This window comes from Phragmites australis, chromosome 6 (assembly GCF_958298935.1).
Source record: "Phragmites australis chromosome 6, lpPhrAust1.1, whole genome shotgun sequence".
Lineage (NCBI taxonomy): Eukaryota > Viridiplantae > Streptophyta > Magnoliopsida > Poales > Poaceae > Phragmites > Phragmites australis.
The window spans coordinates 26,981,845-27,053,933 of NC_084926.1; the positions used below are offsets into that span (position 1 = coordinate 26,981,845).

General features: G+C 42.1%; 3 protein-coding genes and 1 long non-coding RNA gene across 16 annotated transcripts; 1 reads left to right on the plus strand and 3 right to left on the minus strand.

Annotated features, from left to right (window-relative positions):
- Positions 1 to 6,015: 6,015 nt before the first annotated feature.
- LOC133922180 (probable diaminopimelate decarboxylase, chloroplastic) lies at positions 6,016 to 14,526 on the minus strand. The gene is made up of 8 exons (XM_062367390.1): positions 13,972 to 14,526; positions 11,027 to 11,201; positions 10,412 to 10,561; positions 8,408 to 8,569; positions 8,078 to 8,263; positions 6,677 to 6,799; positions 6,515 to 6,604; positions 6,016 to 6,308 (listed from the first exon to the last, which is right to left on the minus strand). Exons 1-8 carry the CDS (start codon positions 14,463 to 14,465, stop codon positions 6,222 to 6,224), a joined length of 1,467 nt encoding a protein of 488 aa, XP_062223374.1. The 5' UTR covers positions 14,466 to 14,526; the 3' UTR covers positions 6,016 to 6,221.
- Positions 14,527 to 28,410: 13,884 nt separating this feature from the next.
- LOC133922181 (uncharacterized) lies at positions 28,411 to 32,168 on the minus strand. Its single transcript, XR_009910402.1, has 2 exons — positions 31,062 to 32,168; positions 28,411 to 29,087 (listed from the first exon to the last, which is right to left on the minus strand). It is a non-coding gene; the product is annotated as an uncharacterized LOC133922181 (long non-coding RNA).
- A 2,643-nt stretch (positions 32,169 to 34,811) lies between these two features.
- Positions 34,812 to 46,470, minus strand: LOC133922182 (uncharacterized). Of its 12 annotated transcripts, none has more exons than XR_009910409.1 (5): positions 46,074 to 46,470; positions 45,883 to 45,974; positions 45,655 to 45,789; positions 35,407 to 35,484; positions 34,828 to 35,241 (listed from the first exon to the last, which is right to left on the minus strand). XR_009910409.1 is itself a non-coding variant. In XM_062367395.1 (4 exons), exons 1-4 carry the CDS (start codon positions 46,164 to 46,166, stop codon positions 35,211 to 35,213), a joined length of 240 nt encoding a protein of 79 aa, XP_062223379.1. In that variant the 5' UTR covers positions 46,167 to 46,470; the 3' UTR covers positions 34,812 to 35,210. The 12 variants fall into 12 exon arrangements, 5 of the variants coding, with proteins under 5 accessions (XP_062223379.1, XP_062223378.1, XP_062223375.1 ...); XR_009910405.1 differs by having other exon boundaries at positions 34,833 to 35,209; positions 35,365 to 35,484; XR_009910407.1 differs by having other exon boundaries at positions 34,838 to 35,209; positions 45,906 to 45,974; positions 46,105 to 46,470.
- A 13,561-nt stretch (positions 46,471 to 60,031) lies between these two features.
- LOC133922184 (phosphatidylinositol/phosphatidylcholine transfer protein SFH12-like) lies at positions 60,032 to 68,631 on the plus strand. Of its 2 annotated transcripts, none has more exons than XM_062367396.1 (15): positions 60,032 to 60,164; positions 60,966 to 61,032; positions 64,924 to 65,203; positions 65,292 to 65,391; positions 65,517 to 65,783; positions 65,865 to 65,942; positions 66,053 to 66,154; positions 66,245 to 66,294; positions 66,400 to 66,493; positions 66,607 to 66,705; positions 66,801 to 66,938; positions 67,146 to 67,251; positions 67,350 to 67,732; positions 67,936 to 68,010; positions 68,308 to 68,631. In XM_062367396.1, the coding sequence occupies exons 2-15, from the start codon at positions 60,987 to 60,989 to the stop codon at positions 68,323 to 68,325; spliced, it is 1,836 nt and encodes a 611-aa protein (XP_062223380.1). In that variant the 5' UTR covers positions 60,032 to 60,164; positions 60,966 to 60,986; the 3' UTR covers positions 68,326 to 68,631. The 2 variants fall into 2 exon arrangements, with proteins under 2 accessions (XP_062223380.1, XP_062223381.1); XM_062367397.1 differs by lacking the exon at positions 60,032 to 60,164 and adding an exon at positions 60,205 to 60,326.
- Positions 68,632 to 72,089: the final 3,458 nt, after the last annotated feature.

Below are 72,089 nucleotides of genomic sequence, written 5' to 3' on the forward strand. Positions count from 1 at the left end.
CGCTCAAGAGGCGAATGCCCAGAAGCTTTGAACTGAGTTTGAGAACATCAAGTTCAAGGACGGGGAGAACATCGATGACTTCTCAATGCGGATTGCAAGACTCGCTAATCATCTTCATGATCTCGGCGACAATCTACCGGAAGAAAAGGTTGTGACCAAGTTCTTTCCCGTTGTTCCTGACTCACTCTCATAGATCGCGATCTTGCTTGAATCTCTGTTGGATGTGAAGAACATGTTTGTGGAGGAGCTAACCGGGCAGCCTCATGTCGTCGAAGAACAGTGCACACGTGCTAATAGCAACATGGGCAGCAAGTTACTCATCTCTAAGGAGTGGAAGGCCCATTTGCAGAAGCGTGAAACGAGTGACGGGTCACAGGGAACTGATCAGAATTGTAGCGGACACAATGGTTCCAAGTCGTGTGGCTGTGGACGTGGTGGCGGTCATGGCCGAGATGGCGAGGTGTGCGATCGCTCCAAGGACAAATGCTTCAACTGCAACAACTATGGGTACCATGCCAAAGAGTGTCGTAATCCACGGCATGAGTGTCACAAAGAGGTCAATTTGACCAAGGTGGGCGATGAACAATCCACACTGCTGTTGACTAAGGTGCAGCCAGAGCAACATGAGCTAGAAGAGCGGCCTGAGGTGCTACTCAATGAACAAGATCGAGGAGGCGTTGTCACTATGAGGTGTGGTACCTTGATACAGGCACCAGCAACCACATGACGGGCAACCGAGCGATGTTCAACTTCCTCGATCACAGGGTGGAAGGCATTGTGCGACTCGATAATGACTTTGGCGTGAAGATCTGTGGTAGGGGCGTTGTTCTACTGCAATGCAAGAACTCAGATCATAAGGTGCTCACTAAGATATACTATATTCCTCAACTAAAGAACAACATCATGAGTGTTGGCCAGCTAGAAGAAGGGGGATGCAAGGTGGTCATCGAGGATGGGTACATGATCATCTTCAACAGCGAATGATACCTACTGGCATGGGCGGCACGATCTGCAATTCGCACGTACAAGCTCAAGCTAAACGTTGCCACGCTATCATGCTTGTTGTCCAAGACCAAACACCCGGCATGGCTATGGCACATGCTCTATGGCCACCTGAACTTTCCTTCACTGCACAAGCTAGGGCTTCATGGTATGGTGGAGGGGTGCCCTGCATCAATCACCTAGATCAAGTCTACGAGGGCTGCTTGATTGGGAAGCAATCGTACAACCCGTTTTCTCAAACATCCAAGTTTCATTCAGAGTAGGCACTGGAACTTCTACACATGGATCTGTGTGGTCCAATCATGCCTACAACACCTAGTGGTAACAAGTACTTCCTCCTTATAGTTGATGATTTCAGTAGGTTTATGTGGATTGAACTCCTGAAGACCAAAGGGGAAAAACTGATGAAACTAAAGAAATTGAAGGCTCTGGCTGAAAATGAAGCCGGTCTGAAACTGAAGGCCATCCATAGTGATCATGGTGGCGAGTTCAACTCAACTGAGCTTAGGGATTACTATGATGAGTCCGAGATATGGAGGAACACCACTACTCCCTATTCTCCTCAGCAGGATGGAGTGGTGGAACGAAGAAACCGCACAATGGTGGAGAAGGCTCAGAGCATGATGAAAAGCAAAGGTGTGTCGGGTGAATTGTGGATGGAACTTATAAGGACAGCGATTTACTTCCTAAATCGAGCTCCTACACGTTGCCTGGAAGGGAAGACCCCCTATGAAACCTAGAACAAGAGGAACTCTAAGGTGAATTATCTGCGCACTTTTGGCTGCCTGGCCCACATGAAGAAGATCGGGCCAGGCATGACCAAGCTCTCGGATAGATCAATTTCGACTCTCCTAATCGGTTATGAGGATGTCTCAAAGGCTTGCCCTGTGTCTGATCTAGTCACAAAGAAGGTTCACATCACACGGGATGTAATCTTTGAAGAGCAGAAAGGCTGGGACTAAAGCTCTCCTGGCACAGCAACATAAGGAGCAATGCCATCCACCACTCACCCAGAAATATTCATAGTGGAGTATTTCACTAACTATATTGCTGGACAAGAAGCCTCTACACCAACCATGGTTGTGGCATAGGAACAGAGCCAAGGCATGGGGTTTGTTGAGCTCAGTCCTAATCGTAGCCGAAGGACAAATGACGGGATCATCGTCGGCAACTTCATTAGTGCATGGAGGAGGAGGAGTTCAATGGGCCTCGCCACCCACTAGAGGAACATGTGACAGCGATGGTGATCCACTACGGTACCGGCTGGTTCAGAACGTGTATGACATTGTCCCACTGGTGCCACTGTCCGAGGACATTGAAGAACTCTACTTCCTCTCCGCGGAAGAACCACCCAACATTGAGCAGGCTTTGAAGGAACCAGAGTGGAGGCGTGTAGTAGCAGTAGAGCTGGATTCCATCCTCAGCAATAATACTTGAGAACGAGCCAAGCTATCGTCAGGCCACAAGGTGATCTGTTTGAAGTGGGTGTTCAAAGTCAAGAAGGATGTCAGTGGGAACATTGTTTGTCACAAGGCTCGCCTCATCGCAAAAGGGTATGCTCAACAGCAAGGAGTGGACGTTGATGAAGTATATGCGCATGTCACCTAGATAGAATCAGTACAGGTGTTGCTATTGCTGGTTGCGCACAACAGATGGCAGGTTCATCACATGGACATGAAGTCGGCATTCTTGAATGGAGAACTTACAGAGGTCTACATACAGCACCCTCCCGGCTTCACCAATGATGAGCATCAACATTATGTGCTCAGGTTGCGAAAAAAGCTTTGTACGATCTCCGTCAAGCACCTCGGGCATGGAACTGCAAGCTGGACGCCACTCTGGTGTCTCTCAGCTTCATGAAAAGCCCTCTGGAGCACGACATGTATAAGAGAACTAGCTGTTCCTCAACGCTTTCGGTAGGCGTCTATGTTGATGATCTGGTGATCATAGGCTCCAACAATGATGACATCACTCAATTCAAGATACATATGGACTCGATGTTCAAGATGACTGGTTTGGGTCTTTTGTGTTTCTATCTGGGCATAGAAGTGAAGCAAGGGGATGGCTGGACTGTGATCAGTCAGAGTGGTTATGCGAGGAAGATCCTTGAAGCCACGAGTATGTCAGACTGCAATCCAAGTTTGACACCAATGGAAAACAAGTTGAAGCTGTCCAAGAATGATGGGGCTGAACCAGTTGATTCCTTTGAATATCGTGGCATGGTGGGCAGCTTGAGATATCTGGTAAACACTAGACCAGACATTGCTTTTGATGTTGGAATTGTAAGTCGTTACATGGAGAAGCCAACAGGACAACACAAGGCTGTGGCGAAGCAAATCCTGAGGTATGTGCAAGGTACAATTGGATTTGGTAGTGTTGTTAGGCAACATAATTCAACAGGAGAAATGCTGACAGGGTTCAGCGATAATGATCTCGTCGAAGATTCAAATGATCGAAGAAACACCTCCGGCATTGTGTTCCTGCTTGGACAAAGTCTGATCACTTGGAGCTCACATAAGCAAAGAATTGTCGCATTTTTGTCATGTGAGGCCGAGTATATTGCAGCCGCGGAAGCAGCATGTCAAGGGTTGTGACTGACAAGGCTCATTGGTCATATGACAAAGAAGAAGATTCAGACTTTCAAGTTGTATGTTGACAACAATTCTGCCATCGAGCTCTATAGAAATCCAGTGCACCATAGTCGAAGTAACCACATAGACACTCGATTCCACTTCATTCGTGAGTGTGTTGTAGAGAAGAAGATATACATTGATCATGTAAAAATAGAAGATCAATTGACCGACATCCTAACCAAGCCGCTTGGGCGCATGAAGTTTGCAGAGCTGTGGGGAAGGCTAGGAATTAGGGATGTTAGTGCCATCAGACATCTTTAAGGGTGTGATTTGTTATACAAACATGTCCAGTGTGTGTGGGCCTGAGGCATGCAAGTTCATGCCAAGGCACTGGTGTGTGCATGTGCCTAGTTGTGGGGCGAGTGGAGTTGATTACGTGCACCAGCCATGGTGCATGTGTAGCTCCAGAATTAGTCATGATTAGTTAGATCGTGTTAGGCGTTGTGTTTAATAGAAGCTGAAGAAAAACCAAAAAGAGGCAAGCAGTTAGGCCTCACAAAACTCATGTTTGCTCTCGCGTTTTGGCTTTGAACTCTCATCTGCAAGACGTGCTGCAGAGTTCTCAAAGACTTGTTGAAGCGCACAGAATCTTCATAGGCGAACTCTCTCCAACAATCACCAGGTGCAACCTTTACGGTGCCAGGCATGGCAAACAGTCCATAGAATGAATCGGATGGGAATTCAATACAGGATGGTGGGCTTAGAGGGTAGTCTTCAGTGGCAATCTTGTCTGGTGGTGATGACAGTGGGTGGGGTGCAGCGCTGTGGCTAGTGCGCCGCTAGTCGCAAGTGGTAGAGGATGACCGGTTGTTAGGGTTGGGCGGGGCGAAAAATAAAGCGCCCATCGAAGACGGGTTAGCTCGCAGAGGCCGACGGTTGTGGATCCAGCGGTGAGACAGGTGTAGGAGGGCTAGGGGGGCAAACGGCTCTGTAGATGGGCGTCAGGACGAGAGCAAGTCAGAGGAAGGTCAGGTGAACAAGAAAGAAGATGGGGCATTGGATGTGGAGAGGGGCAGCTGATGTAATGGCTAAAAATTTGGGTGTTTCCGACTTCCAAAACATCCAAGTGAGCTATAGATCGGGCCTATTTTTTTTGGCACCCATCTTCTGTTAATCCTAGGTTCACTGGTGGCGGCATTCCTGACGTAGAGGTGATTGTGCGTAAGTCATTCCTGGGTCACATAAACGACATATAGTTTTCCCCTACCTGATGTATTGTGCTTGCGATGAATGACAGCAAGTTTGATTGCTAAGAGCATCTCTAATTAACTCCTCACCGCCTCGCTATCTCTACATTTAGCGATTTCATCTGGTTGATCGGCTCAAACAGACTCTCTACATGACTCGCTATTTTACGGGGCTCGCTATCTCCTTTTGAGCGCTCGCTACTTCCGTCAAACGCATACACGCTCGCTGTTGCCAGAACGGATGAACAAAGAGACAGGTGCCTCTGGATCTATTGTGAATAATACTTGATAGCATCAATTTCTCTTCGCATCTTCTCTGTTCAAAACAGTCTTCTGTTGCTCTAAAAATCCTATAATTTTTTGTATGTGTTCCATAATCCATGTGCAACCTATTTTAAATAGGTTCACCTAAAAATCTTGTATAGAATTTAAACTAAAATTCTCAAAAAAAAACTACTTTTATAATCTCTAATAATTGTTAGGGCCTCAAATAAATTTTCAAAAATGTAAAAAATTAACTAATATTTATTTATATGATAAACTAATTTCTAAAATTATTTTTAGTCCTAAATTATACAGTGAAAAAATGAATTCTTTTGTAATGCTCTATTTATATATATTTTATTATTTTATGTGATATTTTTCTTTTAATTCATACAAAATTCAAACATATACAAAATATAGCGGTTAAAAATATAGCAGTTATAAATATTTTTATTTATAGAATACTAATAAAATATATATGGATGAAATTTAAAAAGTCAGTTAAAACACACAGAAAAATAGAGAGAATTTTTTAAAAAGACTACATAAAGATGTAGTGTGAAAATATAAAGAGTAAAATTTAAGAAGTCGGTTGATGATGCTTGAGCCGGTGGGTCTCTCGCTTTCAGGATTGGTAAATCGTGCACCTGATCGCCCGAACGAAGCATATATGTTTAAATAGTTCTGGCAATGTCGACCTTGTAAACGCTTAGGATCGTGCTTTTCGAGAAGCGAGACGGAGAGTCAGGTGAAGTAAGCTTCTACACAAAAAGTACCCGTCCATCCCAGGTAACCATGCCAAGCCCCATTTCAGCCTGATCTTAAACTGGCACAAACTGGATTAAGAAAAGTCGAAGATTCATCGTTGCTGACCTAACACGCGTTCTGCACGCTTGACTGATGGATTGACATGTGCATGGCAAACTCAATTCACTAAGCCAACAATTTTATTCGCCGAGCTAACAATCTTACTAACAGCACATAAAAGGGCAATCCAGAATGATACTGAAATATAGACCAAACTGCCTTATAAAGACACAAATTCTACTACGGCCACAAAAGAAAACGAATGATAATGGCAGAGAAACTTTAGCTATCCAACAAAAAGCCGCTCATCACAATCGCAGATAAATGTCTAAGCAGGAAGACCATCAAAGAACCTCATGTAGTCGTCCAATTTCTCCTCATGCCTGATTTTAACGATTGAACCATCCTCTTCTACCTGCAAGTCAAATAATCCATCTTATTTGGCTAAAATTAACAAAGAAAAAGGAGGGAACATACAGAGACATAATGAGCTCAAGAACTGAAAATGGGTTCGAATGAACATCCCAGAATGATTCTGAGACAAGAAGATAGCCAGACAGTTGCATAGTATCATTTTGAGCAATAATCACGGAATAAAAGAATATAGGTTATAGTTTGTACCCAGTACTCTGGTGGTCTCAACTTCAAATTGTATGTTGAAGCCATGCTCATGCAGTAGGCACCTGCGTCATGAACAACCAAACCAGCTCCCTACAAGACAAGATGTCAGGAAAGAGCAAAGTAAAACTTGAATTGTCAGCAAAAATATAGGCACTGGAAGACCTTGTCAGGTGTTGGAAGCTCCCTATCTTTTCCAAGGAAATCTGCAGACTCACAAACTGGTCCGACAATATCAAAGGTCGCTACTTCCGCATCAGGAGAGGGGGGAGAAACCAGTTCGATATGCTGTGCCAAGAGTAACAGTTCACGAGTAAGTAACATGATGGTATAAGGGCTGAAATAACTTATGCACAAGTCGTTTTTACTTATGAACACAGTGATTGACGTGATTCTATGTACTCGAATGAAAAAGAGAAGCTCCAAGACCAACAATATATGCATAGTTTAGTATCCCCATCATTGACAAATAGATGTCATAATGGTATGTGTGTAGGAAGGTTATCACAGCACTACATTAAGTTGCAGAGAGCTCTGGGCATCAGGACGCCTAGTCTGTTCTGCTCTGCTCCTCTTCTCTTCACTCTTTCCTGTGGGCTACAAGTGTGCTAGTAATATGCTCAAACTAAAAGTCCAGGAGTGATTTGCTGTGTTCTGTGTAGCATGGTAATAGTAATATACAGAAGTGCTGAGTACTTGGTAGAAGGCACTGTGCAGAAGATTCAGTATTTAAGTGGTGTGCTCACTGCTTGGTAGAATGGTTGACAATATACTAATGTTAGTTGTTATCTGGAGTAGATGATTTGGTCTTAATCTGTAATGCTATTATATTGCTATTTCCAAATTTTCTTGCCATTCGAGGTATATTGAGGACAATGGAAATCCAGCTGCATAGGGGTGGGCTTCTTTTCAAAGGGTGGTGGGCAATTGCAAAATCTGGGCGCAGAGGGGCACAGCTGCTTCCAAGGGTGGCAGCAGCAACAAAATCCGGCTTGAGGTCAGAAGACAAGGGGTTGCAGTGCTAGGGTTCAACTCCACACCAAGATATCTCTCAAGGCTGTCCTTCTCTTCCCTCCAGTCGCATGCCTAAAGGCCTCTAGTCAACAACCAAACTCCCATGGGCAACACCAAACTTGCCGAGGCATCTGCCTAACTATAGCCAAGCAGAAAGATGGACCCTAGCGTCTGGTCCCAGCCACCTGGACACCTAGGCGGCAACTAAGAAACACCCAGACAAACGCCGTGCTAACATAGGTTTGTATTCAAATTTTCACAACTTTCACCAGTACTATATATCAATAGAAAGTTAGAAACAAACAAAAATGTAAAATTTAATCATATATGGTTGTAAACACTAACAGCTAGAGTTTCCAGATTAATTAAATGTATTTATAGAGTAGTTTGCGTTTTTAAAAGACTTGCACTATGTCACTGGGGTTACTATACCAAATATACAGCAAAAGCCGCTATTTGCAATCATCTTGGTTCTAGAGTTGGGAAGGAAGCTTCCTCAAGAACACAGAAACAGTACATTCATCAACAGTGATAACTCGAGTCCAAACAAACCTGATATGCTCCATATAGACTAGGTCTGATTAGTTCTGCCATGCTGCCATCAACAACAATAAAATTCTTTGTACCATTAGATTTAACACCAGTGACTTTATTGACAAAGCAGCAAGTATTAGCAATCAAGGATCTTCCCGGTTCAATGATAAGAGTAAGATCTCGAGAGAGAACTAGTTCTCGCACCTAAAACAAAATAAATGAAATTTCATATAAGCAACACTGCATAAGCAAACTTTTCATAACAAAAAAAAAACTGCTCTTCTAAAAGAAACATTTGTTTGTCTGCAAAAATATTAATCAGAAACATGATACAGATACTGAGCTTACAGTGTTGATGAGATCCATAGGTGTAGGCAAGACTGCATCCGTGTGGTGGTAATCTATCCCCAAACCACCTCCAATATTCAGGTACTCCAGCTCAAAACCTTGTGCTCTAATTTCATCAACATAATTCACCATAAGAACAGCAGCATCCCTGAATATATCAACCTAAACAAATAGACCTCAGATACCATGTAAGAAAGAAGAATTCTGCACAGAAACAGCCAAGTCAGCACAGAAGAGCAAAATGTTTTGGGGCCATCAATACCCTACCTGGCAGGAAACTCAAAAGGTTACCCAGCACGAACTACGTGCAAGTTCAGTTTTCAAGACTTAGCGTGCATTTATATTGTCTGCCAAAAAGGCAAAAAACATACCCATGGTCACTTGGTCAGCATCAGACCACTTCGCTAGCGCTACATTTATGAAACTTCAAGTAAGATAGAAATCGATGCATTTGCTACAATGATTATGCAAATGAATGATGTTTACCACATAACCATATGTGAAGCTACAGTAAATCGCAGGACGGAACTCATGATTCAGCAAAATATGCATCTAAATTTCAAAAGAACTGTAGCCTTTACATAGGTGTCTATAACTTACTGAAAAACACAAGCTCATCTCATACTACTGCAGCAAATCTCCACACCCATGCAGTAAATCCCAGCTTGGCTCACAATGAAAATAATGTACATGGTAAGTACTATTATATGGAGCTGTGGAGCACCACATTCTTGAAAGGCAGACATCATAATAACACAATAGCAACCCCTATAACCCATTGTTATCAGATCTGAACCAGATCGGCAGTTTGATGAGAGAGCAAGGCACACGTGATACAGCAGGCCTAGCATGGGGAGGCTTCACATGGTCACTGTTGCTGCCACCAGGAATGGAGACGAGGTGCAGATTGCAGCCATCAGTGGTGAATTGAGCCGAGCCGTGCCATTGTGGGGAGATAGAGTTGGGGTTGTAAACCGTGACTACGTGAGAGGGAGCAAGGAGAAGAATAACAAAGTAAAGATTAGAAACTACTGATTGTTTTGTGATACCTTAAATGCAATTGTAATTATACAGTTTTGAAGAATTAAAATTACATTTCCAGGTATGAAAGTTTTTTTTTACATGTGGGCCCCGACGACTCGGGCCCCAGCGGCAGTGCGGAAGCAGAGGCCAGCGGCGAGCACTAGGAGGCGGCCTGGCAGGATCGAAGCCGGTGAGCAAGGCGGCGGGTGGGGCAGAGGGCGGCGGAGCAAACAGCAACGACCGAATACCAGCGAGCGAGCGACGAGCAACGTGCAATCCAATCCCGACGAGCAACGAGCAACATGCCAACAAAGAGGAGATTGGCAGAACGGCAGATGGATCCGATCAGGTAGATGTGGGAGGGGAGCAACCGGCGTGGAAGTTGCAACACGCAGGAACGGCGGCTAGACGAGGAAACCTAACCCTAATTCTAGCGCTGTATACCATGTTAGGAATAGCAAATTGTATTCCCTAAAAGTCCTAGGCCAATATATATACGCATGTACAGGTACAATATGCAAAGAACCCCTTATAGTCTGATATTACACAGATCAATATATATCTAACAATACATACTAAAAAGTATATAATAGAACCCATGTTCCAACAAGTGACCCAGGCCACAGACAAGATAGACATCATGGTCGTGACTGATAACACTGCCACAGCCATGCCCTAGATGATATTGGTCACAGGATAATATTAGTCTTCACTTCAAAACTAGTGAATCATAGAGTATCCTGATTAGGACCATTGTGGGCAACATGCATGTTATCTGGTTGGGAATGCAACATGAATGTTATCTCGTTGGGACAACAAAAACTTAATTGTGTGCAACAAAGTGACTGACTGACAGAATATGCTGTTGCGGCAGAAAGAAATACAACTAACCGGTGCAAGCAAGCTCAGCACAACAAATACCAGACATTACATTTCTCATTATGTTAAAAACAAAAATTATCAAAGAGAATAAGGCATTACCTTTGTAATGGTAGATCCCAGATGACAATGAACACCAACCAGTTTGATATCATTTGAGTATGACTTGATAGAGTCCAAAAACCATTGCAATTTCTCATTGCGAATCCCAAATTTGGAAGTTTTATTTCCAGTGGCAACATAGGGATGAACCTGTTGACATAAACAGAAAATTTGTAAAACACTATGATCTGAAAACTGTTCTGGACATATGAAGATATCTTGTGTAAGCATAGAACTTTATAACTCTTCTAACATTTTAGTATTTTACTGATGTGCTTAGACAGGAAAACAGACACACGATGCAGTTGCATTTAGTTCGATAATAGAATATGGCAGATAGGAACTTAAAGATAGCAGGGAGTGTTGTCCACAAGGCATTCAAGTAATAAACAAAACTAAATGCCAAGAGTTTATTTCTACCATGTACAACTAAATCGACAAGTGTATCCTACTAAGAATCAAGACAAAGGGGATTTGCAAAGGGCAAGAAAAATAAACTAATAATCTGCTTGGCCACATCAAACAAAGCAATAAGCTACCGATATTACCATATGGCTCATTATGTGTATACACCATGCATGTATGTTTTTGGGAGAGACAGAGTGGTAACTGTACCTGCGGATCCACATCAGGATTTATTCTAAGCAAAACAGGCACTTTCTTTCCAGCACACCTTGCAGCTTCGACAATGTTACCCAAATCAAATTCACTGTCTACATTTACAAATACTCCACTCTTAGCAGCTAAAAGGAGATCATCCAACGTCTTCCCATTTCCATTAAATATACACCTGATTTTCAAAATACACAACCAAACACAGTTACCTTGTCTTCAGAATAGATTGTCAACAACTGAAGAACAATGAAGTATTTTATTACAGCTAAAGGGTTAACAAAATCTATATAGCATGTGAAGAGAAATTTCTTGACCAGATCAAACAATACTATCAGTCCATTCCAGGACAGATCTGCACAAACAATCCATAACTTCAAATGATAAATATATATGCCTTTTTCCATGACAAGCAAACCAGCATTTATTGAAGATTGAATATTGATATCGACAGAAGATCAAAAGAAATTATATTTGTCGAGCAAAAACAAGAGTAACTTGATGGACTGGTGTTGTTGAACATTCACATGTAGACAGTTTCCGATAATGACGAAACTAAAAGCACTCAGGTATCAAGAACTGTCTAATCTATAATTGAGGCTAGGATCTCATCACTGATTGTCACAACCCAAAATATAGAAAATACAAAGGCTAGTACCCAGCAATCCCCTTGTAAAGTGGATTCTACAACAAGCTCTTTAGGTCAATTGAATGTTAAAAAAAAAATAGCATGCTTGGTGTTGGGGGAATGACCCAGCAACTTAGGAATAGGCCCATATGAGGAAAGGCACAATAATGCACCAATGGCATATGTGTTGTGTATATCCCACCAAAGGCAACAGGGGGATTTGCCCCTTCCCTCACTCCAATATATATGACCCCAAGGGGGGGATGAGCTCCCTCCCTCCCTCTTTGCCAACCTTAGCCTTGGGGATCACCTTCAGGTGAAGCCCCAAGGCCCATTCTGTTCAGGACAATTCCTGTTGCCCCAACACTTGATATATACCTAGTTTGCATCATAATTTTCTGCCTGAAAATGTCAAGCAACGAAAATATTGGCAAGTGGTTTTGCTATCCCTGTTCAGAATTGGTCTATAAACTATCATGCTATTGTGAAAAAATATGGTCATTAACATAAATTGTAAAAACTTGGTCAAATAGATAAATTTGCAATGAGTTGGTAACCTTGGCTACAAAGTAAAAATGTCAAGACTTAAGAAAAATCAGCTCATACTGTTCTTATTGTCTTAGATCTACTCTAAGATCTAAATAGATGAATTAGAGACTCTATTGTTGTGCAAATAAAACACACTAGCTCTTTATGTAGTTCATTGTAAACCAAAAGTGCTAAACAGTGTGGAAACTAATAGCTATGAAAAATAATCCACCAAACTAAACCAATTTGTTGTTCCACACATCCATTACAAATGTAGGTACCTAAGTCTTAATTCTAAACTTTCAAATAAAAAGTGATATGCTCCACAAAAGGCACATATTAGAAATGTGATGTTACATATTTATCTAGTGTGATGCACTGTTCAAAAATGTTGAATTTTATTACACCTTCAGGGTAAACAATGGACAAGCACACAAACTAACTCGGTTTCTGTGCGCTTCACCCGCTAAGGTTGATCCAATGGTTTATATGCTATCCTGACAAAATTCTGAGTGCAAGATAATGCCCACAGTCGCCATGGCTGTACAGCGTTCTCAAGGCGGTTAGGTACACAGTACGGTTGCATGGGATGCCTTGCCTACATAGGCAAGCGTCAAGCTGAATTGGGCATACCAAGCATTCCCTGGGCATCTGCCAAGTAGTGGGTTAAGTGAGTCATGGTTTTCGAGAGAAGCGGAGGTTCCTAACTGAGCACAGTAGATAGATAGAGAGAGGGAGAGAAGCAGAAGGATTTAAGTCTTGGAACTTATGGCTTTATCTATATGCCAGGACTTAGATTATGGGCTATGTGGTTAACACGTATGAGAATGCTGTTAGGTTTTAAAGACAATTAAATTTCCTTCAATTGTCTACAAATGATATTATCACTTCAAGCAATATATTGAACAACAAAATCAAATGTCCAACTTGGACACCTTGGATACACACTAGGAACTGTTAGCACATGCATAAATCTTTGATAGAACATTATTCTATATTAAAAAAATGCTACAGATATATATCATTTTTATAATAAACAGATATCAACTTATCACTATCTTCTTGATTTTTTTTCACAAAAATGTGTGTTCTCTTCAAATCCGAACCTCGACATGGAGATAAAAATCATTCAAAATAAGCATAAATTGTAAGCCTACTTGCTCAGTCCAACTTAATTTGGAAGAGTACCATACAAACAAGGGAAAAGTCGAGAGGGGTCTATCCATGTAGAAGTTATGTATCAAATTGATAGGATTAATGGTAGCCTAGTTGCAGTAATAAGAATGCATGATATGAGGCTGTGACAAATTTGCTTAATGATTGTCTTAATTGGTTCAAAAGCACCACTTTCATACATTTTAGGCTCAATACACCAAGCAGACCACAGATCGTGCATGTAGCAGCCATATCTCCACTGCTTCACTCTATTCAATGGTTGCAAACAAAACCCCAAGCAGCAAACCATCTTCACACAGACAAGATCAGCAAGGAAACAACGAGGCCAGTACTAACCCTACACAATAATATCACTATTACTCAAATGTGTTAGCCTGAAACCACATCAAATTCAACTTGCATCCACATTTCCCATCACTTCCTTTTTTTCAGCTCTAAAACGTCCTGAACGGAACCTAGGAACCCCCTGAACCAACCAAAATTCTAATTCTAATTCATCCAAAAATTCAAACAAGGAACGACATCTGAGAGCCATTCCTCCACCAGCAAATGAAGGCACTTTAGCCTAATGACCTAATCCGTCCCAGGAAAGTAAAATTTAGAAACGATAACGCACCTGGTGGGGTCGAATCCTGCATGGAGGGCGAGGCGGAGCTCGTTGCCGCTGACGAGGACCGCGCCGCATCCTAGCTCGCGCAGGAGCCGCAGCACGGGTAGGTTGTTGTTGGCCTTGACGGCGTATCCCACGACGGACCGAAGCCCCTGGAGGGCGTCGCGGTAAGAGGCGAAATTGCGGACGACCTGCTGCTTGCTATAGAGGTAGAAGGGGCTACGCTCCGCCGCCTCCATGGCGTCCTCCACCCGCACCCTCTCGCAGTATAGGTGCCCATCAGCGCCGCGCCGGAAGCAGTGCTTCGGCGCCCCCATCGCTGCTCCCGGCTGCGGCGGCGGGGACGGGGAGGCCGTGGAGATGGAGGCGCGGAGGGAGATCAGGCGGCCGTGGCGGCGAGGGAAGGATAAGGCGGCGGGGCTACCGCGATTGGGGTGGGCGGAGGGACTAGGGTTTAGGGGGGGGAGAAGGGAGCGCGAGAGCAGGTTCGCCGCCGCCATTGCTAGGGTTTGAGAAGCGAACAGTGGCCTGGACTGGTTTGACGGCGGTCAGCTCGTTTAGTAGGGTTTTACTAGTCAGTCACTCGATCTTGACCCCACGCAGTAAAGCGAGTGATTGGCCACAATTTTACACAAATTTGGCTGCCCAAGCGGCTGGTCAAAACTTTATCTTGGTCATAATCAGATGGTTTTTTTTTTTGTCCGAACTCAATATTGCTAATATGGAGCACAAACCAAACATGCTCCAAATGGACTTGACTTGTGGCTAGATGTCAAGTCAAGAGTCTCGAAGCAGTTCAACATAGCACTGGCCGTTTGGTCTTCATAATACGAAGCATTTTTAAGTAACTAGATATCCTAACACGTACACATCAAAAGGTATTAATGGAAAATATATATTGGGGCAAGAAAAAGTGTGCCCCACCCTCTGTGTAAAACATTAATACAAGAAGGAACATGTTGTTCCAAAGTGTGTTTCAGCAACATTTCTATTGGCGTAATTCCGAATTTAAACATGTAGTTCAAGGCATGAAAGTCATATACGAATATCACAAACACATGACACACGAGCATTTCAAATATATGTAAAACAAAAACAATGTTACTCATATTCAATCGACAGGAGGTGGGACAGCACTGGAAACATATCAACAAGTGTTAATTTAATTACACAAATTTGAGAAACACTTGATTGTCCAAACGTTGGTCAAAACTTTATCTTAGTCACAAATCAGATGATATTTTGTTTGGCCCCAACTCAATATTGCCTATATTTTGGTATTGCCATAATATTGGCTTGGCTAGTTTGGAGCACAAACCAAACATGCCACAAACGGACTCAGCTTGTGGCTGGATGTCAAGTGGAGTCTGGACGGAGTAGTTCGACATAGCATTGGTCGTTTGGTCTTCATAATGCGAAGCGTTTTAAGCAACTAGATATCCTAGCATAGAGCCATACTACGTAAGAAACTGATAAATAAGATATATCATTAGTAACGGCTACTCAGTAATATTAGTGATAGATCCTGTGAGGTTATATCACTAATGTGGCCCTACGCTAAGACCCATCTCACATCCATCACTAATAACATATTATTAGTGATGGATAAGAAAATCACTTATCACCAATAGCAATAGTGGTGGGTCACTTGACAAGCCGTCCCTAATGACTGTGACGGGTCTAGACATAACTCGTCACTAATGTCTTAGTCATTAGTGACGGGTTACAAAGAGACCCGTCACTAATGTGTCTTAGGGCACCACTTCCACCCCGAAATCTTTCCTCCGAAAGGCTAGCCTCGTGTGCTTTGTCCTCAGATCATGCCATGTCCTCCCAAATCTTGCCCGCTCCTATCGTCTAGTCACCACAAGCGCACTGCTCATTCTGTAGGTTCCATCAGCGCCCATTGGCATGAGCATCTCAATAGTTGTGGCGTCCCTTTGGTCGGTGATGGCCTAGATGGCCTCAACATGGGTGTCCTCGGCGATGGAATTCGCTTCTGTCCGAATCTCGTCGGGCCTGCACGCTTACTATATTGTGTCGAGGTCGTGGCACTGGACAACGTCATCCTGTGTCGCCACAGTGTGGTGTGCCGAGCAGGCCTGACCCCCGGAAGTTGTGGACCCCTTCGGGCCACCCCACTGGCTCCCGGGCGGCTTTTCGAAGCCTAAGATACAGCAGGCCTCCGAAGACAATATTAGAGGGAAAAACGTCTCCCCCTGCCACCAACCCGATGTGAAGTGACGGGCGATCAATGCGGGTGCAAGTGGTGCTATCCTGATACCCCAGTGCATTTAAGGTCGCCCTGACACCCCTGATAGTATGACATCAAGCCGCAATCGGTGACCGACTCACCCCCTTCAGGGGGCAGGCACCACGATAGTTATTACACTGGATATTTATCTCCCAAGTAGGGTAGAAAGTAGTTATCCGGGATAAGACCCAGTAATTCGGTTAGATCCCAGATATTTATACATTGTGATAACTTGTACGCCAAGCTACGCATGGCTCTATAAATAGGGGCCACGGTCGCCTGGGCTAGAGTGGGCGAGACGGCAGAAAGATGCAGAGGTGAAAAAACACCGAGTCACATTGTGATACTCCCCCCAGATTGATCTATTTTTTCTACCATCAATACATTCGTGGTGTTCCTTCCTCTTAAACTTCGTCTCCATGCTTGAGTCTTCTCCTTAGAAAAAACTCTTGCCATACTTGCTGAGGCAAGACGAACTCTTGCTCCAACAATGCGCCGTCCGTGGGGATCTGAACACAGAAGTGCTAAGAGAGGTAAGAATCCACTAGAAAAACCACCAAAGTGCTAGCCAAAACCGTTATATCCACCGTTGCAAGCATGCAACCATATGCATGGCTGTCTCAGCCATGCACAACGTATCCATGCTTTAGCCCCGCTGTTATGTGGGACGGCGTTGCTCCGACTTTGGCCAAACCAGAACCTTGGGTCAGTATAGGAATTCCAGACGACACGGAGGCCTTCCAGCCTCTGCACAACGAAGACCTCGCCGCCTCAGGAGGGGATGCGGCCGAAGCCACAGCCAAGCAGGGCGCCTTCCAGTGGTTCTGGGTAGTCGAACCCAGGAGTGTTCCCGCCTGGGCTTGATCCCAAAGTATTCCTTTTGACAACAACTAGGATACCCCGGGCGAGCCAACATCTTTGGAAAGTCTGTCCACCCAGCGTCCTCCTTGGGCCCCTCAGGTGAAAGAGGGTTCCAAGGAGACGCAGGGCTCCGGGGTGCGCAGACCCCGCTAGCACCTTCGACGCCTGCCTCGCAACACCAACCGCATGTAGGGAACCCCAAGCCCACCTCGTTCGGGGGGCATAGTCAGAACCACTTTGACTCCAAAAGCCGGTTCATCGGACAGCTTCGACGGTCTCCCAAAAGGGGAAGGAGACCTTGGGAAAACCACAGGCTTCGAGACACACCGCCTTCAGCAGCGACCCCAACGACAACTCCAAGCTCCGGTGCCCCCGGAGGCACACGGGTGCATCCTGCACGGACCAGGGCGCAACCACAACACCAACAAATGCCACACCCTCATGACCTTCTGGGAGGAATACCACGGAAGGTAAGCAGGATACCTGTCCATAGAAGGAGCCGGCGAAGGACGACGCAGGTTTCAGAGGCCTGGGGCAAACTCTTCGGGCAAATCCCCGGCCCCTCAACCCTGCACCGTCACTACCAACCCTACTACCAACGATACTATATCCCAGCGATGAGAACTGAGTCAGGGACATGCCGTCGCCAGGCTCCGGACGGATTACCTCCAGAACCAGTCAACGGCTAAGGGTCGAGGCGGTCGAGGACTGCCTCTCCTGACTAGCCTTCGGCTACGCCTCTAATATGCCACCGCTAGGCTCTGGATGGATTACCTCTGGAACTGGGCAATGGCAAAGGGCTGAGGGGGTCAAGCACCACCTCTCCCAGCCTAGCCACAGGCTTCGAGGCCTCCAAGCCTCACAATAGAGGCCTTATTCCTACAAAGGAACACCCACTATTAACTATCGATAGTTTACCTAGTGATCTATCTATAGCAAGGTTAGAGTATGTTGGAGGCCTCCAACCTTATTGCTAGAAGTCTTTTGCAATAGATAGCCACTAGGTAGAAGCAGTAGAACTTAAATTACATCCTCATTTAGCATGCATAGTTATATAATCTAGCTATGTTTTATACTACAATCAGCTTCTTATTACCAACAGTAGACTGCAAAACTTAGCTAGTATAACCATGCAAAATCCCTACATTCCCGCAGACGCATCGTGCCTAGGTCGCCTGGGAGCGGGTTTGCCCAGGTTTCCTGGAAGGCATTGTGCGGCCTCAGAAGTATAGTTGCCATGTATCAAGGGATTTCCTTGATAGGCCGTGTTGCGGCGCCACCCGTGGGACATCTTCGGGTGGCGTGACAAACCCACGTACCGCAGACGTAGCATGCCTAGGTCACCTGGAAGGCATTGCGTAGTCTCGGTAGACAGTGAGGCCCACACACCACGGACGCCGCTTATGCCTAGGTCATCTGGAAGGAAGGTTATGCCCAGGGTGCCTTGGAAGGCATTGCATAGCCTCGGGTGTTGATGCCATGCCCCAGGGGATGTCCTCGGTGGCGGACATGCTGTGCTCTGAGGAATGCTGTCGCAAGGAATCCTCGTTGCATGACATGCCTACACACCACGGGTGTAGCATACCTAGGTCACCTAGAAGGCAAGACTGGCTAGGTTTCCTGGAAGGTATTGTGTAGCTTCGATAGTGTGTAGATGCTAGTTATCAAGGGACTTCCTTGGTAATGTAGTTGCGGCGCCCCCGAGGGATTTCTTTGGAGGCGTGACAAGGCCACGCACTAGGTCACCTGAACCCAAGGTCACCTGAAAAGGTTTCCCGGATGGTAGGCTTTGCCCTGGTAGGTAGTGGAGCCCACACACCACGGGCGTGGCATGCCTAGGTCACCTAGAAAGCAAGACTACCTAGGTTTTCTGGAAGGTATTGTGTAGTCTCGATAGTGTCACCGTTAAGGCATCAAGCCTTGGTTTCCTGGAAGGTATTGCGTAGCTTTAGTCATATAAATGCCACGCGCCAGGGCACATCCTTGGTGGACAATGTTGCGGTGCACCCCGGGCATTTCCTCGGGAGCAAGACAAGCCTACACACCATGAGCGTAGCATGCATAGGTCACCTAGAAGGCAAGACTACCTAGGTTTCCTGGAAGGTGTTGCATAGCTCCATAGTGTGGAGGGCCTTCGGCATAAATACATGCCAAGGAGTCTTACCAAACCTCCGGTATAAACGGAGAGTCTTACAAAAACATTCAACAAAAACGAAGAGCCTTACAAAACCTCTGACAAAAACAGAGAGTCTGACAAAACCTCCAGCAAAAACAGAGAGTCTTACAAAACCTCCGGCAAAAACGGAGAGTCTTACAAAAACCTCCAACAAAAACGAAGGGTCTTACAAAAACCTCCGACAAAAATGGAGAGTCTTACAAAACCTACGGCAAAAACGAAAAGTCTTATAAAACCTCCGGCAAAAACAGAGAGTCTTACAAAAACCTTCGACAAAAATAGAGAACCTTACAAAACCTCCGACAAAAACAGAGAGTCTTACAAAACCACCGGCAAAACGGAGAACCTTGCAAAACCTCTGACAAGAACGAAGAACCTTACAAAATCTCAGGCAAAAACAGAGAGCTTTACCAAACCTCTGCACAACGAAGATTTTTACCAAACCTCTGCCAAAATGGAGAGACTTCCAAAAACCTCCGCACAATGGAGAGTTTTACAAAACCTCCGGTAAAAATGGAGAGCTTTACCAAACCTCCGCATAACAGAGGGTTCTACAAAACCTCCAGAAAAAACTGAGAGCTTTACCAAACCTCCACACAACGGAGAGTTTACCAAACCTCTGCCAAAACAGAGAGACTTCCAAAAACCCTCGCAAATAGGGATGTTTTTCGAAAACTCCGCCGGGCGGAAAGATTCTGAAAGGACCTAACGGGAAGAGTACTCCGGCATCTTGAAGGCAAATGCCTCCGTGCCGAAGGGGTACAAAACCCGCTAGCCTCCAAAAGGCACAACAAACAGATTAAAGGTATGACCCGCATGACTCAAACATGTATGGTAAAAGGTAAAAATATTACCCTACCATCTCCTTTAAAGACACATTTCATATGTCATTTTGTGAAAATTATACTAACATTTAATAAAAGCCCATGCTACATGGCACGGGAAATATAGTGGAACCCTCGACTATCCATTGCCGAGGCCGCAAATTCATTGTAGCGGCTAAGGGTCGAGGGGGTCGCTGACCACCTCTCCTGCCTGGCCCTAGGCTTCACCTCTGACACTCTATCGCCAGGCTCCGGACGGAGTACCTCCGAAGCCAGGCAGCGGCTAAGGGTCGAGGGGGTAGCGGACCACATCCCCCGCCTGGCCCTTGACTTCACCTCCGACAAGCCGTCACCAAGCTCCGAACGGAGTACCTCCAGAGCGGGGTAGCGGCTAAGGGCCGAGGGGGTCGCGGACCACCTCTCCCGCCTAGCCCTCAGCTTCGCCTCCGACACACCGTCGCCAGGCTCCGGACGGAGTACCTCCGGAGCCGGGCAGCGGCTAAGGGCCGAGGGGGTCGCGAACCACTTCCCCCGCCTGGCCCTCGGCTTTGTCTCTGACACGCTGTCGCCAAGCTCCAGACGGAGTACCTCCGCAGCTGGATAGTGGCTAAGGGCCGAGGGAGTTGCAAACCATTTCCCCTGCCTAGCCCTCGGCTTCGCCTCCAACACGCTGTCGCCAAGCTCCGGACAGAGTACCTCCAGAGCCAGGCAGCGACTAAGGGCCGAGGGGGCTGCGGATGACCTCTCCCTCTTGGCCCTCAGCTTCACCTCCCACATGACGTCGCCAGGCTCTGGACGGAGTACCTCCGGAGCTGAGTAGTGGCTAAGGGCTGAGGGGGTCACGAACCACCTCCCCCGCCTGGCACTCGGATTCGCCTCCGACACGCCATCGCCAGGCTCTAGACGAAGTACCTCCAGAGCCAGGCAATGGCTAAGGGCCGAGGGGGTCGCGGACCACATCCCCTGCCTGGGCCTCGGCTTTGCCTCCAACACGCCGTCGCCAGGCTCCGGACAGAGTACCTCCGGAGTTGGGCAGCGGCTAAGGGCCGAGGGAGTCGCGGACCACGTCCCCCGCCTGGCCCTCAACTTCATCTCCGACACGCCGTCGCCAGGCTCCGGACGGAATTCCTCCAAAGTCGGGTAGCAACTAAGGGCTGAGGGTGTCACAGACCACGTCCCCCTCCTGGCCCTCAGCTTCGCCTCCAACACACCGTCGCCAGGCTCCAGACGGAGTACCTACGGAGCCGGGCAGTGCCTAAGGGCCGAGGGGGTCGCGGACCACTTCCCCCGCCTAGCCCTCAGCTTCGCCTCCGACACGCCGTCACCAGACTCCATACAGAGTACCTCCGGAGCCGGGCAGCAGTTAAGGGCCGAGGGGGCAACAGTTAAGGTCCAAGTCACGCTGTGATACTCCCCCCAGATCAATCCATTGTTTCTACCAGCAATACATTTGTGGTATTCCTTGCTCTTAAGTTTCATCTCCAAGCTTGAGTCTCCTGCTTAGAAAAAACTCTCACTGTACTTGCTGAGGCAAGACGAACTCTTGCTCCAACAGTCGGGTAGCCTAATAATGGGATTACCTGGTGAATTTGGTAGCCGGATATAGAATATTTAGTGAGTTTGGTAGTTGGATGGAATTTGATGAGTTTTTCTTCTTGTTTAAGTTGTATCTGTTTCTTGGAGTTATAAGTTAAGGTTGCTTAGTGCAGTAAACTAGTATCTAACATTTTCTTGACTTAAGCCCTCATGTCATATATTCCTACACTTGTGGAGTACATTATGTACTCACACTTGCTGTTTCTAATATTAAATGCTGCTCAGTTAGAGAAGACTATATGGAGATCAAGAAAGTTGAAGACTACAATGAAAACGGAGTCTCCTAGGTAGCGTTGCCCCCAGTCGATTGCCTATGGTGTGCCCTGAAGCTTTCATTGGAGTTTCCTCTTGTTCTTTCACTGTTATTTAAAAACTCTAGTAATCATTTCAATAAAGTTATTTTTGTTCGATATAGAACTGTATATCACTGATATGTCACCGCATGTATAATGAAACTAATCCTGGCATATATATGGAATGCACCTGGTTATTCTTTTGAAAAACTGGGCATGACATTTTCTATAGACGGGGGCGTGTACAAATGTATGTGCCTATGTGGCAGGCTGGAGCAGCAACAAGGGCAAGATCTATTGAAACTCCGAGTGAGGCGCAATTGAATCTTTGTAGCTCTACTCACACTAGTGTTGCATGTTTTTTTCTTTTGAGATGTTGTGTTGAGTTAATTTTTTTTTGTCAAGATTTAGTATTGCATAATTTGTGAGATAAGAATCATTCATCATATTACTTTGTACCGGTGGTAGGGGACGAGGGCACACCGGGGTACATCGGACCGAAATTGATCCTGTTCGGTGAGGCCACCACGCTCATGGGGAACTCTGCCACACTGCCCTCTTCAGTGGGGAGCATGGGGATCCGTATGTCTTCTATCTTCTACCTTGTGGTTTCTGATTTTCAAATGTATCTTTGCCCCTTCTCTCTCGCTAGGGTTGTTCTGGCCTTGTTTGGGATGAAATTTTCATATATGGTTCTTAGAGCCCCTTCTAGAACTAAAGGAGGAGGAATATTTTTTTGGCAGGTTAGAAGGTGAATGGAACTGTTTCAAGACTGACATTTATCTGAAATTTAAAGTCTTTATTCTTTGGGTTGCCAATTAGAAACTTTTTGTAATGACTACAAATCCAGCTAGTTTTTTTTTTGTTTTTTAAACACAGATCAATGATAGATCTGGACCCAACCCGTCACTGATGAGTCCACATTAGATCCATCACTGATGAGTTCACATTAGCGACATGTTCGGAGTGGCGGGTATGGCAACCGTCACTAATGAGGGTTATCACCTGTCACTAATAAGCTTTTCTGAGATAATGGCATCAAAAGGTATTAATGGAAAATATATATTAGGCAAAAAAAAGTATGTACCCCTCCCTCTGTGTAAAACATTAATACAAGGAAGAACATTCTCAAACTGCATTTGCAACAATAGGAGTGCACAAAGAAGACTTCTCCTTCATTGCCTTTTATTCATTTAATAGCTTGTCCTATTTTGGACCCATCACCACAAATGTACATCTTCTTATGCCTAGATACGCCCCATGGGCGGCCGCGCCCCTCCTTGTACATATTTTCACCAGGTGACCCTCCTTTGGTGACGCTGTTGCCATTGAAGCAACTCTTAGATCTCTCCTGCTCTAGGTATATGTCTACAAGTTTGAAGCGATCATTTTGTCAGGACTCTACTAGAAATCACTACTACATAAATGGTCATCAGTGCTGGCTCAAAAATGCTATCAGTGCCTGTTTTTGAACTGACACAGATTACTCGACACTGATAGTTATGGACTATCAATAACTATTTATAAACCGACACTGATAATGAGTAGCAGTGCCGGTCCATAAGTACGAACCGGCACTGCTACTCATTATCAGTGCCGGTTTGTGAGTTTAGTCGGTAATGTTGCTATTTTCTAGAAAACAAAAAAAAAAGAAAAAATCTACCGAAAACATACTAACTTTATGCAGCGAGCTAGAGCCACCATCATTCCAATCATCTCATAGTAGTGAATATTACAATCATCTCACAGAGTACGAACACAGAACAAACCAATCGGAAGCATTCAATAATCATACCATATTACAATCAACTCACAGAAGCAATAACATCAGCAAATCAATTGGAAGAATTCATGCACTCAGTAGATATAACAGATATGTATTCAGTATAACACATACAACAGATATGTGCTGGTCTCAACTGAACACATACAACAGATATGTGTTGGTCTCAACTGAACACATACAACATATATGTTACAATACATGTTTGAAAACTGAAGAGGCGTAAATAATAATGTGTCATGTGCTCAACTAAACTTCAGTGTTTGCAATATCCTCAACTCGATCTCTCTGATTAATCAATTAGGGGATGCTGCGTCAAATTGACAAGAAAATTTCCTTTTAGTGATGAACTGTTGGAGTGTTACTTGCCAATAAATCAAATTTAGGTTGTAGTTCTTATCTTTGCAGAGAAGTAATACAACTTCCTGAGTCAGTGTTATTGTCTATGGAAATAATCAAGGTTTTTCTTCTAACAATGACCAAATATGTATTGACATCTAGAGAAGTGCAAAATGCTTTACACAATATTTGAGACTTGGCATGTATGCATGACGACTATTTACTTTTTTCATTTCCTAATTGGCCTAAAATTGAACATGAACTAGTCCTTTTATATATATATATATATATATATATATATGTATGTATGTATGTATGTATGTATGTATGTATGTATGTATGTGTGCTTATCGGCTTGGATTGGGGACAATTTGGGCTTGTATCGGGATGATTGGGGCCCGGACATCAACTAGAAGGAGGGGATTGAGAAATTTTCAAGAACACTAAAGTCAAATCCTAATATTTATCCCGAAATTTGAAACCCTAGAACCCAATTTTGGGGGATTTCCAGAACCTAAAGTCAAAACCTAAGATGTGTCCTCAATCTGAAACCCTAATATCATTTTTGCCCCAAATCCAAAACCCTAAAGTGCAAATCCCCTAAAATCCCAAACCCTATACCTAAAGAAGGAGGCATACTTACTATTTTCGGTCGCTGTTACGGCCGCTGGAGCTCTTGGACCCTTCTTCTTTAGTGTGTTCATCTCCTAGCGCTTTGGTCGTGTGCAAATCCTTTCATCTCCTATGCCTTCATGACACCGCCGCCACCTCCTGCATGCGCGTTGGCTCCTCACTGGAACGGTCTCCATTTTCTTCGCTCAGGTCGGGCGCCCACCACAGATCCACTGATGGGTCCACGCATGCACTTGGTCGCATGCGCGAACCGGTGGGAAGACATATGAGGGAGGCTAGGACTTAGAGAATCGAGACGGAGGCCAGTGAGAGAGAGATAGGCCGATGAGGGGAGAGAGAGGCCTATGGAGTGCGGAGTTGCGGGTGTGAGGCAAGATATAAGGGAGAGAGAATCATTTTGGACTTGAGAGGCTCCAACCAAAATCAAAGTTCATGAAAATTTCAGGTCCATGCTCAGTATCAGTGTCGGCTTGAATTATAAACTGGCACTAATACTTCATCTCAGTTTAATCAATGGTACAACGTAGGATGTTACGCACCGGCACTGATACTTAGCATAGTATATTATGAACCGGCACTGATACTTCATCAGTATTGGTTCTAGTCTAGCTGGCACAGATGATCCGACATGGATGACTTGTTTTGTTGCAGTGAATGCTATGATCCCAAAGCTCCAATATGTTTTCCTTTGTGCATCAAGTTGACACTGCTCTAATGGTCCGAAAAACTCCTAACTGCCAACTAGATGAATTTATCCTTCCAATCTCACTTATGTCCTATTAGTTGGAGCATTTTCACTCAAGTACATGTTGGCATGTCTAGTTTTTCCCTCAGCCTCCACCACTACAACTTTTTTAGTCTCTTGAGTTGAGAGAATTTCCTCCGCAACGTCAATCGTTGCAGTGTGCGGGTACGATGTTATATTTGGTGCCCCAGCTCCGCTTCGTTGATTCTATGCTAGCCGCTCCCTCAGCTAGAAAATGCACTAGAGGATGACGATCAGGTTCAATTTATCATTAGTAACAGATCAAAAACCGTGATTATCGAGTTTATCAGACCATACCGAACTCATAATGCAAGTGGTTTTCAAATTTAAATTAAAAAATTAAAAAAAATCCTAAAAAACTAGAGACAATTCTAATACGTTATGTGAATTTTTTTTCATAAATAATATCATTTACATCATATTTTATAGGGAGAAAGTTAAAAAAAAGAAAAAAAGTTGAAGGATGCAGCTTATTTATTAATTCATGTTAAGAAAAAGCTTAATATACAAACATATATTTTTTTGTGTAGGGTGTATCTTAAGAGGATCTTTAAAATTGGTTTAACTTCATTTAGAGTTTTCTTAATCTCAACATGATTTTTACAAAGTTCTCAAGTATAAAGTGAATATGTTAACAAATAGTATTATAATTAATTTTTTCATGTCTACCATTATTTTTTCAAAAAAAATAGTATAAGTAAACTAATAAAAGTGGGTTTTTACTGATTTGAGAGGTGTGATAGATTAGTTATGAATTAATCTACTCGCAACATATTTACACAATCATGTGTATTACAATAACTATTTCATGAGTTTATGTATTTTTAAAATACATAGTATAATGTAAAGAAGACTAACAAAATTAGTTTCATAATTTTTAATTAGCAAAGAGTTAACTATGCATTTAACTAAGTTTAGCAAATATATTTTCTCGTAGAAAATATTTAAATTTTTATGAGTATAAATACTTTTATCATGTAGATCATGTTAAGAAAAGAATAATTTTTTTTTCAATTGATTTGTAGCTCAGATGAATTAGTTATTGATTTTACAAGACTTAGCCATTTTTTGGATTTTTGTTGACTTCACTGAAATTTAAGAAAACCGCTCGATAAATAGGGAAAACCAAATGGTTACCGGGAAATGCGGTCAATACAGAAAAACTGGTCAATAAATTGGTGAATTTGCTCGGTAACCGGTCTAATTCGAGCGGTTACCGAATGCCGATCCGGTCAACTTCTTCTCCAAATTACAAATTTGATCAAGTGAATTTTGAACGAATTCTCACCGAATTTTAAGAGGTTTTCACGATAACCACAAATTTTTGTTTACTATTGGGGAGCGGTTTTCGTGCCTCAAATGAAAGAACCTGAAAAAAAAATCTAAAATTAGATAATATACGTGACCGTATTTACCAAAATAGACAACATATCATCGTATTTACAATTTTAACATTCGTATTCGACACTTCATTTATTAAAAATTGATTTTCGGTACACCGTAACCCAAAAATGCCATATTCCATACACCATGTGTACCGAATAATGTGCTACAGCGGCCGGCTATGAACAGTGTCGCGCATGAACAGTACATCAGCGCGTTTGAATTTTACTTTCCCTGTTCTTCAAAACGGTGGTCTTCTGTTACTCTAAAAATTTTAAAACATTTATTTATGTGTTCCATAATCCATGTGCAACCCATTTTAATTGAATTCACCGAAAAATCTTTTGTATATTTTAAACTAAAATTCTCCAAAAATAGTTACTTTTATAACTTGTAACAATTTTTAGTGTTTCAAATAAATTCCTAAAAATCTAAAAAATTCACTAATATTCTTCTTATGTGATGGACTAATTTTTAAAATTATTCTAAGCCCTAGGTTATACGATGAAAAAATGAGTTCCTTTTGTACTGTTCATGTGCGACACTATTTATGGCCGGCTATATTCAGCACACGGTGTGCCGAATATGGCACTGTAGCACCGTATTCGGCATGCGGCATGCTGAATACGGTGCTACAGTGCCATATTCGGCACACCGTGTGTTGAATATGGCATTTTTGGGTACGGTGTATCAAAAATCAATTTTCGGTAAATGAAGTACCAAATACGAACGCTAAAATTGTAAATACAATGATATGTTGTCTATTTCGATAAATACGGTCATGTATATTGTCTAATTTTGGATTTTTGCCAAAGAACCTTGATGGCGACATGGCGTATATACTTTCATATATCTTAAGGAATCATGTCTTTGAAAACTTTTATATGTATGGTCCACTATTTATCATGTTCCTTTTGCAAAGAATTTCATAGTTTGAAACATTATATGCCTAATGGAGAAATGCAGTGGACAAGAAGCTGGAACATGGCATCATCATCAAAGTCTGGATAGGCTGTCAAATCATCTTTTGCGTTCTTCGGAGACAACAAGAGCATGCATCCAATCGCATGGTAGCACAATTAATCCCGTTGTTGCATTAATTGAAAGAAATTTCATCTATTAGCTAGTGCCTTATATCATGCTATATCTCATTTTTCTCTGCATTCATGGACATGTCGTCATGTGATATAATTGATGATTGATTGCACGTGTAATGGAATCTTTATGGATTGGCTAAAAATTAAGTTTGGTTATTAATGAATTTCTCATTGTCACCAAACGGTACATGCCCTACACATACCCAACAAGTTCCTCTCCGTCACGAGAAAATAAAAAAATGTTTCTTTGGGATGAGAAAAGAGAGAAAAAAGGGCAATGGCAAGCAACATACCTAGCTCATCTTAGCGGTTATTGCTAGCAATTATATGCAGGGAAGACGAAAAATGGCCAAAGATATCATGAACTAGTGGAGATCGGCACGCCCTCGCGCACCATTTGCTAGAAGAGATCATGTAAAAAGTTTGAAGTATGAAATAAATTTGGAAAAACGGTAACATTTGATACATAAGAGCGCTTAATAGTCAAGTACAACCAACGGTATATATTACACAAAGACCAAACTAGCAGCATAGGATCATCTTAGTTGTTCAGCAAAGAACAACATTATATATTACACAGAGTATGTCAAGGAGGATGTATAAAAATATAAACTATTTAAAACATAGTACCATAGTTAGCACCATAGTTATATACGGAGTATGGCTTTATCAAGGTGGATACATGAAAATATAAACTATTTACAACACAGTACCATAGTTAGCACCATAATTATCCATAGCTTACATGGTGCTAACGTCTGTTCTCATCTAATAGCTCCTTTGTCATACCTAAAATCTTTTAGGTGCACATAAGCTTCTTGTTTCAATGTAATGTATTGCTTTCAGAGCTACGTTTTCTTCGGTGCTAAAGCTTACAAAGGCACACACAATACTTAGTGATAGTCTTATTAGAGTCACCTCGTAGTCCACTGGCAAGATAACCATCTTTCTTCCCTAAACCCTGAAAAGAAATCTTGCTTAAAATATCCAGAACAATCATTTCAGCAAAGTCAGAAAAAAGGTAACATGAAGAAAATAGACCTGGTCAGCTGATTCTCTGTCCTTAAATAAGGACTAGCGCACAAATACCTTTTTATCTCCAACCTCTGTGTCTTGGCTGCATTGTATAAAAACAAAAATATCAGAATTCACCTAACATATATATATGGTATAAGCTGACATACAAAGCAGTCCTTTGCTAAGTGAAATCAGGCTCAGTATGTTATTCTCAAAACTGGAATCAAAGCGAATCATAGTACCTGGGCTTAGACAAAAGCAATTGGTGTCTTAATAGAATTGTGTAAGCACAAGCGGTGATACAAAATTTTGACCATATGGACAAATCATTTCCTATTATTCAAAGCAATGCACAAGAACTGTGCATTATAATTTTATATATAATTTTTTTATCAAACACCATTGGCAAGGTTTTTGTTTTAAAAACAATTTTTCATTCTCAAGTAGTAAAAGTGTTAGGGGAAAATAAACCACCCTAAGGATAATGGTCGAAGATCACCGTCGAGATCCCTCCTAAGCCTTAATCTCCGAACCCTCTGTTAAAAGCTCTATCTCTGATATCATTACATCCTTTCACGATACCCCTTCACACCTACGAAGCCCTCCCTTGGCTCCGCTGGTTCGACCTCCCGAAGCCTTCGAAAACATGACCTCTCGAAACCTTGGTCCTCCGAAGCTTCGGCCTCCCGAAGCCCCGGCCCTCCGAGGTTCCGCTTCCTAAAGCCTTCACCTCCTTGTTCTGTGCCTCCCGAGACCCCCGCCTCAGGATGATAGGGCCGCCTTCCCGAAGGCAGCAGGGTGAGTCAGCAAGTCCTGGAAAGATCTGTTGAGCTGCAAAGAAGTGACCGGCATTAAAGGCCTAGGCTGAATAGATGCCAACTCTGACACCTTGGCGTGATTAGGGCTATTCTGACACCCCTGACAATGCGGCGATGGGTCGCAATGGGCGACTGGCTCACCCCCTTTAGGAGGCAGGCACCATAATAATTACCATGGTGGATATTTATCTCCCGACAGGATAGATGGTAGTTATCCGGGATAAGGCTCAGTAATTTGGCTGAATACCAGATATTTGTATATTATGATAACTTGTACGTCAAGCTACACATGGCCCTATAAATAGGAGGTCATGGTCCTCTGGGCAGGGGACGGACACACAATACGCATCACAGCGAACACTGTGATACTCCTTCCAGAGTGATAAATTTTTCTATTATCAATATATTCGTGGTATTTCTTCCTCTCAAACTTCGTCTCCAAGCTCGAGACTCCTTCTTCAAAGAAACTCTCGCCGTACTTACTGGAGCAAGACGCACTCTTGCTCCAACAAGAAGCAAATCATAGTACCTAGGCTCAGACAAATGCAATTAGTGTTTTGATAGAATTGTGTGAGCATAAGCGGTGATACAACATTTTGACCATATGGATAAATCAATTTCTATGATTCAAAGTACTGCACAAAAACTATGCATTATACTGTTATATATAATATTTTTATCCAACACGAATGGCAAGTGCTTTTTTTTTAAATTTTTTTTTGTCATTCTCAAGTAGCAGAAGCAGGAAGCTATACAATAACATGTACATCTAATCTGGTATTCCATCTATTGAACATTCGAACAGGCACAAGCCCCAGCTTTTCAAATAGTAAAAACATAAATCTACTTCAATATAGAAATAACATGTGTCTGAGATATGTCCACAAAGTAGAAAGCTAATTCGATATAGAAATACACATGTGACTAAGATGTGCACACAAATAACAGAAAAGATATATAGTTGCCTGTTGAAAACTGGAATGCAGAAATCAATTAGGCAAGCTTGCTGTCCAACTTTCTTGCAGATAACTTAAAAGTGTCCAAAGCTATTGGTTAACAAAATAGGTATACTTCATAAATAATGTTAGCAAGAAAATCTATTCCACTTCTCATTATGCCCTTAAAATCGATAGCAACTGTGATGTGATATGAAAATGATTTACAAATAAGCTATAGGATAACGGGTATAGTACAAATAGTATCATAAATGAGGTAAATCAGTGCTTTAAATACAAACATGAACAAACAAATATCACCTTATTTTTTGGTTGTAGCATTCAGTCGCATGGGCTCCGAATAGAGTGCATGGTGGATACCACCAGCAGCAGTAGAAACCATCATGTGTATTTTCTAGCCTTCCAAAAATACATGCAAAATCAAGCAATGGCCCAACATAAAAGCATAAATTTTAGGCTATGCAGCTGATAGAACAGACTAACTTTTGTAATGGAACGAGGTAAAAGACTCCAGAGCAAGGTAAAACACGACAAAGGATGTGAGCAATCCTTATCCTACCTAATCATACACATAGCCAGAACCGCCAGATATCTAGTGAAAGTCTGGTTTGTCTGATATCTACCATAGCTAGAAATTGATAATACCATCTAGATTTCCCCCTATCCTAATAATAAATCTTCAGCACAACATGACATAGTTTATAACAATTTTGACAGGAGCAGCCTTGAATGTTGAAAAAAGATACAATTCGACACTATTTTTTGAATGGGACAATTGCAAAGAAATCACTACTCCTGTTGTTATTGCAAGCTTGCCACTAGAAAATTACAAAAATGCTATTAAAACTGTCATTCAAGTGGCATCCTTGCAAAAAATAAAAAACCAGGGAGGTATTTGCAAATGCCTCTTTTTGAATTGGTCAAAACAAGCACAATACCCATTTTTGGAATAACCAAACAAGGCCACAAACAGCAGCAACAAAAAAAAAATGTAAAACACTATTAGTCGAGAAATATTTTTAAGGAAGTAACATTCAATAAGCATTGCCATGATCTGCCCACATGAAGAAATCTTCAGCAAGCAATAAGTTCTCTAAGCGATCAGACTTGAATATTTGATACTTTCTTGAATGGAAAGAAACTAAATGAAATCGATAATATGCAAGTACTTGACCAGGTAAAAACTTTTATAGCCCTTATATCTAGCAGGCTTATCACTTGCGCTCCATAGCATATTGATATGATGTGCCTTAAAGAGAGAAATGACATAATCTTTTAGGAGTGTCATTTTGTAACTAAGCAATGGAGCACTACATGAGACAGACATCACCGCAGAAGATTATTCTATGACACCACTGCACACATAATGAAACTAAAAAAATACAATGCGAGACGTTCAAGACGCTCTAGATAAGTAGGATAAAATTTCACAATAAAATACAGGATATCACACACTGCAAGAAAGTATGGGTATGATTTACAAATCTATGAATTATCTAAATGAACCACCGCCTAAAGGAAATTTGATAAACATCAAAATCAAACTTGTCTAGAAAAGCATGAGATTAAAAAGTTGATTCAATAAACTGCTTCAAGCTTTATATAGCAACATTGAACCGCATTTTATGAATGGGAGCATAACAATGAAAAATTTATCGACTAAGAAACCTTTTGTACGCTACATTACCAACCAAAACAATCCATATCAGCAACGGGGTGAGCAGAAAACCAAATTTTGCAACGAATTTCAATGCTCACCAGCGTATTAGAATCGTTAGTGCTCTCCTTTCCTAACAAGGACAGCCTTACTAATTTGCTTAGCACAGCTGCAATTCCCTGCCATTTCTTACATAATCAGAGGTATACAAGGCAGTTTTTGTTGGATCAACCGTATGACATACTGCTGCCTATTGTCCCACATATCTACCTCAATGCGTTACAAATGTGAAAAATCTAGCAATGGTTCCATGCAGGGCCACTTAAGGAAATGAGGTTTACAACATACGTAGTAAGTATTCATTTGAAAAAAATAAAATATATATCTAGAAACACCAGCAATTATTTCTAAATCTAGATGTTAAAGCATCAATACTTAATTACATGAGCTAAATCTGGTGGGTAAGAAAGAACTAAATGGATCAGTTTATACCTTGGTCCTCGCATGAGCTACCAAATTACAGAGCATAACTAATAAATTAGCAGATGGCTATATTCTCACACACACGATAATAAATTGATAGAACAAACGAAAGAACAGAGATGCGCCATCGTGGCCTTGCGCATATAATGTGTTAAGGAAAACGATATTTGCTTCCAGTAGAGACACAGAACCACTGCAGCCTCTGATCTTGTAAGGATATGCTACTTATGCCGCCTCCTCTTTAGGAGATAATATCAGAGAGGAATCTTTTAGGTGACAACCCACCCAAGACCATCTTTTCAGCATGATCTTTATTTAGATTAGAAAACCATGAGCTGAAATATGCAAAAACAAAAAAAGGTGATTTAAAGGAAAACAGCAGTAGAGAAAAATTGCTAAATAGAATAATCGCAAGGCTCTTCTAATAAAAAACAAACTGATTGTATCCGAGCAATTAGTAGAACTAATATGGGATTTTCCAAAACATTTTATCAACATCCTAAAACTGCAGTTTCAATACATATGCGGAACTATCGATTCATTTATCAACATCGTACTTTTCAGTTGCTGCCAAAAAAAAGGTCCTCCGGCTAAGCAGGTAGCAAATGCTAACAAACCTATGAAAGGAGAAGACATCTCGGCCTATTTTTTTTGTTGGCAACACAGCTGAACTGGATGACCCTCCATGTGCGATAAGAGCCTTTTTGCCTTTACCATTAGTGCCTTCGTTACTGGACCTCCTTATGGTTGGAATTGTAGGGTGCGTACCATCTGAGCAGGCATGTTATTTACCTGGTATGAGCGCTGGTGTCCCCTGAAGCAATTGTCTATCAAATGATTATGATTGTATACTTCTGAGACACCAGAGATGCTATCTCATTTGGGATGTCATTAGCTCTCCGGCAGCTTGCGAGCAAGACGGCGGCCTATGTTTTTGAAGAAAACAAATTCTGCCTCGTCTGATCCATTAGTTCCAACTAAGAAGATCTCGTACCTGGACAGGAACCAATAGAAAAGGTAACAAAAGGGCTACTCTGATCAATTCATATATAAAAAAGGAGACTCGTAAGTCAGTGGAAATAAGGATCTAACAAAGAAATGGCACCTGAATTTATATCCTATGCACTGCTATTCCTGGCATTTTTATCCATTGCCGTCTGGAAGCAAAGTCTTGCTGCAGTAGTTGCAAGAAGGTAGAAATGGAAACAAAGCTAAAAGACCAGCGAAGCACACCACAGAATAATACATGTTCAAAAACTCATGTACTTTCGGAACATCAGGATTTATGTACCAACGGCAAGCTATGTTTCCACCAGAACAAGAGCAGATGTCGATATCTATTCTAAAAGATTTGATGCCGCATGGAAGGCATTTATGCCACCTTGTAAGATAGTTTCTCTTCAGGTTATCTAAGAGAATCCTAGACTTGGCCAAGATAATCGTGAAGTCAATGGAAAATCTGATTGGGCATGCTCCTTAACTGACAGAGTCACTCTTTCTGTCTAGGTGGAGTTACATTTTTGTCATGGAAAGATGGCAAGATATACAGAAGAAATGTATGTTCCATTTCTTTTTTTATTAGTACGCCCGGATGAGAAAAACAATACAAACAACTGTGCATTATTATAACTATTCTAACACATTTTGTCATATTCGTTGATCCTAGAATTCCTAACGAAGGCTTATATTACATTCATGGTATCCTAAAAGAGTGTCAAATTCTATGCAATGGTACCCCAATATGAGCATAGGCCATGTAGTCTTTTTGTATTCATACCTACAGTGTCTACGAATTCGGTGTGCAATAAAGATGCAAACTATATCAGCTGATGTTCAGAACATTTTGTTTACAACTCAAAACATTAGTAATTTAATGGTGCGATGAGCAATGCAAATGTCAGTAGCTGCCAGCATATATAAACTTTGAAAACATCAGCATCTCATATTCGACAAGACTTGTCTCAATTGCACTGAAACAAAATAGCTTGAGCTGATTTAGTAGTAGATGGTAAACATTTGTGTCAGAGCCAATCTATGATACAACAAAAGCTACCAGCAGTATGTGACTAACCTCTTGTCAAATTTAGCCTCCTGAAGGGCCTTCCCATGAAATAGTAGGCGGTACTGACATATTGAGCTGAAGTATGTTCACCTCCATGAAAGATCTTGTCATTGAATCAACACGTAGAGCATTATTACCAGTTCAAGAAGATCTTCCCTTGCGTAGCTGCAGTTGCATATTAGGATCAGATCCTCCACAACAATAATGCTAACTTCTTGATACCATAATATCCATTGCTGCTTCCACCTTACAAAATAAGAACATTGGAGCTGAGGTCACTGCAGATGATATACAACATCATAGAATCCAGATCTTGAAATTCCAAAAGGTTATATCAATGCATAATCAGTATTTATTTTCAATCTTTATCTAATTGTAGAAAAAGGAGATGCAATTATAACCTGAGTCGAAAGTAATAGTTAGCACATAGCTGCGAGGAGCACCTGAATTGGCAAATGAAGGAGGCACATGAGTGAATTGCTGGTGTCGAGGCCAGGAACCTATCATTGCTACAAAGCTGCCTGCAAACAAGCATCTTCCATTAGATCAATTTGTGAACAGGGCCACGAAAGTAGTACCATCATCAAGAATAAACATTAATTTGTATTATTTTTTTGACTGATACAAATGAACATTTTCTGATGGATACATGAAAAGAAGCTATAGACTCACAATGAATCACTACCGGAAACGATGTGTATACCGAGTGGCTACATGTATGCCGAGTGCTATATATCGGGCACTCGGCAAATAATCACCTACGCCGAGTGCCGGACGAAAGCACTCGGCAAACAAATAGGCACTCGGTAAACACATCAAAAAAAACACTCGGCAAACCATAGCACTCGGCAAAATTGAGAACAAACACTCGGCGAATTCGGGCACTCGGCAAACAGCGCGCCACGTGTCCCTCCGTTCGGCGGCTGACGGCGAGTCACCCCTTTGCCGAGTGTCGTCTAGCGGACACTCGGCAAACATAAATTTTTGCCGAGTGCTCGATATTAAGCACTCGGCAAACCTTTTATTTATTTATTTCCTTTTTGGTTTCCTTTTGTTCTCTTTTCTTTCTCGTAATAACAACCAACCAAAGGCCGCCACATCGATTCCGATACTACTACAGTATGATTTAAGAATGATATTGTTATAAATTTGGAGTTAGAATTCAGTCGTGCTTGAAGATTGAGATGCAGCAGATGTGGACTCCTGAGAGCGGCCCTTGGAATCAGTTGTGCTCTGTAAGAGAATAACAATTCTTCTTCCTTGCCTTAAAAAAAAGGAATTTTCAATGCTTGCCAAGTGGAAGAAGCAAAAGCAGATTAGCTTGACACACTAAGCTGCCCTTCTGATCTATGGGTTTTGCTTGGTTCATCGTTAAGTGCATCAGAGGAGGTAGCTGGTAGCATAGTGAGTAGTGGTGGAACAAAAAAGCGACTTCATTTGGTGATTCTTGGATGGATAACATGTTTGCTATGTTCCATCGAAATCTAACTTTATGGACAACTCTTTTTCATAAGAAATTATTTGATAGATATAAGTCAAATTTGATCTGCAAGTACATAAAATAACGAACAAAAATGGGTAGAAAAATATGAGACTTGCCATAGTGTCATGATATGATACGTAGAGGCCGAGATAAAAAATTGAGAAGGTTTCGCAAAAGTTGTCACGTACGATGCTTAGAAACCGAAGCATCTCCGAGGAAGAATCGTGGTTTCGAGAGGGAACGGATCAGATTTGAACCCGAAGTGACGTTTGAATCGTCGTTTGACCTTGAAACTTTTTTTACACTCAACATACAATAGAGCATATTCGATGTTAAAATTTGGTATTTTTCTGGGTCAGTTTGCTATTTTTAATTCATTAAGTGCATTTCTAGGCTTTTAATGGATATAAGTCAAATTTGATCTGCAAGTACATGAAATAATGAACAAAAATGGGTAGAAAAATCATATTCATGTTTTTGAGTCTATTTTTAGGCCTTACCCAAGAAATGAAAAGAAATTTGAAACATCTGGGCGGCAACACTCGACCAACAACATGTAGCTTATTGGTTTTTTAATTCTAAAAAAAGCAAACGAAGTTAGAAAAACATGAGACTTGCCATAGTGGCATGATATGATACGTAGAGGCTGAGATAAAAAATTGAGAAGGTTTCGCAAAAGTTGTCACGTACGATGCTTAGAAATTGAAGCATCTCCCAGTAAAAATCGTGGTTTCGAGAGGGAACGGATTAGGTTTGAACCCGAAGTGACGTTTGAATCGTCATTTGACCTTGAAAACTTTTTCTACTCTCAACATACAACATAGCATATTCGATGTTAAAATTTGGCATTTTTTGGGTCCGTTTGCTATTTCTAATTCATTTAGTGAATATGTAGTAAAAAAAAAATTTCAGGTGTTTGCCGAGTGTCGATGTTTTACACTCGGCAAACCACGTGTTTGCCGAGTACCTTGATCTCACACTCGGCAAACCAGTTGTTTGCCGAGTGTTACAGGTTTGACACTCGGTAAATATTTCACACTCGGCAAAGCAGCGAATATAGGGTTTCCCCACCCCGCGCGCGGGGACAGATCGAAAACTGTCCCGCGCGCGACTCCCCTCCTGCCGCCGCCGCCTCGGCCCGCTCCCGCCCCCCGTCCGCCGCCGCCTCGGCCCGCCGCCACCGCCAGCACCGCCGCCTCGGCCCCCCCCGGCCGCCAGCGCCGCCGCCCCGCCAGCGCCCCCGCTCCCATCCCACGCCGCGCCCCTCCGCCGCCAGCGCCGCCTCGGGCCGCCGCCGCCCCTCTGCCGCCGCGCCCCTCCGCCGCCTCGGCCCGCCGCCGCCGCGCCCCTGCGGGCCGCCGCCGCCTCGGCCCACGGCCCTGCACCGGCTTCGCCGCCGCCCCCTCTCCGCCGCCGCCTCGGCCGGCCGCTGCCGCCGCCGGCAACGCCCCCGCCCCCCCTCCGCCGGCACCTCGGCCCTCCGCCGCGGCTGCCGCGCGCTGCCCGACGCCGCCTCCCCCGCGGGTATAAGGTACGAACATGGAATTTCGGAAATCCTTTTTACCTGCATTCTTTCGAAACCTGTTGCACGAGCTTACACTACCAAAAAATCATTCAATAACGAACAACAGGTCCATGTTAATCGATACTAGCTTGTTGATACATATATAATTGCCATCTTTCATTAGTTGGCCAATAATGTATTTTAAATTAAAGCGGTATTGGGTGTAAAGTTTAGGAAGTTGCAATGAACGAGCACCTTACTAATATCTATGATGCACCTCTTGGAATTGTCTTTTCTTTGCTACTAAATGCATCTACCTCTTGAAAGATAATATAAGAGCATGTTTAATAGGATGCTTATATTCTGTCCATATATCACATCTTTTACATGTGGAGGCAGAGAGACAAGATGGAGGATGAGCACCCCCCCCCCCTGATCCATTGAGAACTTGAACAATTGATTGGGGTCAAAGAAAAAAAATCACAACAGAGTTATGTTTTAGCAAACCTTCATGGTGAATTAATTGACCATTTGATCCTAATACTTGAGCAAACCTATTTATTTGATTTAAGGAAGGAGCCGAGTTAGTGTGATGCAAACCAATTCCATTTTTAATAGAAGGGGCAGTATATACATGTTGGCAAATTGGCATATGTATTAGCAAATTGAAATTAAGAAAACTAAAAGCTAGTCCTGAGAAAGACTAATGTTTTGTATGGGGGATTGAATGGCCGACCACGTATGTTGATAAGAGGTCCATATATCATACTCTGAGAAACTAAATATCACACATTTGAGACCGTCCACGAGACAGAGCGATGGGAACAATCTCTCTAGCTAGTTGCTTGCGTGCAATGACCAAAGCATTAGAATATTACAATATAAACAATTGGGTCACAAAATATTCTATTAGAACGAATATTTAGTTAATTACCCCCCTAAGAAAATAGAATGAGCAGAATATAATTATGTTATGGACTCTACTAGGAAAATAGCAGCTAAAAATCTGCTCTTCCTTTCTCCAGATTCTGGTAGTCAGCTATGGAGGGATAATAGGTCAATATTCATGCATTAGCCTGGGATAATGTATATCCACATTCATACAAGAAAAATGGTAAAGGGGGAGAGGGAACGCAGTTTGGCCTCCACTGGCTCCGCTCCTAGGAAACATGAAGTGAGGGTGACATGGATCACGAATAGGATATAGTAAGACGGACTGTACCATTATGCTCCTAAAAGTTTTATAAAGCCATATCCTCAAATGGGTTCCCCTGAGTAACGCTAACAATGTTCTTTCTTACTACACCAAGATATTAAGCATCCTTAGGGATGAGCATATACCCTTTCATCCTTTTCATCCATTTCTTAGCAATAGCTTCTTGAAACCAAGCAACCCTATGTAATAAGAGTAAAAAAAAACATTGGCGGCCGGTCCTTGAACTTGTTGTTCAGGAGTGTAGTTAGGTCCATAAACTCTAAAAACAGTTTCATACCCCTAAACTTATTAGGTAGATCCCTTGAGGCCTAAACCTCCCTAATTAGCATCTAGCTGCCTATATGGCATTCTGATTTCTGACACAACAAAGTGACTTTGGGGCATGAAGATGCATTTTGAGAGTTCATGCTTCTAAGTGACACTCTTGAATAAGTTATTTAATGACTGCCATTATATTTCACTCTTAAAAGAATAGTAGTGTGTACATATTTGAAACTTCATCAGCTATCATCTGTAATGGTGCCCATAGAGTAGATCGGCCGTCATTTTATACTTCCCTTTCCTTCTCTTGTGCATGTACATTTATTTGTATTCTGATTTGTTATGCAGATACGCCGTTTTCACATAGACAAATCCAAATTTCCAACGATATTGTTTGTATAACGAGGAATTCTATTTAATGTATGCTTTTGGTTTTGGTCTGTGATTATAATCCTATTACTATTATTGGAAATAGAAACACAATTCCTTTTGATTTATTATTACATGTATCCTCAATGGTATATTACTTTGATTCACCATGTCGATCCTACATTTACAAATAAACAAAATGAACTCTCAAGAATGAGCTCTCCTGTAGCAGAGAGACAAGATGGAGGATGAGCACCCCCCCCTGATCCATTGAGAACTTGATTCAATTGTACAATGTTTATTCAATTAACGCAGTAAAGCTACGTTTAATAGCCATAAATCAATGTTTAGCTGCACCTCTCTTTTCCCTTCTATTCCAATTGTTTCCTTTGTACAAGGTTTATTCAATTATTTGTTTTCAATTTGGCTGCAATCATAAAACATGCATGCACATCATATAAAATAATATTCCACTTTTATTTTGCATCATCGTCCATGCAAATTATCATATTTAATTTTCCCATGTCACTTTGTTGTGTGGGGGTGGCGCCAAGCCGCCAAGCCAAGAAGAGGGCTCAATGTTATCCATTATTGTATATACTCCATGTTATCATTTCTGTATTCTGGTATATCTAGGAATGTATTCAAAGTTATTGTAATTTGCTGCTTTCCTAATCTTATATTCTTTATAGGTAACCACTTATGTTTTGACAAGACCTGGAAGGGAGTTGTTATTCACAATTGTCTCACTGGAGGAGAAGTACAAAGCCAAGGTAAATTCCTTACCTAACTTGAGCTTGATGTCCAATAGCAAACGGGAGGGGCATGACTTGGTACTCCATAGACAATCAGGCATAGAAAATGCTGTGTAACTCATATTTATGTTGTTCTGACTTCTAAAAAGGTTCCATGATATTATTTCAAATAAAATGGTAATGATAATCATACGTGGCCTGTTACATTTTTGCCAAAAACTCTGAAGATCACTATTATTTCAGTACAGCATGTCTTGAGATATATGTCTCTCTTGGCAGACACACTTGCTGGGGCTGTTATTGCATATAAAATGATCACATAGATTCCTGGTAATTGCTACGCTATTCCAGATAAAAATGCATGGTGCATTTCAATGACTGTTAATTAGTACATGGGAGTCTTAGATTATTCAAGTATTAGATGGTTTTCGTTTTGTTATGGTTATATATATCTGCTTCAAAAATTCGTACAGATTGTATTTGGAACAGCTTGGTATTTGGTAGCACACCAAATTATAGTATCATAGGAAATATACCTTCTTTTATTCAAATGTACCTTCTTTTATTCCTGCCATCATTTTACCTTATTTTAATCAAATGTTTAGTCTAACATATGGATGCCAAAAACTGAGATATTATGTCATTTCTAAACCTGAGACTAAAATCTGGTTTGCATGTACAACTACTCTATATTTGCAAATTTTCTTAAATTAGAACAAGCTGTTAATTTAGGGTTTAGGATGTGCATGTCGCGTAACCTATGCGTCTCCCGTTTGAAAGAGTTATGGTTATAAATATGCAAGTCTTTGCATATCTATAACCGTAACTGTTTCGAATTGTCCACATTTTTTGGACAGCCTGAGGATGTGTAGATTGGGTTCGTTTCAATGCTCTACTCCGATCGGAGACAGAGTTTCGGCAGCGTCTCCCCGTTGTTCTCCGGATACACATTGTCTTGGCTTGTTGCCGAGACGTGTATTTGGAGAACAGCGGGGTGGTGCTGCCGAAATTCTGTCTCGGATCGGAGTAGAGCATGGAAACAGCCCAATGTACACATCATCGGGTGGGATTAGGACCTATCTTTACCTATTAGATAGTTTGATGCATGCCGATTCCCTCTTATGGTAAAACACAAATATTTGATGGAAATAATTAATTGTATGTGTATGTTTCCCAATATGTTAGAGGATGGATGATCGTGAGTGGATGTACACTGGCCGCTCTAGTCAGGGTTTTTTGACCGATGAATGGATCCAGAAGACCGATGCATTCTTGGAATTAGCATTTGCTAGGCCAAAGGGACCTCGTGGAACTTGGTGCCCCTGCAGTATTTGTGCAAACGCGCGTCAACAAACAAAGGAGGTCATGGGTCAACACCTTTGTAAGAATGGGTTTATGCCACACTATACCCGGTGGACCTACCATGGTGAGTCCGAACGTGCCAGAGAGGAGGTGGTGCGTCAACGCACCAATGACTATGATGTCGGGGTCGGAGACATGCTAGATGACTTCCATGACGCACATTTTAATGAAGCACGTATGGAGGACGTGCCGGAGTCAACCGCAAAGGCCTTTTATGATATGTTGTCTACAGCGCAGCAACCCCTTCACGGGCATTGCAAGGTTTCTCAACTAGATGCCATCGGACGCCTAATGGCTATCAAGTCCCAGTTTAGCTGCAGCCGAGAATCCTTCGATGCAATGCTGACAGTTGTTGGTAGCCTTCTCCCGGAAGGTCACATTCTGCCAAAGAGCATGTACGAGTCGAAGAAAGTCCTCCGTGCACTTAAGATGCCATATGAGCAGATACATGCTTGTCCAAAGGGATGCATCTTATTTAGGAAAGAACACGCGGACGCAAAGTATTGTGTGAAGTGCAATTCCTCTAGGTATCTTGAGGTAGACTCTGGTGATGGTCAGAAGAGGCAGCTCGCAATCCCCGTGAAGATCCTTCGGTATCTTCCATTCGTACCGAGAATCCAACGACTGTATATGACTGTGGAATCTGCTAAACAGATGACATGGCACAAAGATGGGCGTCGATACAATCCTGACAAGCTGGTACATCGCACTACATTAGTCAATACTAATCGCATGGAAATTATTTAACTAATGACTGGATCCGTCGCGTCTATATGCAGGATTTTTTTAGATGCGAGCCGGGCTTGGAGGCTAGGGCAGCTGCTGTCATCGACAAAGCTTCCAAGAAACTTGTTAAGGATATGCACTATGAGGCGCGCGTCCAGGCCGTGATCAAATTTCACGCGGAACACCTTGGAGCGAAGGTGACAAAAAAAGACGCTAGGACCATATCTCTGACCCGGGAGCAGTACCTGAAGGTAAAGTACAATAAAGCTTATTGTTCCTTAGATTACTAACACTTAATTTCTTCTTCTTATATATCATGCACTTGATTATTTAGGTGCCTCCGGGGTGGTGCGCCGGAGACCTTCCGTGCTGGTTTGTGATCGTGGACAAGTGGTGCGCTCCCGAGTGGGAGGAGAGTCACAATGCTTGCCGGGAAAGGCGATTGTTGATGCCTGGCGCGCCACACCATCAAGGCAACCTCAGCCTGACTGGTTTCGCGGCTAGATGGGTATGCAATAGCATCTGTTGTTCCCAAGCTCAGTTCTCCTTAATTTCTGTGCGGGCGTCCCCTTTATGAATGTTATTGCTTTTCTGTTGCAGTCGGCAAAAAACGATGGTCAGCCTCTCTCCCAGTTCAAGGCTTATGCTTTGGCCCATAAGTCGAAGGCGATGCACGGGGTTGCTTATGACCCGAATGACCCGGCCTCAGCGTACACCAACGAGAACGTCAAGGCTCGCCTGGATGGATACACATCGATGGCAAAGGAGGTCCACGGCCCAGACTTTGATCCGAGCGAGCAGGATCTTGATGGGGAAGTGGTTATGAGGGCGGGAGGAGGCAAGAAACATGGCCGGTTCTGGATTGGCGACGGCACACTCGATACGGCCACCACTCCCTCTCTCTCTCAGCTTAGAGCTCAGAGCACGAGCTCAGGTCCGGGTATACGCCCTCGCCCAGAGCCTACACGGATTGCGATGAACGAAATACAGGTTAGTTCTGTTTCATTCATCCTCCACTATCTTTACATGCTTTGCATTGGAACGATGATGAGATTGCGATGACATACTGTAGGCCCAGTTGGATGAAGAAAGGAGGCTCCGGCACGAATTAGAGAGATCGTTCGAGGAGAGGATGGCGGCAGAACGATCCCAGTGGTATGCGATGATGACGCCCCTTTATGCTGCAATGGGTCAAACTCCGCCACCGATGCTAACCCCTTCTCGTCCACTTGCTCCACAGGCTCCAAACACTGGCGGCAGAACGATCCCAGTGGTATGCGATGATGACGCCCCTTTATGCTGCAATGGGTCAAACTCCGCCACCGATGCCAACCCCTTCTCGTCCACTTGCTCCACAGGCTCCAAACACTCCTGTGAGTTAGTTTATAACCTTGTAATCACCATTATTACCATTCTTACAACCATAGAGTGTTGTGCTAACTATCTACTTTGTGCAGTATCCATCAGAGGGATCGAATACGCCTGGAGCTGGAGGTTCGCACTTTGGTACTCCACCTCACTTTGGTTTGTTCTCCTCACTTTGAAAACTTACTTTTGTAACCCTATATCCATACTTACCATTTCTGTTTACTTTCAAATGCATACTTCTTAATTAGCGTTTTTGCTCCTTAATTGATGCAGGTTAAGGTGGTAATCAAGTGTTGAGTCCGTTACGGCCTGCTACATTTTCTTTTTGTTTGGACTATGTTTTGCTATCTTGTCACGACAATTTGTCATGTTTGTGTCACTTGCGACGGTTTATGTGATGTTTGTGTAATATGCGATGTTTATGCGACGCTTTATGTGATGTTTGTGTAATATGTGATGTTTATGTGACGCTTTATGTGATGTTTGCGTAATATGCGATGTTTATGCGACGCTTTATGTGATGTTTGCGTAATATGTGATGTTTATGTGAAGGTGGTAATCTGTGATATATATGTATATTGTTTTGAATTGCAGTGACAGTTTTGAATCTGGTATGGGTCAATTGTCGACCTGCTAAATAACAGTTTGCCGAGTGTTACACTCGGCAAACAAGGCTATGCCGAGTGTTACACTCGGCAAAACGGACACGTGTCACAAGGCTGTTCAATCTGGCATTTTGGATGCCACTTTGCCGAGTGTCCACGGGATACACTCGGCAATGCGTGGCACGTGTTGCCAAACTGTGCTATTTGGGTGCTATTCTGTGCTCACTTTGCCGAGTGTATACACGGACACTCGGCAAAGTGTCCTCGTTTTTGCCGAGTGTATCCCTGAGACACTCGGCAAAGTGTCCTCGTGTTTGCCGAGTGTATCCCTGAGACACTCGGCAAAGAGGCCGTTAAAGCATTGGCACCGTTAGGTCACTTTTTTTTGCCGAGTGTCGTATTTGGCTCTCGGCAAATAGGTTTTCCGAGTGCACGATATAAAACACTCGGCAAACAGTATTTTGCCGGCACTGTGTATGCCGACAGTGATATGCCGAGTGTAACACTCGGCAACATGTTTGCCGAGTGTTTTAGGGCCTTCGCCGTGTGCCCTAGGCACACGGCAAAGTCTCGAAATCCGGTAGTGAATGGACATCCTAGGGAAAAATGTTGATATTGTTCTTTGATCGACCTCCCTGGTCTTGCTATATACAAAGCACCAACATAAAAAAAAAGGTTCCTAGGCATGACAGTTGGGAAGACACAAAGCAAATAAATCTGTGTTTTTTTTTTCAAATTCCTGGCCCCTTAGGTTCTCCTGCAGCAACAAAGGCAATGCACACAGATGTAAACTGGAGATGTAAATTTGAGAGAAGCAAATCTGATAGAACGGCAATAGACATGTGAAATAAATGCTAAGCCTAGTAATATATCTTGATTGATACCTTGTGGTACCACTCAAACATGCATAAAAACAACCTTATCAATCATAGGGCATTTTTTTTCTGGATAAGTAGCTGAAACCAAAGAAACGAAAAGCTGCATAAATGTAAAACTAAATTATGAAATAGATAAAGGAGATGCATGAATGCATCTACTGAACTGATAACAAAGGACTGGGTAAAAATTACTGCCCCTCGGCAATCCTCTCTATGCTCCTATATATCCCTTTGTAGAGCATGAACAGGAACATTTGCACTGGTTTGCAATAGCTAGGAACAAATATGTGCGCCTAAAACTGCAAAAAAATGATGAGAGAAAAAAAAGTTTAGTACCCCTGGGTGTTTTATCTTTGACAGAAAAGGCTGCAGGGAAGTGCGGCAACATGTACCTACGGTATGATAGTAATCTTACAAATAAAGATCCCAAAACTGCACCAAGCATGTTGCTAGGCAAACATCTACCACAGTAGCGAAAGTGACACTGAAATAAATAACAAAAAAGAATCCAATTTAATGACAATACAAGAAAGCATAAGCTAACTGGATGGATCAAGAGAGCATGATACACGCTCCGGCTCACCGAGACGACGAGGATGGCATTCAGGTGTTACCTCGCCTGGTACACGCCAGGTACATGAGGGCAGGTCCAACGTCGAGCCCTTGGACGCCACATGCAGCCACAGCACACTTTCCTCCTAGAGACACTGCCGCAATGGCTCCCCGCTGCCGTCGGGGCTGCAGATGCTGCCGATAGATGGAAGACTGGAGGGTTGGCACGAAGCTGCTCGATGGTTGGCGCTGCAAGGGTTGTCGTCCTCTGAACGGAGTGGAGCCCCTTCACTCGGAGTGGCACGACAGGCGCATCCCCACCGCTTTGACACACAAAACGGAGATCCTTCCCTTGGAGAGCCACGGTGGCAGCCTCTCCGCGTGTCGGGCGTGGAGTAGGCCAGCGGAGAGCGACGGAAGGAATATGACGATGGATTGTTTCTCTTACAATAACAAAATCATCATCTTTGGAGGGGAAAAACATAAAGAGAGATGCACTTAACTTGGACCTGTATAAGAAAACAGAGATGCACTATTATTAGCAGACCATAGTTGTCAAACACAAAATTATATTTTTATGTCAAGATCATGAACCGATGGGTTCGAAACTTTTGGTCATTGCATCCTTGAGCTGTCTGCAACCTTGTTGACCAATTTCTTAAGCCAAGGTAACTCAGACTTTGATGACATGACCAGCAAGATCGCAGATGTGCATTTTTCCCAGAACAACTCTAATCAATTAAGCGATAAAACGCATGAATAAACAAATTTAGGAGCCATATTGGAGAAGAAAGATAGGAAAGTTGGTAGTGTTAGTTCATGAGGCAAGGATAGAAGGAAGTCATGTACCATGAGTTGATAGAAGGGAGATGTGCGTAGCTTCTTCTGGACGCTGCTGCTTTCGCCTGAGCACTCGCAGTCACCTCCCGCGCAAGTGCCAGCCAGCCGATGGCTGCTGCCTCCGCCCGAGAGCTCCATGGTCCCTCCTAAATTTGTACTATATAGTATCAGACTATTATTTCCTGGACCAAATTGGCATATGCAACACTAGAGAGGCAAGAGAGTACTGGTACTAATATCATCAGCACTACACGGAATCCAGCCGTAGAAGCACGGCCCACGGGCCCGTCGTCGTCTTCGTCCTGACCAAGTCAGGAGCTTCTTGAATTCAGATACTACAACTATCTCAGTGTTGGGGCTTAAAAAAAGTTAGGAGCTTCTATTCTATCTATCTAACTAGAAGCCGCTCAACGCAGAATGAGCCGTAGCTCAAGTTGGCCAGCTGCTCGGGTGTGAGCACTGACACCTAGGTTCAATCCTTGGATCGAACTCGAGGTCTCATCAGGAGGTTTATTTCCTAATTACTCCTAGGGTACACATATACGTGCATGTTAAGTAGGTAAAATCTAAAATTAGATAATATACGTGGTCGTATTTATCAAAATAGACAATATATCGTTGTATTTATAATTCTAGCATATGTATTCGACACCTCATTTATCGAAAAGTAATTTTTGGTACACTGTACGTGGAAAAAAAATACGGATCCAGCCATATTTGACATATGAGGTGCATAATATAGCACTATATTACATTATCGACATGCCTCATGTGCTCCTTACGGATCCAGCCATATTTGACACATGCCAAAAATCAAGTGTATTCGGTACCTCATATGCCATTTGACACCTCATATGCCGAAAATCAAGTGTATTCGGCACATTAGGTGCCGAATATGGGCTACAGTGCCATATTCGACACCTCGTGTGTCGAATATAGTCTGTGCCGGTTGCGGTCCTTTCAATGCTGTCATTTTATGCTGGGAACCTCATGTACCTGTATAGGTCATATTTGACACCTCATGTGCCGAATACACATGATTTTCAGTATATAAGGTGCCGAATATGGCACTGTAGTGTTAGTTCATGAGGCAAGGATAGAAGGAAGTCATGTACCATGAGTTGATAGAAGGGAGAAGTGCGTAGCTTCTTCTGGACGCTGCTGCTTTCGCCTGAGCACTCGCAGTCACCTCCCGCGCAAGTGCCAGCCGGCCGATGGCTGCTGCCTCCGCCCGAGAGCTCCATGGTCCCTCCCACGCCAGCGCCGGCTGGCCACTTCATGCCATTGTCCTCGCAAAGGCTTCTCTCTGCTGACGCGGCCATCGATGCACGCAGGACGACCGGCACAGTAGTAGGGTGTTAAATAAGTTAAATAAGTTATGCAAGAAGATCAAAACGAAAAGAAAAGGCAAACTGAAACAATCTGGAAGAAGAATGTCAAATGTTCCTAAATCAAAAGGATGTATTAATTGTCGATGTCAACACAATTCACTTCTAGAAGCTTTGTGTCAAAGAAATCTACCACCAAAATTAGAAAATAACAAATGAACCGTAGTTGTTTCTACTTTGGCACCTAATATTCTGCTATCCAAAAAACTGAACAAGCACCATTTATGGAGATGGAAGATAGATCTATCAACAAATGCCACAAGAATTGGCATTTCCTTATGTACTCACTTTTCTTTCGGAAAAGAATTATCCGTGGAAAGCAAAAACAAATATGGACTCCCGGAAGATCAATGCGTGAATACCATGGAATCCTCAGGATTCTTCTCAGATAACTACATAGCATTGTGCCATTTTCCTATGTTCATTTTTTATAATCGTCATGCGAGCATGTCGTGCACTCCTATCCATTCAATTAGTTGGTTAAAAAATATTGTTTTTCCATTGATGATAGCGACAAAGTTTACAGAGAGGCTAATATATACTGCATATAAGAGATCTAGAGTGGACTTCATATTAGGACGTGCAATAAATGCAGCCAGTTCTGAAGAAGACCAGATGGTAGGAACCGGATCTTTTTCAATTAATCGGTGCATAAAAGAACAAATCCAGAACGTGATGGAGAGCAAAACCAGCATGCCGTGAGTATATCATTGCTCAACAGGACTGCAAATTCTCATCTTCTGCGGAATTCTATATATGAAACAAGCGAATTCTTCTATTAGGCTCATGGGAAAGCTCAGAGGACATTTTTATTTGAAAATAGGAAAAGCATTTGCCTCGTATAACTGTTAATTACCAACTTGAAACTTACATGTTATCCAATTTTGTCCTCATATATTACGGAAAAGGTCCAAGCATGGAATAATTGTCAACTATGTATTAAGTTATTATCATTTTGTTAAGGGGACACATTGAAATATAGCATTAAGTTAGCGATATGTCCTTATCATCCCACCACAGAAGTACTAGTGATACTATTAGCATATGCAATCCTTTTGACATCTTCTGTCTGAAACTTCAAATGATTATTTGATATCTAAATGACATCAAATGAAAAAGTTTTTAACTACAGAGTTGTAGATCTCATCGAGGGCTATAGTTTTGATATAAAGTTTGTCCCCATCCGATTTTGTATGAAAAAATTATGAATTTTTTAAAATAAGTTGTCATCTACTATCACTGCTAGCTTTAGTTACGAGCTGACAATGATAGTATCACTACCAGCTCATGGCTAGAGAAACCTTTACTATCGCTGCCGGCTCTAGCCATAAGCCGGCAGTGATAGTATCACTACTGGCTGTTGGTTAGAGCTGGCAGTGATAGTAGATTTTCACTGCCAGTTCTTTTCAAATGATCTTTTAGTGTCAGTCTATGATACAAGCTCGTAAGAAATTGATAGTAATAAGCTGGTATATAAGTCTATTTCTATAGTAGTGTGTCTATGATGTATATAAAATTTGGGATAAATTGCGCATAGGGAAGTTATATATCCTACTGTTGTGGCTTTTGCAAATGCCAATATGACAGACATATAAGCGCCACAGTTTACTTTATGTTGATGTTTGTATAGAGCATGGAACTGAAACACCTTCTTACCCTCTGTTGGTGGCAGTTTAATTCAAATGCAAGGTGGTGGGCTCGTCCACCTATCTCTTTATCTTATTCTTCCTCTCTTTCCTCTTCCTATTCTTCTCACTTTTTTTTTCTTCTTCCTCTCTTCCTCATCCATGATAAAAAAAAATTATTAAGGGGTTCAGGGGTTTTCATTGACTGCGAAGTAGTAGGGATCCCTTTTGGATCCGTCCCTGGCTATAACAAAATGCTGGAATGGGCTGTGGGCTGGTTGAGATCTGAGAGCAATTTATCTCATGGATGAAACATTCATCTTAAGGGGAGAAAAGCATTTTTGGCATTTTGATTATAATTCAAAACAAATCCTCGATTTCATTTCTTGAGTTGATTTAGAAGCCCCCGATCAAAAGAGACACGATTTAGTGACCGACCCTTCTACGACTGTCTCTTATGTAGCCTCAGGTCAGGACTGAACCATGAACCATCACTCATGACAGGTCATCAGTGACCGGTCATAAAGTTAAAAGGGAAGTAACTACACCCGTCACTAATGTATAACATATAAGTGACGGGTCTCTTTTCACCAGTCATAAGTAACAAGTCATGTTATGACCTGTCACTTATCACCTGGTATTAGTGACGGGTTTCCCTAAGCTAGTCATCAGTGACAGATCGTAACATCATCCGTAACTGATGACTTAGCTCTATTATTAGAGCTGGCCATCTACTGTTTGCCCAGTAGTTACAGAGTTATGTTTTGGCGCCAACTGCTGGCGATTTTCTTCGATTCTGCTAGAGACTCTCTAATATCTTATTGATTTGAAGTTTGAATTGTTGTTAGTTTTTTAAGATTTGCATCTCCCTCTTTCCTCCTCCTCTAAACTCTATTTGGTAGATTTTTATGTTTTGAGTTGTAATCAACCATTTTGCATCTTTATCCAAAATCTTAGTATAAGTGAGCTGTATTTATGTTAGATTTGACAGTAGGCTTACCCGATCTACCGTAAGATGCCACATATCTAGTGTAATTGTTTGGAATTTTTAATCGCATTCTTAAACATGCAATTAAGGTAATTTAAAATGCAAAATGAATATTTTTACATTGTAGATGTGGACAAAAGTTGGATATACCTTGAGACCCGGACTTGTCCGGAGTACCTGAGTAGGGTGAAGTATTTCATGAGTTGGTGGATATGAAAAATAAGGATAAGACGACAATGTATTGTCCATGTCATAGTTGTAGAAATGATAAGAAGTTCCCAAAATCAAACAATGTCTATACACAATTGGTCATGCATGGATTTAAAGAGAGTTATACATGTTAGAACAAATATGGTGAGGAATGCCTTAACGAAGGAGAGATAAATCGGGGCCTCCATGCCGACAGTGTGGATCAAGGACTTACACTCGGTGATATGGATCATAATTTTAGGGACAAGGACATATTAGGTTTCAATGATAATGATCTTGTGGATTTTATGGAGAATTTAGACCAGATGGTGCAAGATGTCGAGCAGCATGACGAATATAATAATGGTGAGTTTGCTAAATTCTAGGCATTTGTGCGATATTCCAAGGTGCTCCTTTATCCTAACTGTAAGAAGAAATACACGCAGCTATTTAGGGACCTAAAGCTTTTACAGTTGAAGGCAACCCATGGTTGGACTAACAAAAGCTTTGAAGCATTGTTGGATCTGCTAAGGGACATACTACCAGAGGCAAACTTGGTGCCCGAGGGCGTCTATGATGCGAAGAAGATAATTTGTTATTTAGAACTGAAAATAGAAAAATACATGTATTTAAGCAGGATTATATCTTGTTTCGTGGAGAGTATGTAGAGCTGGATCAATGTCTCATTTGTGGAACCCATAGATATAAGTGTAGAAATGACGGTGGTGATGGAGATGCAGGCAAGAAAAGTAAAGGGCCTCCTGGGAAGGTGGTATGGTATTTTTTTTTAATTCCCCGTCTAAAGCGATTTTTTACCAACAGAAAGGAGGTCCAATTCGTGTGTTAGATAAGGAGGGTCTTAAGAACAACGCAATGATATGGCACCCGGTAGATTCTGCTCAGTGACAAACCATCATTTGGTTGGTCCACTAAAGAATTGAAAAATATTAGATTTGGTATGAGCACATATGGCATGAATCCATTCGGTAACATGAGTACCTCATATAGCATCTGACCTGTTGTATTGTCGATCTACAACCTTCCACCTTAGCTTTGTAAAAAATGGAAATACATTATGTTGCTAATCTTGATATTAGGACTAAAACAACCTGACAACGATATCGATATGTACCTCAGACCTTTAGTCAATGATCTTAATAAACTCTAGTCGAAAGGCATTGAGATTTGGGATTAGTACAAGTAAGAGTACTTTACCTTTAACGTCATGTTGTTCGTCACAATCAATGATCTGCCAGCACTTCGTAACTTGTCAGGTCAGAGCAAAAGAAAAGGTAAAGCTTACCCCCATTGGTTAGATGACACATGCAATTTGAGGTTGAACAACTCAATGAAAATATTGTACAAGTGGCATCGACGTTTCAGCACCCATACTGAAACATGGATAAGCAGTACGATGGCACAAGGGAGAAAGAATTACCTCCAAGGCATTTTAGCGGGGAAGATATCCACAATCAGGTTAAGAATATCAATGTTGCCCTTGGCAAGTTAAAACGATCATCTAAGGATGATGAACAAAAAGGAATGTGGAATAAGAAATCAATACTATTCGAGCTAGAGTATTGGGAAAAATTAGATGTTCGCCACTCTATCAACAACATGCATGTAAAGAAGAATATCTACGAGGGTCTGATCGGTACATTGCCTCAAATGAAGCGAAAAGGAAAGAATCATGAGAACACATGAGCTGACCTTGAAGAAATGGGCTTAAGGCTAGAGCTTTATGCACATGATGCGGACAAAGGAAAATACCTACCCCCAGTAGCTATCACTCTCTCCAAGAAGGAGAAAAAAGTAATTTTGCGAGTTCGTACACATTGTGAAAGTTCCCTATGGTTGCTCATCCAATATCACAAGACTTGTTTTGGTGAATGAGCTGAATATGAATTTCACCATGAAGTCTCATGATTGTCGTGTGATGATGACATCGTTGCTTGTGGTAGCTATTAGGAACATCCTCCCAATTAAGGTTCGCGAGGCTATTCTGAGCCTGTGCTTTTTCTACAATACAATTGAACAAAAGGTGCTCGATCTAGACTCGCTAAAAGAGCTAGAAAAAGGACACTTTAAGACTCTATGTATTCTTAAGGTGTATTTCCCATCATTCTTTTTCGATATCATGGTCCATCTCACTACTCACTTGGTGAAGGAGATACACTACCTTGGCATTGTGTTCCTGCATCAAATGTTTCCATATGAGAGATTTATGGGCGTTCTCAAGTCATACGTAAGGAATCAAGCCTTTCTTGAGGGATGCATCGTGTAGGATTACGGGACGAAGGAGGCACTGGTGTGGTCTATTGATTACATTGACCCAAATAACCCAATTGGTGTGCCTAAGTCTCACCATGAGGGGAGGCTCGTAGGTGCAGGGGTTTTCTAGGGAAGATGACAATAACTCCTAATCCGAAGGTATACAACCAAGTTTATTTCCTTGTGCTGCAATAAATGAGCAAAGTGTGCACATATGTCGATGAGCACAAGCAGATGCTACTTGAAGAGAATTAGGGCAGACCGAAGCTTGGGTTGCAAGGCAACATATAGAAAGGTTCATCACTTGGTTTTGAGATTGAATCAAACAATCGAATACTCCTACATGTGCTTTCATAAAAATCTGGCATCAGGTCCTATATACACAATTATGACATATCAAGGGTACGATATAAACAGATACATATTTTACACGGTTGCTTAAGATGAGAAGAGCATCGGGCCCTATATCCATGTCAAGAAAGCATGGAAATGACAAATTTGAATTTGAGTGTCAATTTTGTAATATTAATATCAAATTTGAAATAATTTTCCAAATTTGAATTTTAAGTTTCAAGTTATTTGAATTTTAGTTTAACAAAATCTTCTTCACCAGATGGTCCGGCACTCTCTGTTTCCTTCTCAGCAGATTGTCCAGCGTGCTGTCATTGGTGTCACCTGTCACCTTTTACTATCTTCACTCGTCACTTATTACAAGTCCAGCAAGTTCAATTTTATCATCACCAGATTATCTAGTGTTCAGAACTTCGTAGTCTGCGCAAAATTTTCATGGACTTCTATCCAGCGTGATCTCTGGCGCTCAATTGTTTGTAGCGGATCATCTGGCATTCAATCATAGGTGACGGGTGATACTCTTCACCCATTGCCTTTTACTATGTTCACCCATTACTTATTACAAGTCATAGGTAATGGGTGTTACTCTTCACCCGTCACCTATAATTTAATATAAGTGACAGGTGGTGATTATAGGTGACGGGTGACAATCTTCACCCGTCACCTATGACCATGTAACTATATATATAGGTTGAGTCCCCGCCCTCCTCCATGTCACTTTGATTAGTCCTAACTGGCACCGCCACCTCTAGCCTCCTCATCCCCAAGCCGCCTCCGAGCACCAGGTCCGTGGCCTTCGCCCTTCATCGCGTGCCACCACCACATTGAGCTGCGCCTCTTCTCGTGCTGCCGCCACACCGAGGAGGAAGACGACTGCCGCTAGCCTACTCATCCCTGATCCACCTCCGAGCATCGAGCCACTATCCTCCGCCCTCACCCCCACGCTGCCATAGATTGCAGCTGCAAGAGGACGTCCCCACCAGGAGCTCTATCGACTACCATCCACGTCGTCCACCATGGTGAAGGCTGTCATCATTGATCACCTCTGTTGTAGCACCTTCGTCATCGAGGACCATGTCCACAGTGGTAACTTCATCACCAATGACCACTCTACCTCCACGCATCGTTCATCACCACCTTCAATATTAAGGTCAGTGAGTTCTTGAACCAAAAATGTGTACATAGCAATGTTGTAAGATTACAGATATTGCTGCTTGATCTCAAGGTTTAATTACCAATCATATTTGCTAAATAAAGCTTGCTCTAGCTTAGTGAGTCCTTAATCCACCTGGATGCACATACACATGCTCAAGTATCAATTTTGATGCATCAAGCTATTGTGTTCAGCTCCTTAACTGGAGTGTGAATAAGTGTTCACCTTTGCACTTAAACTTCTATAACCATGTCATCAATATCTCCTATGGAGAGATGTACTGAGTGTGCATTGCATGGTTTATGTCCTGATTCAATTGTGTGCTACCTGAAGCATAGCCTAAAGTTCATTAATTATGACCTTACCTTTATTTCAATAGGAACAGAGCTACACTTGATTAGCTATCTAGTTAAACTGATAGGAACGGATGCTACCCTATTCTTAACCCTTGATTCCTTTTCTTTCTTCTATTAAACTTCTCTCCTCTTCCATTTTAAATGATATGAACAGATATTCCTTGCTCTTGGCTAGCTAAGGATGTCGCATTATATCTTATAGCAATAATTCAAGTGGATCTAACACACAAGTTCAGGTGGATCAACCCATTCAATGAGATAAAAGAAAACCATACATTATCACATCTAAATAATTATTAATACGTATACATACATACATACATACATACATACATACATACATACATACATACATACATACATACATACATACATACATACATATATATATATACATACATATATATATACATACATATATATATACATACATATATATATACATATATATATATATATATATATATGATCCATATGAGAGTTTCATCCCATCTTTATTTATTGCCTCCATGTTGCTCATCACATGTAGCTCAAAATGTGAGGCACATCAGCATCTTTGGCATGCTTTATTTCTTGAATTATTTCTTAGCAAACAATAATGACTTGAATTATTTCTAGGAAAACAATAATCTAGTGGTCGATCAAGTATCATGGGCAGAAGAGGACTTGTATCCCTAAGAAAACACAAGCATAGAGGATGCTCACACTGGAAGGTGCCCCATCACAAGATGGGGCGGATGCAAGCAAGAGGTTGGATAGGAGCCTAAGCCCACATTTGTCGTTCTCCTCCAACAACATCGAAAGTGAGCGAGAGAGTCGATGTTGGGCAAGTAGCTCTGACTGTGATCCCACCAAAGAGGTATTGAAATGAATTAATGCTTTCAAATTAAGTTGTCTCCTGTGTACGATGCAATCATTGTTCTATGCTTTCTTTATATTTTGGTGCTATCACTTTGTTCCAATTTGAATGATTCCTATTCTATTGCACTCTTGGCATCATTTACTCCTTATCTACTAATTTTCATGGCATCCTATTTTCACGAGCCCGAAAGCCAAGATCACAAACACAATGACCTACGGACAAGGTTACTATCATGGGAATTGATGCGGGCAAGCTGCCTATTGATGAAAAGTCCTTGAATAGATTTTGGAGGGTCGTAGAACTTATTGCTTGGGAGAGGGTGCCAATAATGAGTAAGTTCGATGACCTCAGTGATGAAGCGAAGAGGGACTTGTTCGATACTGTCATCAAGGAGTATATGATGTACCCTAAAAACATGAGTGAGCGTCAAACGAATGCTGTGGTCAACGGAGCAATGAAAGTGATCACGAAACTTTACTAAAGCTTTAAGCACAAGCTTGTTAATTATTACTTCGCTAAAGGGGTGGAGCCCTTTGAGAGCTACAAGCACTTGAAGGTGGAAGATTGAGAAGCTTTTATGCAGATGAAGAACTCAGAGCAGTTCAAAAAGGAGAGTGAGGAGAAGAAGCACATTTGAGCTAGGAACAAACACAACCACAAGACTAACGCAATCAGGTACATGGGGAAAGGGTGAAATGACAGGCATATGATGAAAGTTAGCCAAAGAAGGCCGTGAGAATCCTTGGATGCAATTCCCGAGACGATCGTAGTTATATTTGTATACAAGGGGTGAGTTGTCCGAAAGCGGAGAAATCAGATTTAGAAGCAGTGAAACCTAGACAATTGCAAAAAAAGTAAAAGAAAAAGCAGCTGAAGCTAGCCAAGGTTCTTTTACTAGGGTCAGGAAACATGATGTTCTCTCAGCAACGCTGGGAATCCTGGAGCACCCAGGTCGAGTGTGAGGTGTATCAAGTTCCTAGGGCTAGAAATGCGGCTTTCCCGAAGACCTCAGAATGTACAAGAAGAGGAAGATGTTAGGTGTAGTGGATGTGCATGCATTGTCACATGACATCACCTAGAAAATTTCTATAAATATCATGCAAATGCTTACAACAAGGGGAATAGAGATTCCCATCCCAGAGGCAACTAGCCCTAGAACTGCACAGAAGAGTAGCTATGCCTCTAAGGTAGTCGATCAACCAGTAGCCGACGTGACTGAGCCGGATATGGTTGACCTACTAGAAGGTCCTATGCCCTACAACCTTGTAATCAAGCCTAGTGGGTATCAAATGGAGATTGTCAGGGGCTAGATGCTTCCAAACATCCATATCTTACATACGGTCTCGATACATGCTGGTTATACTATGGTTATGATGGACATAGTACATACTAATTCCACCCATCATCTGTTGGAGCTCCCCCAAATGATGAAGTCACAACTCTAGGTGAAGCTCTTCGTCAAAGGATCTAATGGTAGAGGGGCGACATAGTGGTATCCAATGCATGTCAGTCTGGACAGGCTTCAAGTGCACCGCCGTCACGCCCCCCACTTCCAGAGAAGATAGTTTCACTACCTTCTCCTCCTCTAGAGAAGCCAGCTTCACTGCCTTCTCCTCCTCATCCGATAGCCTTGCTTCAAGCTCTAATTTCATCTCCCCCAAAGAGCCCAAAGAAGAAGGAAAAGGGAGCCAGGAAGAAAAATTCTAAGAGGCACCTACTGATGAAGTCAAAAACTGTAGTACCAACGAAGAAGTCCATGGATATTGGAGAAGCATGGACTAGTGCTCACATGAAATCCAATATGGGGAACCCTTGATGCGGTAGATGACCTAATAAGGGCAGGATAAGCATGTGTCGGCTTGCATAGTTACTACATGCAAACTTGTAGAGACACCAAGGCTCAATCCACAGTCGTACAGTACAAACACGTCACTTCTTAACTGAAGACGGCTCCTTCCTTGTGGGTTTCAATAACTTATATGACATCTTCAACCTTGATGTCATGGACATGTCATTATTACGGATCTTTATATTGTAAGTCCCTTGAAATTGAACATTCATTAGTTAATACCACTAAGTCTTGAATCTAACTATTTTTTTATCTGTAGACACTTGATCAAAGTAATGAAGAAGAAGGAACCCATCAGATTTATTGAACCTGAGGTCATTTTAGTCTCAGTCATCAAAACGCATGGCGACTACGTTATGGACTATGTGGCCAGGACAATACGATACTATTCCAAAATAGACTACATGTTGGGCTCTCACAACACCGGTGGCTATTAGATCTTACTGGTTATTTGCCTTAAGTGAAACTTAGTGTGGTACTTCGACTTATCAAGACAAGTAGGACCAAAAGGCAAACCTGGAGAGCGTGATTACAACGTTATAAAAAGACTCCTCGATGCGTAAGTTCTACTTGGCTTAGTTTACATATTTAACTTTTCTAACATTCAAATGTTCTCTAACAGATCCCTCTTTGTGCAAAGCTTTTGACAAGTACATTCAAGTTGATCTTGACTACAATGCGAAAGACAGCTGCAAACTGATACACAAGACCAGGTTTGCAGTAAATGCTACCAAACATATTACAAAATGCTCTTTGCTGCAATTTTTCCTTTTGATCTAACAGTAAATTTTATTTTCCATAGTACTACCAACAACCATCGGTCAATGCCTATGAATTTTATGTTACGTACAATATGCTCCTAATCATAATCTGAGCAAAGGATATCAAATCACTCGATGTAAGTTCAATACAAGATTATTCATAACTAATTTCAGTAGTTAGTTTAATTTCATGATAATATGATATTGGCTATACGTCAAATTATGCATGATTATGAGGCTTATTTTTCGACGATGGTGCACTCCTGGTGGTTCGACAATGGATCGCTGAGTTCATAATATTTGAAGTTATCAACCCATATAGCGAGTTCCACTGTAGAAACCCTAGGTTGTGAGGTCTTATGTATTATGGAGTCATTATAACTTTATAACTTGTGATTATGTTATGAATTGATTAGAACTTTTTAATCTTTACGATTCTGCGATGAAGTGAGTTCTTATATAAGTGTGTTTGTCGATATAGATATGGATGCATTGCTGATGTTTGCAGGGAGAAGACGGCTGTCAAATCCTAGCTATGTACTAAGGTGCAGCCAAGAAACAAGAGAAATATGCAGGGGGTGAGGTCAATAGTGATAGGTGAAAATTATTACCTGTTACTTATAACCTACACATAAGTGATGTGTAACCTCGTCACCCGTCACTGATGTGTTTCTCCCCAGTATATGTGAGACGTACATCGATGATGAATTAACTGTCACTTATGACCTACACATAAGTGACGGGTAACCTCATAACCTGTCACTTATGTATTAACATCAGTAACAAGTAACCACATAACTAGTCACTTATGTGTTTCTATCCAATACATAGGAGATATACATTAGTGACGAATCACTATTACGATTCGTCATTAATATAGTCATTAGTGATAAGTTATAATCCGTCACTAATGATCTTTCATTAGTGATGTATTTAAGATGATGAATATATTACCCGTTATTAATGATAGTTACCGCTCACTGATATGCTTTTTTTACATAGTGTCTCCTAAGTTGATTTAGGAATTAGGAGCCCTGGGGCAACAGACACCTATTCTTGAGAGCTCCTGATGAAATCGGCCACTTGCTCCGTTCCGCGCCACTCAGGTGCTGGCAGCGCTCGACCCGTCGACCAACGTCGCCGCCGGCCAGTGAGCTCTCCTGGCCTGGAAGGAGGCAGCCCGGCAGAGAAGCTATTGGGCAACCGAACCGAATTATGTTTAGCGAGGTCCTCCTGGCCCACCAAAGGCAAAATATTAACAACCAAATGTCAAACCGGCCAAGACAAGGACAACCTTTGTCCAGCAACACCCGTCCCGTCGCCAGCTACGGGCGTCGTGCTCGCCTCTCAGTCTCTCACCATTTGCCCCTTCGCCCCCGCGCGCGACGAGGGCGCGCCATCACCCTCTATTTTTTAACGCCCTCCTGGCCAACCCCTCCATTTCTCTCCACCACCGCCCCCTCCTCCCCTCAAGGCTCTCCTCTAGGAGGTAAGTACGCGCGTCCTTCTCTTCCTCCTTCTCGATCCCCATCCGGCCCCTTCGTGTCTTCCGTGTGTGTCCCATCCGATCCTGGTGCTTGCTCGCCGGGGAACTCACCGGCGATGAGTTGATCGATCCGCTGCGGTGCATTAGCCTGCCGGCCGCTTGGGTGTCCGTCCTTCTTGTGCTCTGCTCTTTAATTTGCACGCGTTCTAGCTTTTTGGGATTGTTGCAGTGGTCAGATTAATCCAGGCGTTCTAACTTTTTGGTTTCCATCGAGATGCTGTGTGGTGTTTGTTGGTCCTTATTGATTGTTTTGTCATGTGTTCTTGTGACGCTAGAGTGCTAGCCGACAAACAATCATCCGATGTTTCGAATAACTTTCATATTTTCTCCTTCTCCGATTGTAGTTACGAAGCTTGTTGATTTTGTTCATATCATAAGAGCACAATGGCTTTATAAATGGGTATTCTATTCTATCGCCATTCGGATATGAACATAATTAGGAACACAGGGTAATCAAATTATTATGGACCAATATTTTTCTACATAAAACGAGGGAATACATGTCTTGAGAACGTGCTGACAAGCATTGCTGCACGCACAAAGAGAAAAGTCCTCCTAAAAATGATGATTTTTAATTCTATTTTGGCATTGCATCAGATTATCTCTGGCCATTTATCAGCTCTTTGGAATATTCAGCGCATTATTATTCAGTTTTGATTGTGCGTGGCAACATATATGGCATTTGACCTGAGCAAACAACAATATGCTTGAGTTTTTATTCAGAGCTCTTCTATCTTTTATCAGGTCCGATAGGGCGATCCAGTCATGGCAGAAGTCCTGTCAGGACCTCTTGAGCACCGTTTAAGCTCTGGTGAGTATACAAATAAATGCCGTAACCATTTTCTTATTGAATGCGGTGGAATATTATGGCCAATACTTTCTTTCTTTGTCCTATATAAAGGACTTATGATATTCCGTAATTTCTGAGTGTGTACATAGGGATTTAAATTTAAAAGTTATGCCTCATGGCGAGTGCATTTTTCTTCTGCCCAATCATATATAGATAAGCTAACATAATTCTTAAGAGTTGAATTTTGTCCATGAAATGAAATTGTGCAGAATTCACTTATGTATATGAGGGTTAAGGAGGAGGGTTGTGATAGGTTTGATGAGCAAACGTTAAAAAACCCAGTCACTCTTATGGAGATAAAACCCAAAAGGAATATGTTGGGGGCATAACCCTTTTAGCAATGCGGCATATCTGAACCGAGTGCGGTGTTAAATGGGCAGGGGCCGGGCCGTCACCCCCTTGGTGACACGCTATATCACTACTACTGAAAGGGTCATCTCTGTCCTACTTTCACTGCTAGTTCGGAAATAATCGGTAGTGATAAGGTATCACTGACGGTTTATAAGCTGGACCGACAGATCTAACCATGAGCCTTTAAAAACTAGCAATGATAGTTGATATCACTGATGGTTCGTATTACGGATCAGTAGTGAAGTATCACCAATGGAGAAATAATTGAGTCAATACAAACCGACAGTGATAATCCTTATCTCTATCGGCTCGTATTCCAAATCAACAATGATAAGGATTATCGCTACCGGTTCATATACTCACCGATGGAGCAATAATTGAGCAAATATGAACTGGTATTGATAATTATTATCTCTGTCGGTTCGTATTCCAAACCGGCAATGCTAATGATTCTATAAATCCCGAGCCTGTCTCCCTCAGCCCATGCCCCATCTCACTTCGCTCTCAATCTCCTGAAGCTGTTCTCAAGGGGCAGTGGCAGTCAAAGTGGTGAGATGGTCACCGTCACCACTGCGGCCGCCTCTACCCTTGGGCCTGGCTTCCACATCCTTCGAGCTCATCGCCGTCTCCCGAGCCCGAGCCACCTCACGACCGCCCTTGTTTTCCTGAGGCCTCACTATCTATTGAGCCCGCCATAGACCTCGCTGTCTCCCAAGCCCGTTGCCCCGTCTCCCGAGCCCGTAGCCCCGTCTCCACATCTTTCAAGCTTGTCACCCCATCTCCCGAGCCTATAGCCTCGTCTCACCATCTCCCAAGCCCGTCCCCCCAACTAAACGAGTGGCAAGTTAAGTGTTCAAGATAGATTGTGGCAATAGATCTATCTAAATGAGTGACAGGAAATACATTTGCTTCAAGATGATTGTGTTTTCGCCATTCATATAGATATACTATTGTCACTCGGATAACATAAGATGTAAAATGGATGGCGCAAGTTGGTTGTACCAAGAGCTCTTCGATGTATGGTGCAATACTACAAGCCTAGATCCCAAGCGCCGAAGAGCTCTCGGTACATCAACTTTGCAACATCTATTCCTATTTGTCATTGCAGTTTCAACAAGATTATAGTTTCAAATTAGGATCAAGCTTGAGCGGGAACATTTCGCCATTTATGTAGATATAAAATACTCTACCACGAATATTTCAGTATGGGGTCTCTATCTACTTTTGAGATCAAACTTAGATAGATCCTCATGCTGAAGAGTTCGCAGTAGAGTATTTTGCACATATGGATGGATTATCACTACCGATTCTCAGCTTGAACCGGCAGTGATAGTTGGATTATCATTGCCTGTTCTCGGCTTGAATCGATAATGATAGTTGGATTATCACTGTTGATTCTTGGCTTGAAACGATAGATTTACTTACTATCACTACCGGTTCATAAGCTGACAATGATAATCCATGATTATCACTGCCACTAATTCACTGCTAGTTTTTTGTTCCAAAACTGTTAGTGATGTCAGTTTTGGACCGACAGTGATAGCCTGTTCTATAGTAGTGTATCTTAATTCGAATACAGTGATAAGTGAGCAAAGATCGGGTTGTCGCATCCTTAGTGGCGTGCTACATCAACGCTTGGGTGTAGTGAAAAATAAGCAAGGGTCTTCGCATTTGTCTCGACTGGTGCAAAGGGTAAGGAGACTAGCTGACCCAAGTAGGATCAGTTTAGGTAGTTGGAACGAGGGTCCCTAACATGTAAGTTGCGAGAGTTAGTTGATATAGCGGTTAGGAGATGTGTGAATATTCTATGCGTTTAAAAAACTAAATGGAAGTGACAGAAGGTGAAGGAGGTGGAGAATACCAGCTTCAAGCTATGGTACATGAGGACTGCGAATAGAAATGGAGTTCTCATCTTGGTCGGTAAGAGCCTCAAGAACGGAGTGGTGGACGTCAGGAGGCAAGGAGATAGGATTATTCTTATTAAGCTGATTGTATGGGGTTTGATTTTGAACATTATTAGAGCCTATGCTCCTCAAGTATGTCACAATGAGAGCGTCAAGAGGAAATTCTAGAAAGACATGGATGACATGGTTATTATTGTGTTTATTAGTGAGAAGCTCTTCATAGTAGGAGACATTAATGGCCATGTAGGTACATCTAATGTAGGGTGTGAAGGGGTGTAAGGGGGCTTTGGGACAAGTGTGCCAAACTCACAAGAACGAAGTGCTGGAGGCTCAATGGAGAGGTGGTACATAATTTTAAGGAGGGGGTTATTAATGAGGGCTCTTGGAAGGAAGGGGAGAATGCAAACAACATGTGGATAAAGATGGCAACTTGCATTAGGAACGTGGCTTCAGAGGTGTTTAGGGTAACCAAAGGAAGTAGGTGCGAAACTAAAGACACTCGGTGATAGAATGAGGATGTTCAGAAGACTATCAAGGAGAAGAAAGAATGTTTCAGATGCTTATACCTTTACAGGAGTGTGGACAACATAGAGAAGTACAAAGTGGCATAGAAAACCGCAAAGCGAGCTATGAGCAAAGCAATGGGTCGGGCTTATGAGGACCTTTATTAGCGGTTGGGCACAAGGGGAGCAAAAAAGGATGTTAACCAAGTCATGCATCAAGGATAGGATTGCTAGACTTCTAGTGTGAGATAATGAAATCAAGACTAGATGGCGAGAGTACTTCGATGAACTGTTCAATGGGGAGAATGAGAGCTCTACCATTGAGCAGGATGAATCTTTCGATGATACTAACATACAATTTGCACGAAGGATTCAGGAAGCTGAGGAATGAATCTTTAAAATGGATAAAAGGAGGCAAGACGATAGGCTCTAATAGTATTCCCATTGAGGTGTGGAGATATCTTGGAGACATAGCGATAGTATGGCTAACTAAGCTCTTCAACCTCATTTTTGGTCAAACAAGATGCCCGAAGAATGGAGAAGTATATTAGTACAATTATTCAAGAATAAGGGAGATATTCAAAGCTGTACGTATGTTGCGATAGATTTTTGGACATACAAGAAAGGATTGGATCTGAAATGGTGATATACATATAGGGTAGGGGTAATGCTAATTGAAGTAAAACTTGTCTAACGTTAGTTGAGATGGTTTCGATATATCCAACGGAGGCTTCCAGAGTCATCTGTGCAAGTGGGATACTAAAACGTGCTAATATTGTGAAGAGAGGTAAGAGTTGACCAAATCTAATATAGAAAGAGTCTATAAAGAGAGATTTAAAGAAATAGAATATCCCTAAAATAACTATCAATAGATAGAAGCGCGTAAAAATTAGCGATTCACATGTTAGAATCATAACTTATGCATTAGCCTCACACCATTATTACTTTTACTATTTTCTACTATTACTAGTAGATTTATTATTATTATTATTTTCTCATAATCTTTTTAGTTAGATGTTATGGGTTTTATCCGTAGCCTACCCAGGACAAAGGCACTGTTGTTGTTGTCACTTACATAGAAATTATGTGTGCAGCCTTAGATGGACACTATGAAGAGAAGAGGAAATCCAACGTGGAATACTCGGAGGATGAAAAGAAAGCCAAGATCGCATCGCTGAAGAAGCAGGCGATGAGCGCCTCACAGAAGTTGAGGCATTCCATGAAGAGGGGGAGGAAGAGCAGCAAGGTCATGTCCATCTCAATTTTGGATGAGCGCGACCCTGAGGAGATGCAGGCTGTGGATGCCTTCCGCCAGCTTCTCGTGCTTGAAGAACTGCTACCATCGCAGCATGATGACTACCACATGATGCTGAGGTGTGTAATCTAATTAATGTTTCATCCTGTTGTTTGTATGATTGAATTTTTACTTGGAGCCGTATTGCTGAAAGTTGTGATGATGAAGGTTTTTGAAGGCAAGAAAGTTTGACATTGAGAAGGCAAAGCAAATGTGGTCTGATATGCTGCAGTGGAGGAAGGAGTTCGATGCAGATACCATTCTTGAGGTAATTACATCTACCACTAAGTTTGTAATGAAACAAAGTTTATTTTGATTAGTCCTTTCTTATTGATGGTTACAAGTTAGTTCACAAATTGTTGTCACCTTCTTTTTTCTATAATGCCATCTTAGGAATTCGAGTTCGAAGAAGCGAATAAGGTGGCAGAATGCTACCCTCAAGGTTACCATGGAGTTGACAAGGAAGGCAGGCCTGTCTACATTGAACGGCTTGGACAGATCGATGTTAATAGGTTAATGCAGGTCACCACAATGGATCGCTTTGTCAAGAACCATGTCAAGGAGTTCGAGAAGAACTTTGCTGTTAAGTTCCCAGCTTGCTCAATCGCTGCAAAGCGCCATATTGATCAGAGTACAACAATTCTTGATGTGCAAGGAGTGGTATGTATCTACAAATTGGTGGGAAGTGTATCCAATTGTTGCAGTTTTACTATGAGTATTCTAAGAGAAACACATTTTCAGGGGATGAAGCAATTCAGCAAAGCTGCGAGGGACCTCATCGGTCAGCTTCAGAAGATTGACGGTGATAACTATCCGGAGGTAATCCCTTTGATATACGATTCGTCATACTTTTGCAGAATCCTTGAGCTCAATTTTGTAAAGAATAATGTTCTTACCATGTCGGGTTGCGTTTTTTTTTTTCGTCCCAGACGCTATGCCGGATGTTCATCATTAATGCAGGCCAGGGATTCCGGCTTCTGTGGAGCACAGTGAAGAGCTTCCTTGACCCGAAGACCACTGCAAAGATTCATGTATGCTTTCTTCTTCCTACAGTTTTGTTCTTTATCTATGATTCTAGTGCTCAATTAGAGGACTGTTTCATGAACTGTGCATTTCTATAGGTTCTGGGTAACAAGTATCAGAGCAAGCTTCTTGAGGTGATTGATGCCAGGTAAGAAACCAGTGCTCTAGTTGTTAGCTACTAACTTGACTGAACTCATAAGCTATTTCTAAGATAATATTTGCCAAATTAATTATATACATTTTTGCTGTTCAGTGAGCTGCCAGAATTTTTCGGTGGAACTTGCCAGTGCGAAGGTGGTTGCATGAGGGCTGACAAAGGCCCTTGGAAGGATCCTGAAATCATGAAGGTGAGGAATGATCCAATCTATAATTTCGATCTCAATCTCGTAGCCTTTATAGATCTTCAAATTTCACAAGGACAAGGCACTACTAATTCAGTATTATGCTACTTGATGCGAAGATGGTTCAAAGTGGTGCTGGGAGGTGTGGAAAGCTCAGTTCGGCCCCTTTTGAGGCTGAGGAGAAAATGATTTGCGAAGATGACATCATATATCCTAAGGTAGAAAAGACAGGGCCATTTTCATGTGAACAAAGTTTCCAATGCCTTTGATATTATTATTTATCCATATTTTTGTTCCATTTTCTAAAATCAAGAAACAAGCTTCATGCAATGGGGAAGCACATATAGCTGGAAATGGTCAGCGCACCCTGTCACGAAAAATTTCCCGCAGCCGAATTGAACATCCTCAGCTATCACCTGTTCGTGAGGAACTTATCCCCACTTCATATCCTGTAAGTTATTCTTTATTATTGATGTGTAATTGCCATTACTTGATAACGAGCAATGACAAATTCCTGCTGCAAAGTTCGTAGTTAGAAACTTAGCGCTGAACCTCAACATCCAAAACTTAAATGGTTTGATATTTAAAAAAATCCTAAACTTAAAACGCTTGCGATGTATATATATATCTCACTTCTCATTTCTCTGCAAACTTTCAGACCCCCCGGTCACCCTATTCTTGTGATGTTCCAATGTTAGAGAAGGCCATAGATGCTATCTGCAAGAACCAGGGAACACCAGATGAGAAGCTCGCCATCACCAATGGTTAGTACCACTCCGACGACTCAACAAACTTTGTATAAAATATTGCTACTCCCTATTCCCTTCCACTGATAGACTGACCAAATATTGTTCCTCAACAGCTGTTGTAAATGCCTCTAATCGATCCAATCCCCCACTCTTTGGTGGCATTATGGCACTTGTCATGAGCATTGCAACGATGCTCCGTGTCAGCCGTAACATGCCCACGAAGGTACTTGACGCTGCCATAGGTGGTGCTAGACCTGCTACCCTTGGCATGAAGAGTAAATCGAAGATCCAAGCATTGAAGAGATCTAAGATATCACAGGAGGCTGTGGCGGTGGCCGAAAATGCTGTCTCCGCAAAGCGCCTCACTGATCTTGAGGAGAAGGTCATTGCACTCCTAACAAAGCCTGCGGAAATGCCGGCTGATAAAGAGGACATGCTGAAGGCTGCTGTAAGCCGTGTCAATGCATTGGAAGAGGAACTTGCATCTACAAAGAAGGTATTCTTCTCCACCTTGCTGAAAAAACTAGTTCTTACCGCACCACACCAAAGTTCCTGAGTCATCCCCTTCATTCCTGTATTTTTATGTTAATTTCATACCTTTATACATAATTGAATGAAACAGTTGAATCATATGATATTTTGCATCTTTCTCAACCAATTTGTTTAGTAACTTGCTTTGACGTGAGTTTTAATTTGCAGGCCTTGCAAGAGACTCTTCAGCAGCAAGGGGAGATCCTTGCATACATTGAGAAGAAAAAGAAGAAGAAAAGCAAGGTAAGCAATTGGAAACAAAAAACACATGGCAAAACAAAATATGCCTGGAGTAGTACTTACAACTATGATCAATTCTTTTGCTAAAAAAAATGTGATTCTCACTTAAACAAACTGGTACTGATACTGTCATCCTAATCCATTGATTTACTGAAATTGACTGCAAATGAATATGGGTTGGAAAATATGTTTCCTTCACTACGAGTTCCATTCTATAATTTCTTGAGATTAGTTCCTCGATTTTTTTGTTCCTCAAATAATTCTTGAGGTTAACACTGTCCTTTGAAATTGTGTTTGCAGCGTTTGTTTCGTTGGTAGAAACAAACAACACTGAACTGTTTGCGTCCATGAGAAGAGCTTTTGAGTGTGATGGATGGAGAGTGAGCTGGTGTTTGCATCTACCAGTAGACTGCGATTCTAAGTGTAGCATACAATGGTCTTTTATTCTTTTCCCCCGTGTTGCCGCAATTGATTGGTCCGAGCTGCACATTATACCTTACCCATGTGGATGTGCTGCCAAATTGTCAATCCCGCCATTTCTATTATCAATTATTATGGATGGACTGCTGAATCGATGAGAATATAAATATATTTGTTCCAAACTCGTGAAAATATGAATGGCTGCGCTCCTGCCGAGTTTCGTCAAAAAAGGAAAAAAAAAACTCGTGAGAATATGCGCTCTTTGCTACTGACATACTACATGATTAAGTTGATTGTTCCTACTCATTTTAAGAGAATAAATTGATTGTTCTTAGCCACTTGAGGGCCTTGCGAACAGTGAGGATGGTAAAAATTTCCTGTCTTTTCTACTCATTTAACTGGAGACAGTGCACTTTTCTTGTAATGATGTTTCTCCTGTGTTCTTAGTTCGGTAGTTGCTGTGAAGAAACTGCATGGCCTTGAATACTCCAGTCAATAATTGCCAAGGCCTGCTAATATAGTAATATATGTTACTAGATGTGGGCTTTACTTGCCTCAAGAAGGACAATAGTCCACTTTAATCTTCTTTAAATCTTTTCATAGTGATTGCGGGTGACATGTACGCAGATGATGATATTTTAGATGAGTGAGTAGCAAACAAATAAAAGGGATCATGTTCTAAGTCGAGATCAAAGATTGGGGAAGAGGTCTAAGAAGGCTATAACTGAGGTAAAAGAAACCATATCAATCAAATTATTACGCCCTTATTCCATGACACTATCCGTTCTCGCAATAATCACCTTCTCTCAAAGTATCGATGACCGAACAATAGCCCAATGATAGTATGATCCAAAGAGTTGCTACTGGAAAAAAGGACATCATCCCAATTTCTCTCTTTACATTCCAGAAAGCTACTTTGATGATTTCGATCATATCAGTAAAGTTTGTACAATGTTTCATTGCCTTATTCAGCTTCAGGAAATTTCTCCTCCAAATCTGCCTATAAGGCCTTCACGCGAGCAGTCGGTCTTGAGCCCTGGAAACAATTATGGCAGACATGGGGCTCCTCTACGATGTAAGGTTTTCCTATAGTTGGCTATCTGGAATCGCTATTGGACGGCTGATGGTGTTTGGCACACATCCAGTCCATCCCCTTGTGTAATCAAGAGGATGAAACGGCTCAACATCTACTCTCCAACTGTGTTTTCAATGAGAAGTTTGGTAGGAGGGTCGGCCATGACCACCAAACCCCTAAACATCATTGACACAATGTTCGCTGATTGGTGGCACCATGTGCACAGGAAGGTGGTGTCGAGACTAGTTCAAGAAACAAATTAATCTTATCTATGTGCTAAGTTCAAGAATCAATTTTAACTTATAGTGACTTCATTGATGATAATCATTACAATATTCATATCCTAATCGAATAAATCATCTTACAAAAGTGACATTCGAGGGCCAAGATCTGAGTAAAATTCTATAACATAGCTACGTATGCTCTATTACTTTACGACATTTCCACAGATATGATCGATGTAGAATGCATCTTAGAATGATCCATCCTCAGTGTACTTTTCGATACCTTCTCCAACTATGTGTTTGATGATAGCAAAGATGAGCACTTATCGTACTAAGTAAGTTGTGAGAAAATAATATCCATATGAAGGCTTTAATAATAATATAACAATATGGCTCTTCTTCCTAAACAATATTTAAGTAAAAGTATTTGAAAAGCAATAGTAATTAAGTAAAAAACTGTAAATAACCAAACACCTTAAGATTCTAACCATCTTGATTTGATCAAACTTCCAACACCTCAATTAAGGTTCCCACCACCAAGGTTTATAGGGATCGGTGACGTCCTAAGAGGGGATGAATTAGGACACTTTGAAACTAATAGCTCCAAAACCTTGACAAGATAAACCTATCTCAATTTCTATCTAAATGTGCTCTAAGTTATGTATATCTACTCTACAGCTCAAGAGGACTGTAACCTACTCTAGCAAGATAAATTGCAAGTATGTAAATACGAAAATGTAAATAAGGTAGAGAGATAAACTCAGCATAAGGGATTTTTATTCTGTGGTATCCGTGGCACACAAGCCACCCCTAATCCACGTTGGAGCTTCACAAAGGATATACTCCCAGTCGCTAAGTTTCTTCCGATCACGACTTTTGAGCTACCAAGTCACCAAGATAAGGCCTTAAGCACAATGAGCCACCAAGCCACTAGGGTGATGTTTCACCACTAATCTCTCTTCTGATCACTTGTACGCCGTCTTCATTTCAGAGCTTTAGTCACAAAGACAAAGACCTCTGCGTCCCCACACAATCTTCTTGCCGCCGCTCCACACCAAGTCGAAGGGTCAACAAGTTACCGACGAGTCACCAAGACTCTAAGGCACCGGCGTACCTCTTGATATACGGTTAGATCACTCTTTGATCCACTCTCTATGTTGCAGCACCTAGTACCATTTATCTCTAGGTCTATAAGTACTAACACTCTCTAATGGTGTGTTTAATCGCCTTGGATGAACACTTTAAGCACTTAGATGGCTTGGATGTCGCTTCATATGTGTATGAGGTTCTACGAACTCCAGCAGCTTCAAATGATTGATTGGAGGGGTATTTATAGCCTAAACCCCGTGGACTAGCCATTACTTCAACGACTCAACTTTACTGTGAACACCAGATGATCCGGTGACAATAGTAGTACAAGCATTGGACCATTCGGTGAGTACAACATCAGCAACTAGTTATTGGAACCCTATTCAAATACATTCTAAACACTGGATTGTCCGTTGTATCCTTCACTTCCATCATGGGACTATTCGGTATGTTGTCTTGCGCCAAGCTGAGCCACTTCTTCTTTGTGCAATTAGTCCAGTGTGTAGATCCTCTGATCATCGAACCTTTCTATATGTTGACCTTCATCTGCTTTGAGATCTTCCTGGAAAATACTCCAGTGTGTTGGCTTCTTCATCACATGACCATTTGGTGTGTTGAAATCTTTCCTTCCCTTATTTGCACAGCTTCTATTAAATACTCTGATGTAGGCATCGGATGTGTAGTACTCTAATCATCGGACCATCCGATGAGGTCTTCATTTTCCTCTTCTGAGTGAAAATACTCCAGTGTGTATAGCCTTCTGAGTACCAGACCTTTTGGTGTAGTCATTTTTCCTGGAACTTGTCCAATTCAGTCCAAACTTTGTCCTGACTGTGGTGACTTCTTCATGTATTACATCTATGAGTTCTACTAACATATATTCTTGATAAACATGTTAGTCCCAATGACTATGTTGCCATTAATCACCAAAATCACAATCATGGTCTAATAGGGCTATTTTTGCTACAAGGTTGAACACAACTCAATCATAGTTTCCACCATCATTCTTCACCAATCCGACCATACCATCAAGTTCTAATCATGCGAGGTTTTTTTTGCCACTCTTGATTGCGAGTACTACTGATTAAACAGTTTTACACTCTGCAGAGGTCATACACTGTACTCACAAGGTATGATCATACTCTTTTGCCAGTACCCATCGGTACTTTACACACTTCCGAGGTGTGCGCATGACCACTTTAAAGCCTTTACAATGCCCCTCTCAGCATGTGCCTACCCGGTAAGGTTTCACCGTCGCATGATTACACCTCAAC

Coding starts and splice junctions, on each gene's coding strand:
- LOC133922182 (XM_062367391.1), bottom strand. CDS start 46,166: ATGTGGCGTCCAAGGGCTCGACGTTGGACCTGCCCTCATGTACCTGGC. Junction 45,975..46,104: donor CCTGGCGTGTACCAGGCGAG/GTAACACCTGAA, acceptor TATTTATTTCAG/TGTCACTTTCGCTACTGTGG. Junction 35,210..35,364: donor AACTATTACTTTCGACTCAG/GTTATAATTGCA, acceptor TTATTTTGTAAG/GTGGAAGCAGCAATGGATAT.
- LOC133922184 (XM_062367396.1), top strand. CDS start 60,987: ATGGCAGAAGTCCTGTCAGGACCTCTTGAGCACCGTTTAAGCTCTG. Junction 65,784..65,864: donor TTCTTGATGTGCAAGGAGTG/GTATGTATCTAC, acceptor ACACATTTTCAG/GGGATGAAGCAATTCAGCAA. Junction 66,155..66,244: donor AGACCACTGCAAAGATTCAT/GTATGCTTTCTT, acceptor GCATTTCTATAG/GTTCTGGGTAACAAGTATCA.
- LOC133922180 (XM_062367390.1), bottom strand. CDS start 14,465: ATGGCGGCGGCGAACCTGCTCTCGCGCTCCCTTCTCCCCCCCCTAAAC. Junction 10,562..11,026: donor ATCCTGATGTGGATCCGCAG/GTACAGTTACCA, acceptor TTATGTCAACAG/GTTCATCCCTATGTTGCCAC. Junction 6,605..6,676: donor AGCTTCCAACACCTGACAAG/GTCTTCCAGTGC, acceptor CTTGTCTTGTAG/GGAGCTGGTTTGGTTGTTCA.